The sequence below is a fragment of the Mesoplodon bidens genome, assembly GCF_964165515.1.
Source record: "Mesoplodon bidens genome assembly, chromosome: 8".
Lineage (NCBI taxonomy): Eukaryota > Metazoa > Chordata > Mammalia > Artiodactyla > Ziphiidae > Mesoplodon > Mesoplodon bidens.
In genome coordinates, this window is record NC_138165.1 from 92,621,774 (window position 1) to 92,692,809 (window position 71,036).

Genomic DNA, 71,036 nt, shown 5'->3' on the forward strand with positions numbered 1-71,036 from the left:
ACGCAATTTTTCCAATTCATATCTCTGTAAAGAAGCTGCCTAGTATACAGAAAAAAAACAGCAGTCTGTAGAAAATTCCATCTACTACCCCAGCTTTCTAAGCAACTTCACGTCCACTGCCACAGTGGGAGGTGAGCAAGGGGGCGCTCTTTTTTTTTTTTTTTTGCGGTACGCGGGCCTCTCACTGTTGTGGCCTCTCCCGTTGCGGAGCACAGGGTCCGGACGTGCAGGCTCTGCGGCCATGGCTCACGGGCCCAGCCGCTCTGCGGCATGTGGGATCTTCCCGTACCCGGGCACGAACCCGTGTCCCCTACATCGGCAGGCGGACTCTCAACCACTGCGCCACCAGGGAAGCCTGGGGGCTCTCTTTGAGTGCTGTGTGCTGCACTCAGACATTCAGGCTCCCTGAGAAGGAGATGTGGTGCCGGAGTCTCCCTCCAAGGAGCTTTCCAAAGCGACCGTCTCACTAGGCCACCGGGCTTCCTGGTCTGGACTCCTCCTTGGCTTCCTGGAAGGCCTTCCTGTTGGCACTCTCGCCTTCCTCCAGGGAAACCTCCAGTCAGCGGCAAGAGCAATCTTCCTAAGACACACGCCATATCACACTATTCCAGGGCGAATCCTTCCGGTGGTTCCCCACCGCTCCCAGAACAAAATCCAAACACCTTTCTGGGGCCTGCAGGACCCTGACAGTATCTGTCCTACTTGCCTCTCCAGCCTCACCGTGAGCCCCTCGCCTTCCCTCTCACTGTCCTGTGGCCACACTTGCCTTCTTTCAGCTCCCCTAACATGCCCAGATCTTTCTTGCCTGGGTGCCTCTGGCTCAGGACCCTCCTCCCTATGACTTTTACATGGCTGCCTCCCCCACTCCTTCTGGTCTCAGCTTCAAGGCCTTCCCTCAGAGAACCCTCTCCTGGGCTTCCCTGGTGGCGCAGTGGTTGAGAGTCCGCCTGCCAGCGCAGGGGACGCGGGTTCGTGCCCTGGTCCGGGAAGATCCCACATGCCGCGGAGCGGCTGGGCCCGTGAGCCATGGCCACTGAGCCTGCGCATCCGGAGCCTGTGCTCCGCAACGGGAGAGGCCACAACACTGAGAGGCCCGTGTACCACAAAAAAAAAAAAAAAAAGAGAGAGAGAGAGTTCTCTCCTAACCATCATGAAGTAGTTCCTTCTGTAATCTCTCCTTGGGCCCTCTGCTTATGTCCCTCAAGCACTTATCATCCCTCAAGCACTTATCATTTAGTTTATTTCCTTGTGTGTGTCTGTGTGTCTGTGTGTCTGCGTGTGTGCCTCCCCAACCAGACTGTAAGCTTTAAGAAGAAAGGGTGACATCTTTGGGTTTTTATTGACTGTTGCAACCCCAGGGCCTTTGCCCAGTGTATGGCCCATAGCAGGTCCTTGAATTGTTGCTAAACGAATATATGAATGGATGGGTGAATAAAGTGGAATTTGTGATTTTGGAGAAACAGGAAAAGTGAAACTTCACAGGTTTAAGAAAACTGGAGCAGGGTGTCAAGGGGGGGGGGTGCTTTTGGCAAAGCCATCCTGGCAGAAAAGGTGCCAGATTTGAGGGAGAGGCTTGTGAATGAATCACAGCCACCAAGACCAGAAAGTTTGAGAAGTTAAGATGCTTGGAGAACCCTCACACCAAACTGTGGGATGCATGGTGTGGAAATAATACTGAGTTTCTGTCTTTATAATACATTTAGAGGTTTTGGGGGGAGGAGCGATGGGGGTGCAGACGAGAGAAGGGAGAAAAACTGAACTGTCAGACTCAAAGCAATTAAGTCCATCAGAATGGAACAATCGCTAAGGAAGGTGAATTTCTTGGCTTATAAACCTTCACAGGGCTCCTCTGTGCTTTGGATATGCAAATGTCTTTACCAACTGGCATCACCCGAGGAAAGAACAGCCTCCTTATCCACCCAAAGTCTTGCACCTGCTCCGGGATCTTATCACAGTGCTCTAGGTGTAATTAACTTGAGTGATGGCATGCCCTTGAGGTGCTTGTCAAAAACTCCCTTCCCAAAGGGCTGTCAAGCCCTCTCTAGGGGATCAGAAATGGAGGGAAGAGGGAAGCCCAGGGCCTGCATCACTAGCATGTAAGCTCCAGGAAGAGGACTGCAGTAGGTACTCAGACACACTGTCAGGCAACTGCAAGCATGCAACAAGTATCTGTATGTTTAATTAGTGTCAGAAAGAGTCCTACAGTGGAAATGATGTTCTCCGTTCCAGCCCAGCCTCTACCTGGTCCTTGATGTCAGGCACAGCTAATTCCTCTGGGTGTGGTTTTACAACACACAAAGGTGCTGTCTGAACTAGCAGCTGATCTGGCCTCTGTTTCCTCACATATAAAACCACATAGTCCATTCTAGCTTTAAAATTCAACATATCAATATATCTGTGAATCTTCTATCTATCAATGCATATTTGTTTGTTGCCCACTGATACAATAGGAGTGGACTGGTTTTATGGTTGTCAGATAAAATATAGGACCCTCAGTTAAATTTAAATTTCAGGTAAGTAATACTTTTTAAATATAAGTACATGCATGCAATGTTGGGGACAGTTATTTGGGACATTTGCTAAACCTGACAGTTTTAGCTATTTGTCCTCTATCCTCCAAATACTGTAATCTTTTGGAGGAACAGGAACAGGATCTTATTCATCTTTGGAATCCCTTGCAATTGTGTCTGCCAGATTTTTGGATTTCACAGACTAAATATAATTGGATATTTTTGAAAGAAAACTACTTTTAATTTTGGTAAATAGAGGCATTTATGACATTCATCACTTTACTAAAGAAAAGTCAGTTAAACTTTAAAAAACTACTAGATGAACTCTCAAGCCATTTTAATGTAATTTTACATAATTATATAAATCTTTTTAAAAATTAACTTTACAAGATGCCTATCACATTGTCCTTTTGTTTGTGTGTGTCTAAGGCAACCAGGTGACACTTCAAACCAGTTGTCACTGCCCAACTGACCTGCATTTGGGAGCTTCAGCTGTGCAGAGTTTATTTGAAGGCCTTGCACGATGTTTTCACTTTTTTGCTTTAGCTGACAGGAAGCCCTGAGTTACTTTGGAGCTCAGCTGCTATAACTAGGCTCTTCTCTCCCTGCATTCCTTGGCTCCGGCGCTTTCCTCCAGGCCTTTAAACCTTTTCAATGAAAGAATTTTTACTATAAGTTGCCTGAAGAACTTTGGAAGTATAGAAATTTAAACAAAAAAGCCGTGCATGTAACAGTACTCAATAAACGGTGCTGTTGACAAAGCAGATATGAACAATGAGTGGTATTTGATTAGTTTACTTTCTGAAGACAAGGTTTTTTTTTAACTGAATTCTTTTTTTTTAACATCTTTATTGGAGTATAATTCTAATTTCCCATTCTTAGAATTTTTGAATGTTTGAGCTAGAAAGGTAAGCACATCTTTTAGTTCAAATCCAGACTTCCCGAATTGGGATTTTGATCCCATGAATCCATAGGAATACTAGAATGCAAGCTCCACTGGTCCACATGCCTTTTTAGCACACATCAAAGGGCAATATGTCATTCTACAGGCGAGCCAACTGAGCACAGCCAAGGGCAGTGACTGTTGTATGAATTGGTGGCAGACGTGGGTGAAGTGCCCAGCACCGAGCTTTCTTAGCAAATTAACTGAGTCTGCTGGGGAACAGAAAGGGCAGGGAAAGATGTTCATTCATTTCTGTTCACACTATATAGTAGGAAGTGGTTGCTGGGTGTAGAGAAATGAAGGACCTGAGAAGATTGACCTCAAATAATAGCAACATCCCTCTCCCATCTGTTCTGGGATTTCACAATTCACTAAGTGCTTCTCCCATATTTTCTCAATTTGATCCTCACCACAACAAGAAGATTTAGCAAGGTAGTACTGTTTTCTCGTCCTAACTTTATAGATGAGAACTTAGAGGCATGGTCATGTGTTGATGTGGCCAATAAAAGGGGTGGAGCTGAGATCTGAACACTATCTAGTGCTTAACTTCACTCAAGGCCTGTAGCCAGGCCAATGTTTCTGTCATTTAAAAAACCAACCCGATTTACTTTTTCAAAAGTCACACAACTTCTATATATTATAAGAAAATTCAAATAATTCAGAAAAATATAGATTAAAAAGGAGAGGAGTGTATCCCATCCTCCCCTGTTCCTGAACTATGAGTTTACATGCATTTATAGGTAGGGATTTTTTTTTAATGGATCAAACTATACACATTGATGTGCTTTGTTTTTCTTAACAATACATCTTGGCCATTTTTCCAAATCCTTAAGTAGAGATCTACCTCTTTGTTTTTAAATGAGCCATGTTTGAAAATAGAATAGCAACATTTATGTGAATACTGATGACAGGGAAATATTATATTTACCACCAATATTTAATAATGGAGTTGATTATGGAATGGAAAGGGTGTTGGTGCTCAGAAATGGGGTAAACTGACTCTGATAGCGTCAGCTTACTAATTTTATCTCAAAAGTGTGGGCTCCAGAGTCAGAACCACAAATAGGCTAATAAGGCTTTGAAAAAGTTATCCAATAGCTGCTCAGTTTTCCTATCTGTAAAAGGGGGATACAAATACTGTGTGTTCCTTAAGGTTGTAGTGAGGATTAAATGAGATAATTCACATTAAATGCTCAGCACAATGACTGATGAAGACAATGATGATGACAACAATGACAGTGACGACAATGCTAATTCTTTTTTGATCCAAGAAGGTCAGGTCGGGGTTGGAACAGCAGGTGGTGCTTAAATTGCAAGGTTATCAAATCAGGAATGGATACCCCTGGGGATACTTTTGTTAAGAGCTACCAAATCCGTCTACCCGTCTCTCTGTATTACTATGAGATTAGCCACAGTTGCACTATCTTTGGCTTGTCAAATCAAACTCGGTGTTACTACGATGTTGTACATTTTGCACAGCTCATATTGCTTCCTTCCTGGGTGCTAATAAAAATAAGGAAGAGCATGGAAAACAAAAAACAAAAACCTCCAACAACTCCTGACAGCGTGACTCCAGTTTTGGGAACAACAACCCAGGCTTTCACGATCCGGTGCTTGCTGAAACCTTTGAGGGACTCGAGGACTACAATTCCCAGGGTGCACCATTTCAGCCCCGCCCACGACGTTGCGTCTCCTAATTCTCACCAGGCTCCGCATTCAAACTACAAATCCCAGAAGGCCCTGCAGCACCGCTCGGGTCTCCCCTCTGAGGTCTTTCACTTTTTAAAGCGTAACTGGGGCCGCGTTGCCCTCTGGGAAGTGTAGTTCCTCGGGGAGCGACCCCCACCACCAGTACTACCTCTGAGGCCCGGCTGCTGAAATAAGGCGAGCGAACTGGCAGCGCTCGAGTAACTGGGCCTAACCGGCCACCCGGAAGAGTAACCTGGCTCGGGGGGGCCCTGGAGACGCGCCTGGGTTCGGGGTCGGGCGCGAATGTGGCTCACGTTCTAGGCCTCACCGGGTGAGAAGGTAAATTGGGAGGAAGGTGGCGGTGGCGGACGAGACCACATGCCACCCTGGAGCAGGGAGTGGGCCAACGGAAAGGGTGAATCCAAGTGGAGATGATAGGGGTGGGAGCGGCGCTCCCATACTGCCAGGTCGGGGAGAGGCGCGCCCCCAAAATGGGGTGGAACACAGGTCTCAGCACAAAGAAGAGGGGCCTCCATGTAGTGGGATGGCTTTATGGTTTGGGGCTGATCAATGGGACTTCATCCCATGGCGTCATCTCCCCTGGCTAGTGGAGGCAGCGCACCAGGCCTTGGACCTGGAGAGTTTGGGGGCGCAGCAGAGCGCTGGTTGGAAAGTTAGTCAGGAGTGTTTTACCCGGGGAGCCTGAGAACTGCAGCCGAGCCTGGGAACGATGCCTTTCCCTAACACCTTCTTAACTGCTGGTGGTTGGAGGAAGTGGAAGGTCTCTAGAGATCGATGTTTGGAGTTCTGGTCAAAGAGAGTCCCCGCAGGAAGGAAACCTTTTTACCCTCGGGCGTTTCTCAGAGGCCCCCCACCTTGTCATCGTTATAAACATTACGTGGCGTTACATTGGGTAGCGGCTCTTCAGTTCGAATCAAGCCAGAGAAATTGGTGTCCAGCGCCTGGGTCTAGAGTATTGTAAAAGTGGCTCAGCTCATAGAAGAATAACCTAAGTAAATTAATTGGAAAAAAGAAATCGGGATAGGGATACAAAACAGAACATATATAATGATCCTATTTTGTAATAAATCATATGTCTTCCAAATATTATACATGACCTGTATCTATGGATATGATAGAAAAAAATCAGAATTATACTGTACTCTAAACTATGAACAGTGGTTATTGATGGATACTGAGATTACAGATTAATTTTACTCTTTTCTTTACATCTTTATGTAGCGTCTGAATTTGTACAATGAGCGTATTACTTTTTTTTTTTCCCTTATTTTTCCAGAAGAGTCACTCGTTGGTCTACGGTGGTGGGTTTACCACCTGCAGATTGACTTGCCAGGAATGATGAAACGATGGTATTCGAGGGGTGAATTTAGTGTGCAGTGTATGTGATGCTAATGCTTTTTTTCCTTCTTCCAGGTTGGAAGGAGGCTGTTTTAGCAAGTGTCACGCCATGGTATGTGTTTGTTTTGGTCTATGTCAGTCTAATCCATTATCCTTTCTAGTTTGAAATGTCACCCTTCTCATTATCTGATGGATTTAGGTTGCACTATATAACTTTTTGGGATCTGATAACTCATGTTGGCTGGTGGATGAGAGGGAGAAAAACATTGAAAAACATTGAAATACCTTTTTGGCTTTGGATTTGATCGACCTTGCTTTTTACTTTTTGTCAGAGTCATGGTTTTTGGCATATGCTGCCTACTATCTGTGTGGGTATGTGTTTAATTATAAAAGAAACTTTCATATATCCTTTGGCTCCTTGTGCATTTCCTGGGACAAAAGTGTTAAAATCAAGGTAAGCAAATACATACATTTAATGTTTATTTCAATATTGTTTTTCCTTTCTCAGCTTTTGCCAAGTTTCCGATTAAAGATTGACATTCCTGCATGAACATTTCCCTGTTAAAATGTCCTTGCCTCTTACAGAGGAACAGAGGAAAAAAATCGAAGAGAATCGGCAAAAGGCTCTGGCACGTAGAGCTGAGAAATTATTAGCAGAACAGCATCAGAACACACTCTCGAGCTCCTCCATTGCTGCTAAACCTTCCCAGTCCAAGCAGGGCCCTTCCAGACACCTCCACCAGGATCCTTCTAAGTCAGGGAGCCATGGTGTCGTTTTCAAGCAACAGAATCCCAGGAGTTCATCTGACGGTGATCAGAGACCTCAAAATTCCCACAGTTTTCAACTCAGCACCTCAGAGCAGGCAAAGGGGACATGGCAGAGGCAAGAAGAGATGCCCACAGCCTGCCCGAGCCACCGCCCACCAAATCAAGTGACCCTCGCTGGGATCTCCCCTCCCTTGGCAAACAGTCCTCCAGCGGTCTCCAGCGAGCAGCTCTGGGTTTATGGGTCAGAGGAAGGTCAGATTCAGGCTTCACACAAGACCAAATTGACACCCTTTGTTAACACAACTCATGAGCCTTTGGCCAGAGCAAAGAATTTCCAGGAAATGGCAGCTTCTTCCTCTGGACAGCCTCCCAGGGATCCTGAATTAGAGGCCAGGATGGCAAGACCCTCCACCTCTGGGCAGAACGTTTCATGGAGTGTGATGCCCAGGACAGAAGAAAGACTACAACAGAAATCAGGGACCCCACTCCGCAAAGCAGCAGGCTCCCAGCAGGGAACATGCATAAAAATCGGTGATCGTTTCCAGGTGAAGATTGGATACAATGAGGAGCTCATTGCAGTGTTTAAGAGTCTGCCGAGCAGACGTTACGGTAGAGTCTCTCTCTTTTTTTTTCTTTTTTTTTTTTTTTTTTTCCGGTACTCGGGCCTCTCACTGTTGTGGCCTCTCCCGTTGCGGAGCACAGGCTCCGGACGCGCAGGCCCAGCGGCCATGGCTCACGGGCCCAGCCGCTCCGCGGCATGTGGGATCTTCCCGGACCGGGGCACGAACCCGTGTCCCCTGCTTCGGCAGGTGGACTCTCAACCACTGCGCCACCAGGGGAGCCCTAGAGTCTCTTTAAATCTAACAGTTTCTCATAAATATGAAGAGAGTGCATTGGCACATTATATCCATCCAGTTGTTAAAATTTTTCTGTTTTAGCTCATGTTTCCTTTTATAATAGACGTTCCTTCAAACAGCTGCCATGCTTGGGGGCTGCCACATGGCCACATGGAGAATGGCTGAATAGTTCCCCTGCCAGGTGCTTTGTATGTCGTGTAGCACTTAATCCTAAAACAGTTTTTTGTGAGAAGTAGGTGTTATTTCCATTTTAAAGGCGATGGAACTGGCTCAGCCAGGTGACCTGGCATGCTCAGGTTGGTCCTCCCAGAAGGGCAGAGCCAAAGCGTTATCCTCATTTATATTTGCTGTTTGTCCTCTACGGGGATTTTGTACATCAGTAGGGGCTTTTCAGTCAACTGTTTTGAACTTAGCATTCGTTCATTCATTTAACAAACCCTTATTGAATGTCCAAGTACAGCTCATACCAGCAGTCATCAGCCTTATTGTGGGCAAACCAGGTACTTCTGTTTCATTTCAGATCCTGCCACCAAGACGTGGAACTTCAGCATGACCGACTACGGTGCCCTGAGTAAGTAGGTGTGTGGTCCCCCGTCATGCAGGGGGACGCTGGTATTGAAAAGTTCCTCGAGTAGCAGATACAGTCTAGCCTGTGGTTCAGATGGCTTTTGGGACGCCATCCCAGTACTCTTCTTCCTTCTCCCCATGGCCAGCCTAATGAGGCAGGTCCTTGGGAGGAGGGCACCGGTCATACTAACAAAAGCTAGCACTTGCAGAACCTGCTCCATGCTAAGGCTGTTCCAAGCCCCTTATCTATGCTAACTCTTTCATTCCTTATAACAACCATTTTACAGATGGGAAAACTGAGGTCCAGAGAGGCTCTGTAACTAACATAGGGTCACACAGCCAATCAGTTGTACAACTGGGATTCAAACCCAAGCCACCTGACTTCAGAGTGTATGTGCCCACTGGACTGCAGGCTCCAGCCATGCCAGGCAGCTGTGCCGGCCCCGCTCCCAGGAACGGTAACAGTTCAGCAGACAACACAAACGCGAGAGTGCGGGGAGCGGGTGTTGCCCAAGCTGGCTCCAGCCTGTGTCATGTCTGGTGGTAGTCAGGACCCCTGGGTGCTCACCACTTTGTCTTCTGAGATTTTGTTGACTCTCCTACACCAAGGTTTTTGTCACCTTGTCCTAGTGCCTGAAGCCTGCACCTCTGTTAGAGTCAGCCCTGAGTGTCCTCACCTCCCGTTCTACGCTTCCCTCCCAGCAGCCATTTCTGTGCCCTCTCTGTCCCCACCCAGTTCAAAAAGGGAAAAGCGGAGGATGCATGGTGAGGTTACTCCTCCACAGATTTGGGGCACGAGGTGGAATTCTCTGACATCACCAGTACAGTTGCTGGGGGTAATGGGACAGCTCCCTGCAGAACTTCCTGTTTCTCTCCTTGTCCTCTGCCTTTTGAAATGTTTGACACTAGGTTTGGGGGAGCTCGCTTTTCCCATTATTTTAATCCATTTATTAGGTGTTGAGGGGAGGAGAGCCAGTGCTCTGGGTTAACATTGTAGGTCTTGATACCTGGTGTTGTGTTATTGCTCATGTTAAACCAGTGATTTCCAGTTATGAAGTTTTGTTTGTTTGTTTGTTTGCTTTTTGCGGTACACGGGCCTCTCACTGTTGTGGCCTCCCCCGTTGCGGAGCACAGGCTCCGGACGCTCAGGCTCAGCGGCCATGGCCCACGGGCCCAGCCGCTCCGCGGCATGTGGGATCTTCCCGGACCGGGGCAGGAACCCGTGTCCCCTGCATCGGCAGGCGGACTCTCAACCACTGCGCCACCAGGGAAGCCCTATGAAGTTTTTTTCATGTCATGTCAATGTTTTTTTTCTTTTGATTTTCTTATACTTTTATATATGTATACAAAAGTAACCTACAGAGACTGTTTAAAAGTCTCTGTTTTGTTGGTTTTGTCCTCTTTTTACTCCTGTCCTCTGACCACAATGGTTGTTTTTGGTAATGCTCCACGTATTTTTGTTTTTTAACAGCTCATTGGGCACAAGATTCTGTCTGTAGCTTTCAGGTGAATTTTGCTGATGAGGAATTGTTGAGCTCGTCTGTATCCTTCTCAGTGTTTTGCGTACTCAATCTGTTCTCTACCAAGATATACCTGGAACACTCTCCCAACAACTGTGGATTTGTGCCTTTACCCTTGTTTCTTAATTTTCGGATAGTTGATGATGGCTGTGTCATCTTAGTACATTATACTGTTTATTAATGCAACATATGAAGACTTTCAGTCTTCCTGTTATTTGTTTGGGTCCACCTCTGAATTTTGCCTTTTTTTTTTTTTTTTTTTTTTTTTGCGTTACATGGGCCTCTCACTGTTGTGGCCTCTCCCGTTGCGGAGCACAGGCTCCGGACGCACAGGCTCAACAGCCATGGCTCACGGGCCCAGCTGCTCCGCGGCATGTGGGATCTTCCCAGACCGGGGCACGAACCCGTGTCCCCTGCATCGGCAGGCGGACTCTCAACCACTGCGCCACCAGGGAAGCCCTGAATTTTGCCTTTTTAACCCTACCACACACTCACTGTAGGTCATGTGGAAAGTATGTCAATGTGCAAAGAGAAACCAGCCACCCTCCCCCACCCCCGTCTGTCCCCACTCACTTAACCACTGTCAGCATTTTAGTTTTATTCCTTCCAGCCTTTTTTTCCTATGCATTAAGATATACAGTGTTTTCTATATGTAATGTAATCTGTACCTTGCCTTTTTCACTTAATGTTCCTGCATAAAGCACTTTTATTTTAATGGTGCATGTTAAACAGTTAATTCTGGGTGATGAAAATGTGCGTGTCCATTATTGAACCACTTTGACCTCCAAAAAAATGATTTCATACTTAATAGCGTCTTTTGTCTTTTCCAAAATTTCTTCCAAAAAACAAACAAACTAATGGCTATAAAACATTCTCCATTTTAAGAATGTGTGATAGGGACTTCCCTGGTGGTCCAGTGGTTAAGACTCCGCCTTCCAATGCAGGGGGCATGGGTTCAATCCCTGGTCAGGGAACTAAGATCCCACATGCTGCACTGCGCAACCAAAAAAAAAAAAAAAAAAAAAAGAATGTGTCGTATACTGGGTAAATCATTTTCTTTTTGTTTAATGTTAATTTGCTCCTAGCTTCCCCAGTATCAAAGCTGTAAGGAACACCTTGGTCTATAAATTTTTGTTTTTTCAACTTGTGTTAGTTGAAATAGATTCCTAGAAGTTGAATCATTATGCTCACTTTTTAGGGCTCTTGCTGTATATTGCCAAATTGTTTTCCAAAAGGTTTTATTCCTATCTGATATCTATTTTTCTAATCCTGCAAGTTCGATAAGTTAAAAATGACTTTTTATTACTCTGATTGTTTACAGAGTTGCACGTTTCTCCAAATGTCTATTAGTCATTTTCCCCCTTTTGAATTGGTTGCCTAACTTCTTATCTTATGTGGTCTTAGTATTTTTTTTTAAGTATGAGCTCTGTTCATATTTCTTGCAAATATCTTTATTCACTAGTTTTGCCTTTCATTTCAGTTTGTGTTTTTTGACAGTTTAGTTCTATGTCGTCAAATCTATTAATCTATAAAATGCCTCAGTAATAGAGAAAATAAGGGTCAACACTGTATGTCTGTGGCCTGATGATCCTGTGTCTCCTTCCTTGTCCTCTCAGTGGTGGACAGAATAGTGACCTGGGAACAGGGTTAAGGGGGTGATTTCTGGTGTGTTGACTTCCTTCGGTGGCTTCTCTGACATGGCCACAGAAATTATCTGATAAGTTTACTCATCCTGGTGAGATCCCTGTCCCCTCTGTTCATTTCTGAATTCTAAGTTTTTAAAATTGGGAAACCTAAGGAATAGAAGAGTTACATTCAGGAAATCCTGAAATACCTGAAGCCCCAATTAAAGCACACCTGCACACCTTCTGCATCTGACTACGCTTTTTCTCTCCTGCCCGCCCAGCGAACTTCCTCCTCACCCTGCTCCTGCCCTCCTCCTGTGCCTGCCTTAGCATTCCAGGGCCACGTAGAAGTCGCTCAGGTTGTCACCTCTGTCCTTTTCTTCTTCGGCAGTGAAAGCAGCCCAGCACCTCCAGGCTGTCACTCTGCAGCCTTTGGAAGTGGCCGAGGGCCACGTGGAGTCACCCTCTACCAGCAGCAGCAACCCTGCAGCCCAGACCTGCCTTCCTGTAGCTCCCTCCCTTGCCTTCGTCAAAGGGCAGTGCATACTCATCTCCCGGGCCCGCTTTGAGGCTGACATCAGCTATTCAGAAGACCTGATTGTGCTGTTTAAACAGATGGATTCCAGAAAATACGGCAAGTAGTTGGCCTCCGCCTGATTTCCGGGATGCAGAGTGGCCTGTGATCTCAGACTAGGGTGTTTTCCTCTCTTTAAATGTTCAGAAATAACTTTCTTGGTAGAGGCTTTCTAACCTTCTCCTTTTCCTGTAGAAAGACGCTCCCTAAATTGTTCCAGATTGTTGAACACATAGTGGGGCCTGCTTGGTCTTTAAAGGCCTCACAAAGAGAAGACGCCATCCCCAGTCACCTGGGCACCGTCTTCTTGGTAGAAGCAGGTCAGTTCCTGCTTCAGCCACTTAAACCCATTTAGTTTTATTTTGCCCTTAGTAGAGCTTGAAAAATAGGCATTTGCCATAAAACTAAATGCCTTTGGGTAGACTAAGCCAGTGGTTCTCAAACTTGAGCATGCCTCCGAACCACCTGGAGGGGTGGGTAAATCATAGGTTGCCGACCCCCATGCCCAGAATAAAAGCCGGTGCCTGGTTCCCACCCAGAGCTACTGATTTAATTGGCTTGAGGTGGGGCCTGCGCATTGGCGTTTAAAAAAATCTTCAGGTGAGTCTAATAATCAGCCAGGATTGAAAACCACTAGCTAAAGCAAAGCAGTTTTGCTTTATTTTTTGTGAGGTTCTTCAAAAGCTGCCGCATCAGAATAAAGAGCAGAAGAATTCTGCTGGGTTTCATTCTTAGCTTGGGCCGTGTTGTTTTACAAAACAGTGTGGCTTTTATGGATTTGTATTCTCATTCTTGAAATGGTTTTAGCTTTCCCTAGGCAAGTAGAAAGCAAACCTTTAAAACCTCCTGCCTCTGACACATTCCGTGCAGGCAGCATCATGGAGGAAGCCTCTGTGGAATGACTTGCTCAGTGAGCTTTCATCAAGGTCGGGGTTCCTTCAGGAGCGGGTGATGCTGGCTGTTGCATTTTTATCCCTTAGATGGAGAGAGTTTTGACTGGTGAGAGCAGGCTGGTGAGTAGGGTTTAGGCACAGTGTGCAGGGCCCAGCCTCAGTCCAGAGAGCATTGCCTCCCCTGGCCTCTCAGGTGTTCGGCTTCCACTCGGGGTGGCCCTCAAAAGGCAAGTACCGATGACCTGTGTCTTCTGACCTGTGGCCTTTGAAATCACACTCCTGACATGCTCTGCTGTCTGGGGAGGAACGAGAACAGTGAAAAATATTCACACCCAACCCTGCCCAGGCCCCTAGACATTAAAACACCATCACTGGATTTTTTTTTTTTTGGGGGGGCCATAGCAGTTATTCACAGACTTTCCCATTTGCTGCCCTGCCACTGTCAGGATCAAGCTATTGTCAGAAAGGGTCTCCTGCACTATTCCCACATCAAGAGTAGTCGGTCTGCTTTTGGTCTTTCTGTCAGATTACACCTGGGCCACCTTGCTTCTTCCCTGAAGTGTACTCAAAGTATCCATGATGCCTTTTCCCTAACTGCCTTGCTTCTTCAATGACCAGACAGAGAAGAATTCATTTTTGCTGCCCAGAAAGCACTTAACTGAGTTGAAGCTTGCTTGATTTTCTCAGAAGGTCGATTGGTAGGAAAACCTAAGTAATTAGTCAGTGTTGGGTAGCCAGATGCTCACCCCTCTTAGTTAATATTATGTGTAGTTTATGCTACACCGTACTAATCAGAAGATGGAATAATAATAATAATTTATCATTGTTTACCTTTTCTTTGAGTGCATTGTTTGCCAGAAACTCTTTCCTAAGCATTTTACATTTAAATTGTATGTAATGCTCACAAGAGCCCTGTGAGGCAGGGGCTATACGATGCTCCTTTTTCAGATGTGGAACTGAGGCACAGGGAATTTGCATAACTTGCCCAAAGTCACACATCCAGGAAGCGGCAGACCTGGGATTTGAACATAGACTGTTTAACCACATTGACCACATGTAGCTTGTTTTCCATGTACAAAATAGAGCTAATAATGGTGCCCAGCTTATAGCGTATTGAGGAACTGATGAGATGGTGCATATGAGTCTCTTGGCACTGTGCCTGGCTTAAGGTAAGCAGTGAATAAGTGCAAGCTACAGTATTATCCCCACCTTGGAGATTCAGGGTGTTTCTGACTTGCTGGGCTGTCCCCAGTCCCGTGTCCCCGTAGCTCTCTTTATCACCACGCTTACAGCCCAGTGCTGTCTTCATGTCTGCTTGTCTTTCCTCCCCGAATTCTGTGAAAGCCTCGATTACTGGTACTCTCGATCTCTGTGTCCTCAGTGTGGGGCACAAGATCAGCCACATCACCCGAGGTTCCTGGGGGTTTGTGAAAGCAGGGAATGAATGAGTAAGTGTGGTGACATTGCAGGAGGGCAGGGTGTCATGTTTGCCTGTTTGTTTCTTGTCATTGCAGATGTCAAGACCAGGAAGTGGAACTTTCTCCTGGAAGAGTACAGTAAACTAAGTGAGCTGACCACCTTGCTGGTTTTATATCATGCTGTTGTTAAGCCTTAATTATGTGCCTTAAATTTAATGTATTTTGAAAGAATCACCTCCTTCCTCCCCTCCACCGTGGTAACTTCGCATGCTTGTGTACAGGACTAGTAAAGGTGAAGTTGGTCTCGGGCAGCCATGTCCCTGCGCTCTGGGCTGGCGGCTTTACAGCAGCCCAAGCAAATGCAGGGTCTCATCTTCTGTCAGGATGAGGTGCTACTAGTCAAATTCTTGAGGCCTGTGAAACCTCACACCCATCATAGAAGTATGAGAAGTGAGGGTCTGTGGATTTTGGGAATCAGAGGCAAGCTAGGATTGCTGAGCTTAGAGGGAAGCTACTTTAGATTCCCTCTAAGAACAGGCTCTCTCAGCTTGCTTCTAGAACCAGATGGTCTGTGAAAGTTGGAGAGCCTTAGTGGTTACAGGCTTCATCATGGGCTGAGCTCTGCCAGAGGCAGAAGCCAAGGCCGGGGCACATCAGCATATAATAAGCGCTTTGGAGTCTCACCAAGGGAAGGACCTTGTGTACAGATGTAACTACAAGAAGGGGAAGCCAGTTTGGCCTTATCATTTTTCTTCTCTGCTCTGCTTGGGTGGGGCAGTGAATGAATTCCATTATGCCAGAGAAAGGGGGTGGGGTGTGGTCATAGCTCAGCCTGTCCTGGAATACCAGTCTGTTACCCATCGTCCAGACCGTTGATATTCTGCAGTGGGTGTGCAGCTGGCACAATGGAGTTTCCTCCTGCCTGACCCCCCTGAGAACTTTCTGGTACCAGGGTTCGGCCAGGAGAGACATGCTCCAGCTCAGTGGGGCTGGGAGTGGGGATCCACATCATTGGCTGTCTTGCCCACCAGGCTAGGGCTTTAAGGAAAAGGGTCTCTTCCCTCTGTCTCCTTATGTGACTTACTATGTATGCAGCATCAGGTAGGTAATTCAATATTCTGGGTCCCATGTGTCCCTTCAGTAAAAAATGGGGTGTTTAATCCATATTTGCCCTACTGACAGAAATTAAATATAAGGGAAGAGCTTTTGATTCCTTGAGGAAAGACTTGCTGCAAACTCAAGGTTAAGTTTGAATATGATGAGTTACTTAGTATCAGCAACCACTAGCTGAAGCAGGAAGGATGGCTGACGTTGATCTGAGACCCCTTGGCTGCTGCTATTTGGAACTCGTGACTTAGAGCAGATTATTTGGCCAAAGCTGAATTTTTGATGAGCGGTAGGAGTGAGTTTTTCCCTCTCACCCCTTTGTCTTTCAACCACAGAAAGACATATAAATATGTGAGCTATAAAGGCTTTGACTTTTATGGAGCAACAAAAAGCAGGATATTTACAGCACTAGCAGATGAATGTAATGTTGAAAAACCATGACTTGCAACTTACGTAGCGTTATATGATGGTTCCAAGTCTTGAGGGCCATAGATTCCTTGAAACATCTGCTGAAAACAATGGATTCTTCACCCAGAAAAATGCACGTAACAGCCACACATAAGATTTTGCCATTGATATTAATAATTCCATGGGTGTAGAGTTAAGAATTCTAGAGTCAAGAGTTCATAGAATATAAGACTGATTCTCCCCATTTCATAGATTGGGAAACATTTGGACCCAGAGAAGGAAAACAGTTGTTTTCCTTGTCGGGAGCCTTGTTAGGGTCACAGTGAAGTCTGACTAAAATTGCAATTTTGAGCTTGTGATGTGACCCACTAGGAAACTTAGAAGCCCAGGTCTACGAACTAAGAAGCCGAGGTGAAGAGGGGCTGCAGAACACTGCAGTTCCCAGTTTAGTTCCAACTCCACTGTTAACAGATTGTAAACCTGGGGAATTTGCACCTCTCTCTTCACCCCTAGGTCTCGTATGTGAAATCAGATTATTGGCCTGAGCTAGTGACCATGTGCGTATGAAACTGATTAAGAAGTGACGGTGAGAACCGAGTATGTGAGCGCTCACTGCTAACGTGGTGACTAGTCTCCAGGTCAGGCCAGTTGCAGAGCGATCCTCCTCCCTCTTTTCTTTTTCTTTTTTTTTTATTATTATTATTAATTTATTTATTTAGTTTTGCTGTGTTGGGTCTTCATTTCTGTGCGAGGGCTTTCTCTAGTTGTGGCAAGCGGGGGCCACTCTTCATCGCGGTGCGCGGGCCTCTCACTATCGTGGCCTCTCTTGTTGCGGAGCACAGGCTCCAGACGCGCAGGCTCAGTACTTGGGGCTCACGGGCCTAGTTGCTCCGCGGCATGTGGGATCCTCCCAGACCAGGGCTCGAACCCGTGTCCCCTGCATTAGCAGGCAGATTCTCAACCACTGCGCCGCCAGGGAAGCCCCTCCTGCTTCTTTTCTAAGTGACTTGCTTCCTCGTGCCCACAGTGACGTTGGCATAAAGCCGTCTGTTTTCCCCCGACCTGTCACAGTCCAGAAGGGTTCTTCGTCCCCCTCAATGATCTTGTCAGCTGCTATTTGAAAACGTTAACATCTCTCTGCTGTGTGGCCCGGTAGCGTTCTGCCAGAGAGCTGTTTTACAGAAACACTTCTCTATGACTCATGAAGCCAGACTGCACATTCCTGTCGTCTTCCAGCACAGGCAAGGGATAGCAGTGAGTCGTTGACAGCAAATAGAGGCTGCCTCAGAAACACACTCAGCTGACTGAACCAGCAGCATAGGATTTGGGGAGATAGTAGTCGATAGGAAACAGAGTAGAAAGTGGTTTTTTTTCCTCTTGAGTGGCTGAAAGGACATAATGCTTACAAAGCACTGTGTTTCTCAGCAGCCGGATCCTCAGCCCTTTCTTAGCTTTCATCAGGTATTTGAGTGCTGAAGATCACTAGGATTAAAATGAAAATGGGTTCTGAAAGCACATGGGGTGCTCAGTCTCTTGAAGTGTGCAGAAATCAGCACGCTCAGATTTAATTTGGAAGCATGCAGTGTATTGCTGCATCAATATGGACACTCTCTTTTATATTAAGCCATCAACCGTACCTGATTTCTTATCTTGGTGATTCTATTCATGCAAACTGTTTCCAGAAATAACTGATACCTATATTTAGGGAAAGAGAGAGATGGATTTAAATATACTGAAAAGGCAAGGCAATTTAAGGTGGCAATAGATGGCTCAGCCCTCCATATTCACATCAGTATTTGCAATTGCCAGCTGATGGCTGTGGCAGAAGACTTTTGGAATACCTTGTGACCATTTGGAATAGAGAACTGACAACCTTAGAATTTCAAGTAATATCGGGTGGCAGTGAAACAGACACAAGTTCTCTATGTGATTCCTTCTCCTGGGTTCCTGGAGAACTCAGTTAGCCCCTTGGTGGGTTACTATGACTATCTCAGGGTGCCCCAAAAAGGTAAAAGATAAAGAGCAATCAAGGATCTGTAAACAATGGTCACTCTCGTAACTCTTCTAATTAGATTTTTCAAAGGAAATGTTGAAAGGGAAGAACATCTTGAAAGCTACAACTGTAGGACAGCAGGCTGTGATTAGAAGTTTAACGCTAATTCTACGACCAGGGATTTCTAGGTCTAACCTCTTTTCTCTAACTTTAATTTTTAACTTGTCTTCTCCTGCTGTCCCCCGCCCCCCAGAATTATGTTTTATTTATATATCTGTTTTTTTCCTTCTTTTTCTGTTTCTCTATTGAATAAAGGGCTTTTTTTCCCTCTTAATTTTAAAATCAGGTGAAGCTAAATTCCTTCAAAAAGAAAAATCAGTGAAATTGATTTTCTTTTATTTCCATGTAGATCCGATTTATTTCCATGTAGATTCTTTTATTTCCATGTAGATCCTGCTTCAGCTAGTGGTTGCTGATACTAAATAACTTATAATATTCAAACTTAACCTTGAGTTTGCAGCAAGTCTTTCCTCAAGGAATCAAAACATTTCCCACCTGGGTTAAAGACTCTGACTAGAAGAGATTTCCTCATCCATTATATTGGGGTCTGGAACCAGCACACATGGAAGGAAAGTAAAGACCCCTAAATATAAGCTTTAGTTGAAAGAGAGTCATGGTCACCCTTAGTAGTAGTTTAGACTCTAAGCTTAGCAGGGGTTGGTAAACTTTTTTTTAAAGGGCCAGATAGTAAACATTTTAGGTTCGTGGGCCATGCCGTCTCTGTCCCAGTGACTCAGGTCCACCATTATGGCATGAAAGCAGTAAACGACAGTCCATAAACAAATAGGCACCGCTGTGTTCCAGTGAAACTTTATTTACCACAACAAGTAATAGACTGATTTGCCAAAAGGCCTTAGCTTGCCAGTACCTGTAAAACTCACCTCTCTCAAGAGAAGCTGCTTATTCTCTTATGGAAAAGGTCAAAAGTGTGCAGGGCCACGTGCATTGTTGTCAGTTGGTGGCCTTTGCGTGGGCTCTGCCCTTTGTTGTTGTTTGTAAATAGCACTACTGTCCTACTGATCTTTCTTGGAAATACCTAACAGCTTCTCTGCATAGACCACAGTGCTTCCTTGCCTGGTGATAGCATATAGCTGAAAGTTCTCCATCTTCTCAAACATTGAAACCAAAATAAAACATAAGGAGAATGGAAACAAGGCAAGATTTATTCATTTTCGGCCTTGCTTTTCCTGGGCTGATTTTTGAAGAATGTGGGTCCTTATTTATTGAATGGGAATACTAAGATAATTTTTTAAATGACTTGAGGTTAAAAATAGATTGGTCGCAAGAACACTTTAGTTCCTTCCGGTGTTTGTGTGGTGCAGTGAAGATCAATTTTGCATTACTGAGTGCCCTCTTGTTTGCAGACACTAGGAATGGAGAGGGAAAACTGGTTCCCTGCCATGCATCTGTCTGCACCCAGTTTTTCTCTCCAGTTACTTTTCGGAGGAGATGGCATGCAGCAGAATTCTAGCCATTGAACTTTGTATCTCAAAGCCCCTTCTTTTTCCCCCAGAAATCTTGGACATGAACACTCCAATTCACACACCTCTGTTCTGCTTTCTAGTGGAAAGGGTGCGCTGCCTTCCACAAGTTCAGCTGGACCCTCTGCCCAAGACCCTCACCCTGGCTTTCGCCGCTCAGCTCCAGAAGACCTCTCTGTGTCCCGTGGTAGACATCCCCGAGGCAGACCTGTCCAAAGTGGATTCCAAGCTGGTGTCGAGCCTGCTGCCCTTTCAGAGAGTTGGAGTCAAGTAGGTTCTTCATCCGTCCTCCTCTTGCTCTCTCCTGCTCAGATTGATCGCTCACCACAGAGTGGCTTCAGAGGCTCCCTCTTTCATGAATGCCCCTCTTTCACAGACGTCTAGAAGCGTCTGGGTGTTAGCATGAAACAGCCCACATGTCCTGTCACCAAAGCCTGATCGTAACCACTGATTTCAAATTCCATCAGTTAATGAGGACTCTGTATTGCAAGTGTGCAGAGACCCAACTCAAAGTAGTATAAGAAAAGAGATTTCTCATTGCAGGTAATAGGAAGCCCGGGGTCTCTAAAGAGCTCATCAGGACTCTGTACCCCTCTCAGCTCTGCTTTCTTCTTACTTTGCTTTGTTCTCAGCCAGGTGCTCCTCAAGTGTGGCAGCGGGGGCAGCCAGGGGCTCCCGTGTTGCACCCATCGGTTCTGTAGCCCAGCGGAAGCGCCTCTTTTCTAGTGGGTCCCACACTGAAATATCTGAAATTTGGCGCTGACGCTTGAACTGGTCAGTCACTGTGTCCTGGGGGGCTCGGAGGTCTTACTGGTGAGACCAGGTGACAAGCCCATTCCTGGAGCGAAAGGGTAGGGGCTGCCTCACCCCAATTACTTGGACTGAGAGTGTAAGGTGGTCGTTTTCCAAAAGAAAGTGCTCTTATTATATTGATAGAAAGAAAAAGCTAAGCCCGTGTCCTGACCTGTCCCTTTTTCCGGAGTTTCTTAGGAGAAACAAAATGACAGGTTTGCCCCAGAATTTGCCTTCTAGTAGAAAGATGGGAGGTGGAGGAGAGGGCAGAGCTCGATCTGATGTCAGGTGGTGTGGTTGGAGATAGAGCCCCATGCAAAGGCAGGACCTACATTGTCAATGGACATGGCCCACGAAGGCAGCCTGCCCACGTGCAGCCCACTTGGGGTGTTTTGGTTAAAGCTTGGCTGCTGTCTGTGTAGGATTTTGTTCTCCGGGTGCAGTTCGGGCACAGTGGGACCTCACTGCATCCCCACGGTCCCAGCCCTGCCCACACCCTTTTCTTCCTTTGCCTTCCAGCTGCCATCTCTCTTAGATAACACTTTGCTGTTTCTTTCATCTGTTGAGATGTCCTTTGGGCCTTGTTTTACCCAGGCTCAAGGTGGGTTTTCCCTTTCATCTTTCTTCCTCCGTCTCCTTCACTAATGCTGAGAGAGGTTGCCCACCCCCAGCTCCTGGGCAGCCCCCGTCTTCAGAATCCAGGTTCTTCATGGCTCCCCTGGAGATCCCTGGGCATATGCGGTGCACGCTGAGAGGTGGTGGGTGCGAGGCACCCCAGGGTATGTACATCAGAGCCAGAGCACAGCCAGCTGGTTCTGTCTTTTTCTCTTATGGCTCTGAAACTGCTAATGGTACTTGCAGCCTTTCTTCAAAACTTTGCATTAATTCCAGATTTTAACTTTCATTCCCTGAAGTGGAGGAGTTTGGTATTAAGCAAAGGGCTGGCAATTCCATGTTTTTGTTTTGCTTTTTTATGTAAGTACTACAACTGGAAACTCATTTAAATATACGGAGCAAAATCTATTAGATAGATGTCAGCCTGCTCTAATATCTAAATGGTTCCTTTTAATAGAGGAGTGAGTTGAGACCAAGGAAGACAGTCCTCTGTCTAAAGCTGCTCAGTGTCCAAAAGTGGAATTGGGGCTGAAATCCTATCTTCTGATGACGCGTGCAGCGCTTTTTGTGTAATACCAAACTACGGCATTCAGCCGTGTGATTGTCTCTCTGTTATCCAGGCGACATCTTTGTTCTCAGTTGTGATCACTTTGTTCCTTAGTTGGACTACCTCGAGGCAGAGTAAAAGGAAAGGCTGTGAAATTCAAGGGCCTGTTCTGCTTTGGGAATGACCAGGTGGATGAAGCCGTGCAGACATTGTAAATGGTTGCGACGCCTCGGAGGCTGAAACAAAAGGCCCTCCCTGGTTTGTTGCATAGGTGCCCCTGGCCATCCTGACCACCAGTTTTGTAAATCAGAAAGTAATATAAAAAAAATAAGTCTTTTATACTTGTCACTCTGCATGCGTCTGTCTGAGTTGATCCCGGAAATGGTCCGGAAGATTCCACCAAGGTCGGCATGACAAGGGGAGGGGAGGGGACACCACCTCTCACCGGGTGGGCCGTGTGGCAGCTGGGAGGACAGAGAAGTGCTGGGACCACGACAGGACGCTCGTTGTCTGCTGAGCCTGGGTGTCCTGGGCTCACGCCCCCCGCAGACCCGCTGCTCACTTTCCCACCTTCGTTGGGCACTGGCTTCCGAAGGGTGGAAACGCCGTTTCCAGGCAATTCAGAAAGGCCGTGTGCAGCCCGGAGTTCTTGTGGGCCATGGCGGCTGCTGGTCAGAAGGGGGGCTGTTCTCTGGATGAGAAGGAAAGGGGAAGAGCTAGTCGACTGGCTTATTATCAGGTTCCTGAGCCAGTGATCCGTTCTTCGGGAATTCCGACGAAAGAGGAGTGGTGTTTGCAGCAGGTGACCAGGCATCTGGCACTGGGGACCCTTTTAGCTTTTCTCTGATTCATATGCCAGTCAAGCAAGTCACCATCACTGTTTGTGTCTTGGTGATTTTTCTCCTTTGGGGGAATAGTTGTTATAAGGGAAGCACTTTCCCAGCACTTACGACGATACCAAGCACTGTTTTAAGTGCTTTAAACATCCCGAGCCCCCGTAACACTCTCTGGGGTGGGCCTCATCGTTATTCCACGTGACAGCAGAGGTGCAAGGAGGTCAGATAACTTGGGTAAAGGCACATGGCTCCCAGGTGGTGGAATTGGGATTCCAGCCCAGGCCAGGCGGGCTCCGAAGGAGTAGAATAATAATTCCATGCTTTATTCACAAACTGTAAGCAAGGGCTGCTGCCCTGGAGGGCTTGGGGGCCCTGGAGGCTGCTAGGTAATGAGACCCGTGTCTGAGGTCGGTGCTCCTCTTAGACAGACACTCTTGCTCCATCCTTCTCTCTGGCCGTCCTCCTGTTCTCCAGCATTTTCTGTCTTTGCCAGCTTTATGCGTACAGAGTCCTCTCTGATCTTGAGAAAGCCATTTTTCCACCCCACCGTCTCTTCTTTCTTCCCTTCCCGGCAGATCCCTCATGTGACAAGCGTGCCCCTCCCAGCCCCCCGTTAGGGACTGTTTCCCACGCTCTTCCTTTATATCCCCTGGGCCTCGCCTGCACCGGGCAGAGGGTGACTCCTTTTACTGGAAACTCCCTCCCTCAGCTTCCACGACCTAATTGTCTTCTAGAGCTGCTCCCTCCCCTTTGACTACATTTGTCCCTGTTTGTAGTCTTTCCTTGGTTATTATTACGCTGCCCCCTGTTTGGCCCCTGGCTTCCCTCTCGGTGGAGCAGGTCTCTTGCGAGCCGGTAGCCCACACCGAGCAGCCGTGTGGCTTCACGCGGCGGCTCGATGGAGGGTTAACCGACGCCCCGGGAAGCGCGCCGTGTGCTCTGTCCTGACCGTGTCTGCTTTCAGTTTTGCCATAGCGAAAAGAGGCCGCCTGCTGCTCGCTGATGACATGGGCCTGGGGAAGACCATCCAAGCCATCTGCATAGCCGCCTATTACCGGAAGGAGTGGCCGCTCCTGGTGGTGGTACCGTCCTCCGTGCGCTTCACCTGGGAGCAGGTCAGCTCTCCTGGTGCCGTGATTTTAACGAGGAAGGCTTTCCTCAGAGTCAGAGTCATCAAACGACAGTTTGGGGACAGGACCTGGGGAGCTCGAAAGATCTGTCTCAGCTCGAGGAAGAAGGGAGCCTGCTGAGGCCAGGCTCCTGGTTTTCTGGGGTAGAATCAGGCTAGGCCTTTAGGGAGGAAGGGCAAGGCCTTACCAAGCTCAGACTTGCTTCCGTCTGTCAGTAGATGCTTCCTGAGCACCTCCGGTGCCCCTGTGAAGAACACGTTTCACCTCTACCCCACTTAAGTTTCAAAATAGTTTTACTTCCTTTATTTCCCTTAATCCTTAAACAGCCGTGTGCAGCAGACACAAGATATTAACCCCATTGACAGATGAGAAAACTGCCTCTCCAAGGGGTTAAGCGCCATGCTTGCTGCTAGCGAGAAACGGTTCCGGGGCCTTGAGGTCACACCTCCTGACTGGGCTCAGGGCCCACACCGGTAGCAGGTGGTGTGGGCACGATGTTCACAGTCTACCGGGCACCTTTATGGCAGAAAAACCTGACATGACCATTGTATTATCACTCAGCTGTGAGCTTTGTCTCCCATAAATCCAGGGATCAGAGTGGTCCCATGAAATGAATGAAACTCTACCTAAGCAAAATTGGTGAGGATGGAAGACGTGGTTCATCGTCCATAGCTTTTCCCAGCTTCGTGCTGCTCGAGGTGGCTGTTGGCTTTCTCGTGCCGAGGCTGTTACTAAGCCCCCGTGAGCTGCTCCTGGAGAAGAGGCAGCTCTGCCTGCAGCCAGGGGGCCTGACGCCCAGACATGCCCTTCCAACCCAGAAGAAAGCAAGACTTTAAAAAAGTGCATATCGAAACAGTACCTCACTCTCTTCTTGTCCTTGTGATCTGAATTGTGCCAGAGCCTCTAGGAACTAACAGTTCAACACACGTTAGATTCCCACAGCGCCCTCAGAAATTCTAGGGAAGAGCAGATGGTCAGAGGCTTATAAGCAGGACAGAGCCTGGCCTAGCGCTCCCGGAATCAGAATGGTGTCAGCTCAGGCTCACTGGGAGCACCCAGACCCCCGGCCAATGACAGAGGCTCCTGGTGGCCGTCCACTGGCTCCAGGTACTGGCTTTGGCTAGAGATGGCGAGACTTCTGAGGAAAGCAGGTGCCTTTGTAGGAAGCACTGAACATTTTCATCATCATCAGCGCCTCTGGTGAACCAGGCTCTGCTAAAAATTCCTTTATAAAATTTCTCTTAAAAAGAGTTGCTGGGCTTCCCTGGTGGCGCAGTGGTTGAGAGTCCACCTGCCGATGCAGGGGACACGGGTTCGTGCCCCGGTCCGGGAAGATCCCACATGCCACGGAGCAGCTGGGCCCGTGAGCCGTGTCCGCTGAGCCTGCGCGTCTAGAGCCTGTTCTCCACAACGGGAGAGGCCACAACAGTGAGAGGCCCGCGTACCGCAAAAAAAAAAAAAAAAAAAAGAGTTGCATTTTTTTCCTCACAGAAACTTGTCATCTAGTTAGAGGTCACAGAAGTAGAATCCACAGACACCCCAAAGCGACTGCGAACAAGGGCTTGCTTACTGAGGAGGGAAGTGTCCCATTAGTGGAAAACGAAGGGGAGTGGGTGGGTGGGAGGAACAGGGAGGCAATGGTCGTTCGTGGGGACAAGGTTATGCGTTAACGTTGGTCCGCGTGGAGAGAGGCGGTGGGTGGGTTAGCGGGGCCACAGCTGGCAGCTGCCAGGCTGGATCACCACTTGGGTTTTGTTCTCTCCTGTCACCCCCAGGCCTTCCGTCAGTGGCTGCCGTCTCTGAGCCCAGACCACATCAACGTCGTAGTGACTGGGAAGGACCGCCTGACAGCTGGCTTGGTCAACATTGTCAGTTTTGATCTCCTGAGCAAGTTAGAAAAGCAGCTAAAACCCCCTTTTAGAGTTGTCATCATTGTAAGTGACTTGGCAGAGTCTTTAAGTACTTTATCTCTGGGGAAACTTTCTGCTCGGAAGCTCCAAGAATGTCCATATCTGTAATCTCATGGAGCCTCGCTAAGTTTCTAGGAGAGTAGAAATCACTGGCTTTATTTTGTAGGGAAGTGATCTTTCATTTCTCTCAAATAGCGGTTCTCGACCCTGGCTACGTATTAGGATCTTCTGGGGCAGGGGCGGCCGCTTTTTGAAAAACTGTGGTTTACTAGGTCTGTGCTGGGGGTTTCTAGCCCACCTCTCCCCATGGGGGGCCATGATGGAGGCGAGCATGTGAACCCCCGACAGCCCAGGGCTCCGGGAGCTACAGCCTGGACAGCATGGGTCTGTGCCTCCATCTGGTGCCCTCCTGTCGGCGTGACTCAGACGTGCAGTTCAGACAGTTAATAGATTTTCTTCCAGATGATATAAGGACGCTCCCTTCCTACCAAAAAAAACCCCCACTTTTTACCCTAGCTGTTTTTTTTTAAAGGAGGCTTTAGAGTTTAGAGTCCTGCTCCCAGATGTGATGGAACATCTTCTAGCTGCCGCTTTCCTTCTTCTAACTCCTTTCATACTCCAGAAGGAAAGTCTTGAGAGACTGGCTTCCAGCCTCCTCTGTCAGTACTCAGTGTGTCTACATGGCTCACAAATACAGCCCTGAAAACGTGTGAGTCTCTCCCGTCCCCACTCCCGTCCAGCCAGCTACCACCCCCAGTCCAGGTGACAGACGTCCCGGGGCGAAGCCTGCGGTGGATGGTTTCCAGGGGAAGCTTATCCTCGCTTTTCCCCTTGGCAGAACAGGGAAACCCAGTGCCTCCGGGTAACACGAAAGGTTTTTTATTCAAACGTGTGACTTGGAAAAGCCAGTAGTGTTTTCCTCCTCTAAAAATAGGATCCTCTACCTACAGTGGCCTCCCAGATCTTGCTGCTCTTCTTGTCTAGTGCACATCTCATCTAGAAGGAGCGAAAGAAAGGGCTTTTAGAAAACTCTTTGAGGACCTCTGAGTCACTCACGTCAACAAGACCGCAGTGGGGACTCTGCCTCGGGTTTCCCGGCAGCGGGCTGACTGCGAGGGAGGCGCCTTCGTCCACTGGCTCAGCTAGCCAGAGGCCACAGGCAGCTCTGTGCCCTGCCCAGGGCTGTGTGCCGCGGGTGTGGAGGGAGCGGTCAGCCCCTGGTCTCCAGGGAGCCGCAGTCCAGTAAGACAGACCGACACACGCAGATCATTACAGTCTGTTCCAGGGCCTTTGGAGATGGGGGAGCCAGAGCCTGTGGGAGCTCAGGGAAGCGGGGGGAGAAGGCGCGGGCTGGGCCGCGGAGCCTTGAGCCAGCTCGGGGCACACACGGGTCCTCAGCACACGGCATTAGTGCTGTGCAGGGGGGGCGGTGCAATCTTACAAGCCAGCAGAGCACCTTTCAGGGGTTTTTCCCATGCCACGTGCGAGGTGGGCAGGACAGGGGAGTCGCCAGCCCCACTTTTCAAGTGGAAAACTGTCCCTGAGAGACGAAGTGACTCGCTCACAATGTCATAGAGAAGAGGCCCCAGAGTCTGGTCCTTGCCCAGGCCCCCAGCCGTCTCCTTGAAGGAGAAAGCACTAAGAGAGGCAGCCTCAGTGCGACGCCATGCCAGGGTCAAGCTTGACGTGGGCTCGCTCTCCGTCTGCTCAGGATTTGACCTCGTTCACTTACGTGACTGTTTCTTTTCAGGATGAATCTCACTTCCTCAAAAACATTAAGACTGCCCGCTGTCGTACAGCTGTGCCCCTCCTCAAGGTGAGTGCTGCTGAGGACCGACTTGGTGCCTGAGCCCACTCGGCCCTGAGATCTACTGTATTTTGCTCGGGCTGGACTGGTGTCCAAGGGGAGCAGGGGCTGCAAGTCCAGGGCTGCAGGCCGTGGATGTGACTTAGCATTGACTCAGGGCACCTCTACTTAGGACTTGGGTACCAGATTTGTTTTTCTTCCTAACATCCTGCTGAGGAACTAGTGGTCAGTGCAGTCATCTGTCTCTCAAAGATGAAGACCTGTTGAAGAACACAGGTCAGGTTGGAACTCACTCTGGACTGTCCTCGGGCTCCTCCTGGACAAGGCAGAGGGACAGCCTCCAGCAGCGGGTCCTCTAAACAGCCCAGGAGGAACTGCCTGTCTTCTACGTGGCTTGCGGGGCAAAGCTCTCATGGTGCAGACTCAGAACCAGGCCGTGGGCATCAGCAAGACGCGCCACAAAGCTGAGACCTGCTTTATAAATAAGATGGTACCCTCTTCTGGGGCTGCCCTAAGGCTGTTTTGTTAGCAGGAAGGTCAGCCGTCCACATCCTTTTCTGGGGTGGTCTAACATATGCTGAGCCTTTGGCTGCTTGAGTCCTGGTTTCAGAGCAGAAGGGGTGTGGGTGTGTGTGTGTCTGTGTGTGTCTGTGTGTGTACAGTGCAGCTTTGAATCTTTATCCAAAGGCATTGTATTCTGACCTGCAGTATAAGCTCCATGCTTTGTGTGGTACACACTTCGGTGTCTATATTTTGTGTCCCAGCCCCTCCATCCCCAACAGAGGGAAGGCCCCCAAATTTCCTTCCATCTATTTGGGGTGAGCTTTCTCCTACTTCAGGGAAAAAAGTTGTACAATTAGAAAAGTAGTCTTTTCTCTCATAACAAGGTAGAAATATCTCACAGGTGACTTTGAGGGAATCTCCTTTGGTTTGTATGAACTGAGCAAACGAAAGCGCATGTTTATCTTGGGCTCTAGTAAAGTGGCCTTTGGGTTGCACCTGATTTTAAAACTGCAGCTTTTATTGCTTAAAAGGAGCTTTAAGTGGTACCTAAGCTAGGGAAAACAAATATGCTGAATGTTGGTGAAACTTAATAGCACTTGAAAATTAATTTTTTCCAACTCCCCACAAAACACACTTGAGTGTCTGCTCATTTCAGGTTTGTTTTGTGTTCAGAGTAACAGGTAATATGATAACATCTTCCAAAGCAGGACTATGTCATTCTCTCCAAACCTAAAGGTGCTTTACTTAAAAACCTTGATTCTCTGCCCAAATTACCTATAAATGTTTATAGGCTGAGAGCCATTTATGGACACACTTAAATGTTTTTCCCAAAGTGGTGACCCTTCTTTTGGGGAATTTTAATATGTTTTCTTCTGAAAAATGTTAATAGACCCTGGTACTGTGGTTCCAGTTTTACAGCCATAACTAAAATTAAATCTGTATACCCCTGATTGTTTAGACAAAAGAAACTGCACAGTAGATAGATGATATCATTAAAGATATAATAGGAAAGCTTCTTAGCACCTGTCTTGTTGATGCACTCATTGCCTGGTCAGGCAAGCTGGACTTAAATATTGGTTTCTGAAATATGTGCTTCTGGGCCAGACCTTTTAAAGCAGTGTCTACATTTTTCAGATCTTGGGTATATTTCAGAGTGACCCATTTAAAACAGAATTTTAACTGCTAACTAGTATGTATTACTCTGCATTGGCCGTAGAACTCGGATGAATTAATGTTTCAAAACAGGACCCGTGAATATAGCCTGTTCATGGGTGTCTCGAAGCCACTGTCATCCATAACATTGACTTCACGTGTGCTGGACTGTTGGCACGGTTGAGGAGGATGAGGCACCCTGTGTTATTCTGTTCATCAAACCTCCCACCTCTCTGCTGTATTTCCATCAAGATCAGAGTTCCTCAACCTTGGCACTATTGACATTTTGGGCTGGAAAATTCGTTGTTATCCACAGGGCTGTCCTGGGCATCGTAGGACATTTAGCTGCATCCCTGGCCTCTACTCACTAAGTGCCACTGGCTCCTTCAGTTGTGACAACCAAAATTGTCTTGGCAGGTCTTGCCAGGCGTCCCTGGGGAGGAGGGGGGAATTATCCCTCCCTATTTCTGTTGGGAACCACTGATCAGATACTCTAAGGAAATGAGTGAATCTAGGTATTTTGGGAATAAGAGGAGAGTTGGGAAGAAGGGAAATAATGCCTTTGAAGAGCCAAAGAAGGGCCGAATTTAATACCACTTGACCGTTCCTCTAACCTGTGCATCTCTTAGAACTATATTCTGATAATTAATATGTCAAAATGTTTTCAGCAGATCTTCACAATGAGGTAATTAGGTTATATCCTACTGTCTGTGAAATAGGCCACATCATGTGGGTTTCCCGAATGGAAACAGCAGCTGCATGCAGAGGATGTTTTGCTTAGGGTGTAAGAAATTACTGGTGTTGTCCCCTGGGAAATGTGACATCTTTCTTCCTCTACAGCACCGTTTTCCTGGGCTGCGAAGCGAGGTAGTTCTGTTTTCATGTGCAGTTGACCCTTGAGCAGCGGGGGTTTAACGTGCCTTTAACTTATAGTTAGCTGGCCCTCCATATCTGACGTTCCTCCACATACTGAGATGCATCCAACCTCGGGCAGTATGGGACTGCAGTATTTACTATTGAAAACATCTGCCTAGGTGGACCTGTACAGTTCAAACCCGTGTTGTTCAAGGGTCAACTGTGTGAAAGTAGGCAAGACAGAAAGCTACAAAGAACAAAACTGAAATCACCTTTAATCCCTCCAACACAGAAAACCACTGTTAACAGTTTGGTTATTCTTCTAACATGTCAGCTGTAGGGCAAGATCATTTTTAATGGCTTGGGAGCATTCTGTGGTATGGACACGTGCCATGATTTAACCCTTAGTGTTGGACACTGTTTAGCTATTATAAATAATTCTGCAAGTGAACATCATCCGTATGTTCATAGCTTGTATACTTTGTCCTCTTAGGACGAATTCTTCCACTCAGAATTTCTGGGTCTTAGTTTTACCTTTTGATAGTTGCCTCTGAAATCCAGTCTGGCCATGCATCACCACCTTCACTCCTGCTCAGGCCAAATCACATGGTCTTTTTCTCCACATGACTCCAGCCCTGAAGGGTATCTGACTTTTCCATTGTGAGCAGTGAGGTGTGTTTGAGTTTCCTTTAGTGGGTTTTTTTTTAAATTTATTTATAGTGCTTTTTATTGTTAAACCAGTTAGATTATTTCTTTAGAAGAAGAAAGGCCCTCAGAATCCCACCATCCTTCCCTAATAAACAGCTGTTTCTCTTTTTGTGGGAGTAAAGTCCTTTTATGTCTGTCGATTGGCTAGATCAGATGAGCATAGTGGTCTAAGGTGTCTGAGCTTTTTCTTTTCTTTGTTCATTGAAGTAGTTTAACTAGGTGATATATTCAAAGAGGACAGAAGGGTGTACAGTGAAAAATAACTCTTTCTCCCCGCTCTGGATCCCCCAGTCCCTTGATCTCTCTCCTCGAAGACAGCCACAGTTACTGGATTTTGGGGTTTAGTTGTAAAAGTGAGTCTGTGCCCATGTCAGTACATTCAACGTGTGTTTCCTTTCTCCCTCCCTGGAGTGTTCTACAACCAGTTTTGCACCTTCCTTTTTTCCCTTAATGGCGTATCTTGGTAATCATGCCACCTCATTCCCGATAACTGGACCTCATTCTTACAAATAGTATTCTATTGTATAAATCTGTCAGAATGTGTATCATCTGATCCCTTTTGTTGGATTTGTCACCAGGTTTTGGATGTTTTGTACAGTACTACAATGGCAGTGCTTGTGATATGCAAGCAGGGAGTCGAAAACCCAGTTCCTCTGCACCTAGAACAGAAAACCCAGTCCCTCTGCGTTTGGAGAGATGGCTCTTTGCCTCTTCAGGCCGGAGCGGGGGTGGTGTCCGCTGGAGGGTCTGTTCTCACCCCCAGTGTGATCAGGCAGGCTGCAGGAAGAGTCCCCTGCTCGTGTGAATCAACTAACTTCTCTCTGACACTAAATAGAAATCGTTTTTTTGCATTGTTCCATTGTGGGTTTCTTGGGTGCTAGAAGAGTTACCTGTAAGGCGCTCAATTTAGGGTTGATTTATGTTGTTTTATGCATTTATATTTTCCTAAACTGGAAGTTCTCAAGGGTAGAGGGTGGCATATAAACCATGTGTAACCGGGCACTTAAAGGCCTTATGGATGACAGTGATGACAATAAACGTGTCGGGGCTGAGCAGGCTAAGTCATTCCATAATAGATGAGACGCTGTATTGGTTTCTTTTCAAAGCTGGCCTTTTTTCTCTTTCCATACTGCTGCCTGTGCTTTTTTAACACCCACCAGCATCCATTTTCAACGGTCCCATCACCGCCCTAGTCTGGACAGTATATGGGAAGTCTGACTCCATGTTAACTCTGTCCTATAAATATTGGGCAGAGAACCTTGGAGTTAATCTCCAGCACCTGATCTGTGAGCTGCTGCCCAGGCTCCATCCCCAGGCTACAGCAGTGATGACGTGGGGAATAGGTTTGGATGATGAGCTGATTTTCTCTTACTGATAAGACTTTTCATTTTCCCCGTTTCATTGAAATGGTCTTGAGCCAAGGCAAGTGGTGCTACAGGCGTCATTCAAGAAGCTCATTGTTATTTTAATGAGTCTGCATTAAACCATGTAGGAAATTAGAAGGCCCAGGTAATTGAACTGTGGAAAATTATAGCTGGAGAAATTCATAGCTCGCCTGTCATAATGGAATTAGGTATTGGCAGTTTCTGAGAGGGCAAAAGTGCATCTCAAGAATAGTATATATAGGGCTTCCCTGGTGGCGCAGTGGTTGAGAGTCCGCCTGCTGATGCAGGGGACACGGGTTCGTGCCCCGGTCTGGGAAGGTCCCACGTGCTGCGGAGCGGCTGGGCCCGTGAGCCATGGCCGCTGAGCCTGCGCGTCCGGGAGCCTATGCTCCTCAACGGGAGAGGCCACAACAGTGAGAGGCCCGCGTACCGCAAAAAAAAAAAAAAAAAAAAAAAAAAAGAATGGTATATATTGTATATTTATAAAGAATCATTTTTCTTCCCTCTGCTTCACCTTTATTTATTTTTATGAGGCAGTGTATCTATCTGAAAACCTAATTTCCTCCCCTAGGTGATTGACTGCATGCGATTGCCTTATGCTGCCATCATTAACTCAAGGTTACAGTGGTTAACAAGCTGTTTCTAGACAACTGAGCCCCCCAGTAGGGTCCCTTCCCAGAGCTGAAATGGATTTTACCTCCAGTGATCTTTGGCCACTTCATGTTCTAGTACAGTAGGGAAGTGTCTCCTTTTTTTTTTTTTTTTTTTTTTTGTGATATGCGGGCCTCTCACTGTTGTGGCCTCTCCCGCTGCGGAGCACAGGCTCCGGACGCGCAGGCTCAGCGGCCATGGCTCACGGGCCCAGCCACCCTGCGGCATGTGGGATCTTCCCCGACCGGGGCACGAACCCGCGTCCCCTGCACCGGCAGGCGGACTCACTCAACCACTGCGCCACCAGGGAAGCCCCGTGTCTCCTTTTTTATCTCACCCTCTTTCTCATCTGAGTAAGAGGTAGGATGAACCCAAAGTCTGTCATTGGAATTGACCAGCTGTTTATGCCCATCCTGCCCTCAGCTGAGCAGGCTGCTGCAGGCCTGGGCTGAGTGTAGGGTCGATGGATCCGGGGCCCACCTTTTAAAGTCCTTATTAACTGCCAAATGAGCTTGAATCAGGGATCTTTAGGCTCAAAGCATTGTGCAACTGAGTTAGTGACAGCCTTTTTTTTTTTTTCCTCTAAAGAAAACAAATAGAGGCATATACACAGGCCATTGCTGATGCTTTCTCCTGGGATTGAGAAAGAGCTGGTCCTACGGGTCATTATCTAATCATAGGTTCAGCTTGGGTGTCAGAAATCCATCCTGGAAAAAGTTCGGACCTGCTGCTCTCTCCCCTACTTCCCCTTCCTCTAACCGTGCTGGATTCTTTGAGTTTACTCCACGTTCCGTAGGACACCAGTTAGCTTCCTTGTGAATATTTTTAGGCATACAGTGAATATTCATTGATTGCTTACTTTGTGCCAGCCACTGTTCTCCGAAAACAAAGGTGGACACAGCCCAGTCCTTGATCTCAAGAAGCTTGCAGTCTAGTGAGGGAGACAGACAAGATAGAATTCAGTGTAAGGGACTAAGTGCTGATGTAGATGCGGGCAGAGGGTGTGGCCGAGGCAGCTTAGGAGATGACGCCCAGCCTCCAACACGGGTCACACCGTGAGGTTCTTGGAGCACACATGCTCTTTTTCTCTGGTCATGGTACCTTCGCTTAGAGTTCCCAGGTTGTGGCCACCCAGAGCTCTGGAGTGAGGCCAGCCGTAGTGTCTTTGGAATCTAGATCTACCTTGGATCTAAGATGCATGAACTTGAGAAGTACCTGCAGTCAGAGTGCGAGGAAGTGAAGGTGTTCATGCAAGATTCCAGGGGTGTACTGTTCCGGGGGCCTCGGCTCTGACTCCGGGGGTGCTGGGGACATCCCTTGCGTGTCCTCTGTGCATCTCAGCATCTTGGGCTTTTATGTTCTAGGTTGCCAAGAGGGTGATCTTACTGTCGGGCACCCCAGCCATGTCCCGGCCGGCAGAGCTCTACACGCAGATCCTCGCCGTCAGGCCGACTTTCTTCCCTCAGTTCCACACCTTTGGACTTCGCTACTGTGGCGCCAAGCGGGTATTTGTTCTTTATTCGCCCTCTTCCCCGCCCACCCCCACCCTGATTTTCACACTTCCCTTTCCATTCCTTCTTTTCGGCTGTGGTGTGATCAGAAGAGCACTGGCCATAGAGCTGGATTCAGATTTTAGCTCTGCTTTGCCCCTAACTCTGACCTTGGAGTGTCCTCTAGGGTAAGATAAGAGCAGCCCCTCTGAGTTCTAACGCTTGTGGTGATTCCACGTTAGTGTTTTCCAGTAGAGCGACCAGTGGCCAATGCGTAGGTGCCTGGAGCTCTGAAAGCCAACAGCTCTTGCCTCAGAGAAGGGCACCGAGGTGAGCTCCAGGTGAGACCGAGGCCCTACATACTCTGCGCAAACAGGACAGAGGAAGCCTTTGAACAGGTGGAGTGGGAAGCATGGTCTCAGGCTCCCCTGGTGGGCTCTCATCAGTGGGCCTTTGCTCATAAATGTTGACTCATTATAGTGAATCGTGCCCGGTCAGCAGGCCAGAAGCCTCTGACCTGCAAATTATCTCTATGAATATGGTGCCAATGGAGCAGCTGCCCCTGAAGCTACAGTCTGCACAGCTTCCGTTCTCCAAAAATGGCAGAGGAAGCCTTGTAAACAAATGCCATTGCAATCAAAATCGTGATTTCTGGACTTCCCTGGTGACGCAGTGGTTAAGAATCTGCCTGCCAATGCAGGGGACACAGGTTCAGTCCTTGGTCTGGGAAGATCCCACATGCCACGGAGCAACTAAGCCCGTGAGCCACAACTACTGAGCCTGCGCTCTAGAGCTCGCGAGCCACAACTACTGAAGCCCACACGCCTAGAGCCCTTGCTCCACAACAAGAGAAGCCACACAATGTGAAGTCCGTGCACTGCAATGAAGAGTAGCCCCTGCTCGCCGCAACTAGAGAGAGCCCGTGTGCAGCAACAAGACCCAACACAGCCAAAAAAATAAAAAATAAATTTTTTTAATCATGATTTCTAAAACCTGTTTTTTTAATAGATTTATTTAATTAATTAATTATTTATTTTTTTTTGGCTGCGTTGGGTCTTCCGTGGCTTTGTGCGGGCTTTCTCTGGTTGCCGAGGGTTTCTCATTGTGGTGGCTTCTCTTGTGGAGCACGGGCTCCAGGCGTGTGGGCTTCAGTAGTTGCGGCACACAGGCTCAGTAGTAGTGGCTCGCGGGCTCCAGAGCGCAGGCTCAGTAGTTGTGGCGCACGGGCTTAGTTGCTCCACGGCATGTGGGATCTTCCTGGACCAGGGCTCGAACCCATGTCCCCCACATTGGCAGGTGGATTCTTAACCACTGCACCACTAGGAAAGCCCCCTCAATTTTTTTTAGCTGAAGAAAAAAAGTTTATTTAATGACATGGGGAAATAAAAGAGTGGAAAACGGTAGGATGTGAAACTTTCCCTATAGTTAATTATTCATTCCTTGTCTCCCTCTCTTCCCCCCCTCCTCCTTCACCCCACTCTGTGTCTCTCTCATGTATGATTGGAAGATAAGGTATGCCAAAATGGATTACTTTCGTAAATGAGAAAGTCAACATTTTAAAAAATATTTAAATTACATTAGCCACAAATGCGAATTCCTCCTGACGGGCCGTTGACTCCATTAGTGGTCATCTGTCTGGCCATCTTGCTGAGCATGGGACTCCATCTTCCTCAGCAGTGCCTTTCTGCCAAAGCCCCGCTTTCAGAAGGATGACCTTGCCAGACAAAGGGCCACTGCTGAAATATAAATTCATCACTGGGCTTTCCTCTGGATGCCCCAGCACCTCACTTTTGAATACAGATCAAGAAAATTCTAGCTGCTACCACCATCTCTCTTGTAAACGAGAGGAAAAGGGTCAGGAGGTGGAGAGCAGAGGAAGGGGTGGGGGGCATCGTTTTTGTCTTTTCTCACCAATCCCCTTGTCAGCTGATGCATTACAGGGCACGTGCGTAGCATGTGTGATCCCCACACTTGGCAGGTGAACTTGGCTGAGATTCCCTGTGCTGGGTCCCTCCAGACATGGCATAGGCCTCAGCTGGTAACATGCTCACCTCTGCAGCTTGGGGGCTGAATCAGTGAACAAAGAAACACGGGTCGAATGAGCCTGCTGCCAGTGCTGGCGGGCCTGGGCGTGGTTCTTCTGTAGACTGATCACTTCTGACATCCTGTCACCCTCAGCGGTAATAATGTTGCCAAGTGCCCTTTCAAAGTGTGCCCGAGCTGTGTTCAACCTGCAGATGGCCAAGGAGGCCCCGCCCCAAGCAACACTTGGTCCTCCTCCGAGACTCGTAATCCACAGACGCCTCCCTTATGTCGTTCTTTCGCTCCTTCGCGTTCCCTCTGCCTCTGCAGGTTGAAGCAGGCCTCTGTGTCTTGGTTCGGCCAGAGGCAGGCCACCCCCAGAGCGTGGTGGAGCCCGACCAGAGCTTCCAGGATTTCCTCGCCCTCCTTTTCTGCGGCCGTGTCTCCGTTGTAGCTCAGCAGCATGTTCTTGGTGGACACAGCATGTTTCCTGGCCTGAGCTGGGGGGTCTCTCGGTGTCAGGTAGCCGTAGCCAGGTTGGCCAAAGCCTGTGCACACTTCCAGTGTTCTTCCGCAGAATAACCCGAGACAGGATGACACACAGAATTAGCTCCTTGTTTGCTCAGGAGTTCGTTTTTTTTTTTTTTTCCTTAATCAGTTGAGCTGTCTTCTTCTGGCACTGGGCTGTTCTCTTTTCAGGAAGAGACACAGTCTGTGGCCTTCTCCTCCTCCTTGGCTTCTGTGCCCTCTTCACTCTCTCCAGACCCACCAGTGGGATACAGTCTCATCTGTTTGCTGGTGTGCTGGGGCCTTGGTGTGCTGTGATGGGTGGAGCAGAAGTCCCAGTCGGTGTCATTGCTGACAGGTGGGAGGTGATGGGGCTCGTTCGAACCTTCTTCCTGAGCCCCGAGTAGCTCTCTCTGATCCAGCTTCCAGAACATCCACGATCTGAAAACCAGAAAGGGAGAGTCACTCACTTCTCTTTCTAATCTCTACTTTCAAAACTGTGGCCAGGGTGATGGATTTATCCTTCAGCAGTCGTCCTTTGTCCGGCAAGGTCGACTTCTCAGATGCCTAAACCCTGTTCCTGTGAGGTTCCAATAGCACTGAATTAGAATGGCAGGCGCTGGCCCCTCTCAAGGGCAAGTCACTTCTCATTTTCCCGACTAGTTCTGCTGTAACCTTGAAGCCGCAACTCCAGCTCACCCTGGCTTCTTTCCTGCGGGCAGTGTCCCTGTGCAGAGGCGCTAACTGGATTCTAAAGCCTCATTACTTCAGACCTTAAGGATTCCTGTCTTGTGATCAAGTCACAAATATGCCGAGCTGCTGTTTGCATCGAAGACACTGACACTTGGAGAAACGGCGCCCCCTCACTCATCACCCATGCCACCGGGGGGAGAAAAGCCTTGCCATGCAAGTTAGTGGTGTTAATAAGATCACCTGCCTTATTTTAGAATACATTTGGAAAAGAAAAAACAGCTTTTCAAGTACTTTAAAAATATCCACTTACCTTCAGAGTACTTATGATGTAACTTGTGGTGCTTGGCAAAGTTAATGGCAAACCGTTTTTAGCTGGTTATTGAGGCAGGAGATTTCTATTATTAAATGTATTTAAAGCCATGCACGCCTTTAACAGAGTTTCCCCATGGATCAGTCCAGGTTAGGTTGTGTGTAGCTGTGTTGATCCCTCAAGACAACTTGATTTCTGAAAAGGATCTTATCTTCCTCGACTGTCTGGGCGCATGGTGTCCTGCTTAGCCAGGGGTCGGGGGTGCTGAGGGCAGAGCCATTCCCTGCCTTTCTGCTGCACTGTCCCTCCCTGGGTTCCCAGTCTCCGGCCACCGTCTCCGCAGTCATTCAAGCCATCCTCAGATTCGCCCTTGTCCTCCTCCTGCTGCCACTGCCCCAGCATCCAAGAAAACATAGTCAGACGCTGCCTTCCCCATCTTTTTATCCTTCCTTTCACCTAGCCCATGCCTGCTCCATGGTAAGTTTTTTTTCAATAAAAGCTTGTTGGATTGTAATTACGGTATTACGCATTTAAAACCTTTGGTATTATTGGGTTTTAACCTGCAAGGTTAAGAGTTGATAATATCAGAAGGTAGGAACATTATACCTAAATTAATTATGATATCCATTTGTTCCTAGCATGATTTTTATATAATGCAACCAGTAGGCCAGGGCTACTTTTTTTTTTTAATTAATTAATTAATCATTTTTGGCTGCGTTGGGTCTTTGTTGCTGCGCACAGGCTTCCTCTAGTTGTGGCGAGGGGGGCTACTCTTCATCGTGGTGCTCAGGCTTCTTATTGTGGTGCCTTCTCCTGTTGCGGAGCATGGTCTCTAGGCGCACGGGCTTCAGTAGCTGTGGCACGTGGGCTCAGTAGTTGTGGCTCGTGGGCTCCAGAGCGCAGGCTCAGTAGTTGTGGGGCATGGGCTTAGCTGCTCCGCGGCATGTGGGATCTTCCCGCGCCAGGGATCGAACCTGTGTCCCCTGCACTGGCAGGCGGATTCTCAACCACTGCGCCACCAGGGAGGTCCCTACTTCTTTTTTTCTTTTAACTGTGGCCAGATTCTTGCATTAAGAGAAGCCACTGAAAAGAATGGCCCATGCCGAGCTCATTTTTGACCCTATACCGTGAAGGCATTTGCTGAGAACTCCCGGTTGGTTTCAGAGTGTGTATTTTTAGAAGAAGAAGCAGTTTTTGCTCATTTTATCTCTGCACCTTTGGCTGTCTCTCCCTGCTCTCAACACCTATCACATCTCCAGCATTATACTAGGTCCACTGGCCCTGGAAAATGATCAAGCCGAGCCCCTGCCCTCAGTGGTTCACAGTCCAGGGTGGGGTGAGGCATGAGGGAAAATGAGCCGCTGAAACGCTAAGGCAGCAGACACCCTGGCTCCCTGATTTTCTACAAGACCGTAGAAGTCAGTCCTGTTTCCAGTAAGATCGTTAGTGAAGGACAGGGTTTTTATTTTCATTGGTAGCATCTTGTCTCCCTGTGTGGTAGGAAGTGGACATTCTTGCTCACTGCCTCCTTGAGCTGCTAAATGAAGGAACCATTTTAATGAAGGACTGCCTGGGCGCTCTAAAACCCACCTCTGGTTTCAGAAAGTCTGCAGCACCTGTGTTGTGGGTTCTTCCCTTCAGCCGCCTCCACCATGGCCACTGCGATGGCATTCACCAAGTCACGCATGGTGAGGCCCATGCTGGAGAAGAAGAGCTTTGTGATCCCTGTAACCCTCATCAAATAAAGATATTACAGGGCTTCCCTGGTGGCGCAGTGGTTGAGAGTCCGCCTGCCGATGCGGGGGACACGGGTTCATGCCCCGGTCCGGGAAGATCCCACATGCCGCGGAGCGGCTGGGCCCGTGAGCCATGGCCGCTGAGCCTCCGCGTCCGGAGCCTGTGCTCCGCAACGGAAGAGGCCACAGCAGTGAGAGGTCCGCGTACCGCAAAAAAAAAAAAAAAAAAAAAAGATATTACAGCATCGTCTGTTACCTTGTGCAACAGGCTCTGTAGGGTAAGCCCTAGGGAAACTTTCTGCATTCAGTGTATGGGAAGAGTCTGACAAGCTGAGTGTCTCGTTTGCTCTTGAATGTGACAGGCACCAAACCCCTTGACATCTTGCCTTTGCTGCTAGGAAGGTTAGCGCCAAATTGTGGGACGCCACGATACACGTTTTTGGTTCTCTCATTCCTGACTGTCTTTCTTCCTTTTCCTTCCTGTTTCTCATTTGTATTCTGTGAGATTTTATTCATCCCTTAAAGCCCCTTGAAGTTCTCTGAACAAAGCCAAGGGAAGAGAGGGTTGTGAGAAGGCCATTCCCAGAGGTGAGAGCTCTGGTCCTGGGCCCTAGGGACTCTCACGAGCTGTGTCTCGGTTCTGCCTCCACAGCTGCCCTGGGGGTGGGATTATTCAGGCTCCTCCAACCTGGGGGAGCTGAAGCTCCTGCTGGAGGAGACGGTCATGCTGCGACGCCTCAAGGGCGACGTCCTCTGCCAGCTCCCAGCCAAACAGCGCAAGATGGTGGTGGTCGCCCCAGGCCAGATCAGCGCCAGGACCAGAGCTGCCCTGGATGCCGCGGCCAAGGAGATGACCACCAAGGACAACACTGTGAGTCCGGGGCTGGAGATGGGGATTGGGAAGTCCCCTTGTGCACAGCTGTGCCTTCCCTGGAGGGGCCCTGCAGAGCTGACCCAGAGTGCCCCGACCTTGTCTTCCCGTAACCTCTCCCCCTCACCCCGGGCAGGATGGTGAGCCCGCTTCGTTTCTCAGCCTATCTAGTCTGCTTCCAAAATCTCGTCTTAATTTGCAGTTTTCTACTTGTGTACATCACTGTTGACGGACAGTCATAGAGATAAACCCCAGGGCAACCACAGGATGGTGATATGTATTCTGAATCCCTCAAAGAAAGTTGGAGTTTATGTTTAGTGTATTTTGAGAATACTTCCTTTAGTAACGGTCGTTAGAAATTAGTCCTAAGTGTATTTGTTATATATGTTAATGCTCTAACCATCTCATGTCATTTGCTTTAGTCAAAAAAGCAAATTGACGTTTATATAACAAAGAGTTTTCAAACCCTCTTAACTTTTAATCCTTATTACGGTCATTTATGGTTGTCAACAAGTTGGCACCCCCATTTTATAGAGGGGGAAACTGAAGCTCACAGAGAGTGGGATTTGCCCAAGGTCTTATGGCTACTCCGTGGCAGAGCTGAGGCTATAACCAAGCCTGTTAGCCCTATATAATGGGGCTCTTTCCACTATGGTGACTTTGTCTTTTCAAGACACTTTCATTTCATATCTGTCTTTAGCGTCATACTGTGCTAAGTGCTATAAAGTAATCTATACCAGCCCCGTTTCTGTCCTCTTGGGATAAAAACCTTGCAATTTTCATTCCCAAGAAAATGACAGACATTGACATTTTCTGACATTATCATAAAGCATTATCTGGGCTTGATATTGCCCTGTATATGGAAACTTAGATCTACATGAGATACCCGCCTTCTGGGAGAGTACAAAATAAATAAGATGACAGGAGACAGAATGTGTGATTTTTTTTTTTTTATGTTATTTTACCATGTGATGAACAAGACTGGCTAGTAATTTTTAAGAAACAGTGTAGGGTAGAGGATGCACTGGTAACTTGTCCAGCAGTATTTAATTTATGCTGTATTATACATAATAGTCGGGATGGCCTGGAGGAAGTGAGCAGGCGTAATCTCTTTGCCGTGGAGTTTTCAAGTGAAGTTCCTTAACATTGACGTGGACATACAGACCAGTGGTTATCAAGTTATATTTCAGTGGAACCACGAACAGAACCAGGGTGTTCTGTTGCTAAAATCAGCATTGGTGTCTTTTTCTGATTTCTAGAGAAAAAAAGGCAGTGAATAAAAATTTTTTCTCAATTTTAGTTTTTTCTTAGAACTTTCTTAAACCTTTAATGTCTACTAACTTTTGCCCACCAGTGAACTCCACCAGACAAGGAAACCAATGAACGTGTATAGCATATGTAATATTAATAGGAAAAATTCAGATGTATGATCTTTTTAGATGCAGAGGTCTGAATGTTTATAAAATGCTATGTTTTAGTTCCTTGTGTGTGTGATGGAAGAAAGTCTATTAGTATTTCGTGGGAGTCCCCAGAGGACACCCTCACCTGTACCCAGTCCATCTCCTGAACCAGGTGGTGGAGAGCAGCCAGTGTAGACTACTGACAAAGCGGTCTGTGGGCATTAGAATTGAGGAGGAAAGTCACATTAAGTGGTCAAGAGGCAACTGGCAATTGTGCAGTATGGCCAAAAAGAAGTATGGGAATTTTGAACTTAGTGCAGCAAGGTTTGAAAGCATTTTTTAAACTTTCCACCAATATACACAGTTAGGTGAGTGGCTCTTTCCAAAGATGATTTCATATGTAACCTGCAAGTTTGATTTCTGAGTTTATCGACAGTGATGTGAAATTGACTAGGCTGAGCCATGGAAATCAGGAATATTGGGTGTTTATAACTCCCCGTAGCTATGCAAGGCCCTTAAATTCTTTGGGATTTGTAGATATTTTCTTCCCTAAAAGGGGGAGCCACAACCTGCCTCATAGGCTTGGTGCTGGAAAAGTATGAAGGACTTGTGACAGTTGCTCTGAGTCCTACCTGTCGTGTGTGATTGTTGTCTCTGCTTCTTCAGCCCAGAGTCTTAACACTATTTTGCAGATTGTGAAAACAAACCCTAAATTGCAGGTAATTCTTCAAGAATCCAGCGGAGAAGGGGCCTTGAGCTCTTCCCAGTCCAGTGCTTGAGAATTGCTATGTGCTTCCTTGGTGTCTTGGGAAATTTAAGTTTGTCCCTAAGAGAGAGAAATTGAATAGATACAGGTTGCCTTCAGCATTATGCTCAAGCCAGATACTAAATTCTTTTAGATAATAAGACAAATTCTTGAAAATTTGGTTTTCTTTTGTGTTCTTTAATGTAAATTAATTTTTATAATGGAAAGTCCAAGTAGCAAATGAATTTATGAGCATGACCCTTTAGAACATCAGAACCTTTCTTACTGTAAAGCCCCAGATTTGGTGCATCTATAAACCATGGATCTGACTGGGAGCACCCTCCTGCCAACTTAACCCAGGGAGGGGAGCCAGTGTCAGCCGGGGCTTGGGCCAGATGGCCATCAACATGCCTTCCGAGCCCTGACTGGCTGTGAAATCCTGAATTGAAAGTGTTAAAATGGAGATTCATGGTTTTGTGGGTTTAGTCTGTGAATCTACAGAAAGGACCCCACCACCACCATTTTTATAGTGACTCTGTAGCTCCAAGTTTCCCTGCAATTTTACACATTATGGTGGTTCCAGCAAAGCACTGCTAGCCTGTCAAAAAGTGATTTCTTTCTTTGTTCCCTCACACCTTCCCATCTGGAGGAAGACATTTTTTAAAAAGCTTTAAATCACAGAAGCCAAGGTGAAGCAGCCAATTTATAAAACATAATGTACAGTGAAATCTTTTTCTCATTTTCAGCCAAAATAATAGATAGCTCTTCACAGGCTAAGAAAAGCTGACTCTAATCATCTTTTGTCTAAAGCTGTTTTTTGATCAGCAAGACCAGGAACAGAAAAATGGAACTGGCCCATGCAGACTTCCTGGTGACAGTATCAGCTCACCTTTCTGCCGTTTGACAATCCACTTAGATTCCAACATAGAAAAATAAATGCAGAACCCAGTGGATCTAATTTAATAAAAATCTAAGAGGCAGGGACAAAGAATGCAGGTTGTTTAAAATTTCCCAGTCCATGGCTGACAAAAGAAGTAAGATAGTTAATGGGCTAGTATCATGTCTACTCAGTTTGGGGAGCTTTTTTTTTTTTTTAAGATAAAACTATTGATTTCTCCCACATTAAAGATACAGTAGAGGGCTTCCCTGGTGGCACAGTGGTTGAGAGTCCGCCTGCCGATGCAGGGGACACGGGTTCGTGCCCCGGTCCGGGAGGATCCCACCTGCCGCGGAGCGGCTGGGTCCGTGAGCCATGGCCGCTGAGCCTGCACGTCCGGAGCCTGTGCTCCGCAACAGGAGAGGCCACAACAGTGAGAGGCCCACGTACCACAAAAAAACAAAACAAAACCAAAAAAAAAAACAATAGATATCTATTGTATAAAATCTGCCAAATAAAGAAAAGTATAATATGTAACACTTATTGTTTTTTATCACTATACTATAAAAGAGATTAACCCGGGCTTCCCTGGTGGCGCAGTGGCTGAGAGTCCGCCTGCCGATGCAGGGGACACGGGTTCGTGCCCTGGTCCGGGAAGATCCCACATGCCGTGGAGCGGCTGGGCCTGTGAGCCATGGCCACTGAGCCTGCACGTCCGGAGCCTGCGCTCTGCAACGGGAGAGGCCACAACAGTGAGAGGCCCGCGTACCGCAAAAAAAAAAAAAAAAAAAAGATTAACCCATCTATTTATATTACATAATTTTGGCATATATCATTTTGGTATTTTTTCTATAAAATTTATGTATATTTTGTTTTAAAATATATATTATTTATCTCTATATATATTATAACTTATGTACATGATAAGCAACATATGTATTTTTAAAGCAGAATTGGGATCTTATAAAGATACATCAAGTGGGGAAGAAAGCAAGTTACAAAACTATATCTGTACCCTTTTCCATGTTGTTGTATGTTCTTCTAAAACATAATATTTGAAGACTGCATAATGTTTTCTCACCTGGCTATATTGTAACTTTGCCAGTCATTTGTAGTTGAACATTTAAGTTATTTCAGTTGTTCACTATGCTAAGTAACACTACACTGAAAAAGCAGTTTACATCTGAATTTGTGTACCTCCAATTCTATCCGGAGGATAAATTTTAGGAGTGAGTTGCTGCATCACAGGGCATGGGCATATTTTGAAGACTTTTGGTACCTATTGATAAATCAGCCCCAAAAGGGTTATTATTAGCCCAGGGTACCATCCCCCAAGCTGTGTGTAATAACGATGTTTGTTTTCTCACACCCACATTGGCTCTGCGTGTTAAATCTTGGGGCAGGCTTTCTGAAAGTGCTTTTTACCATCTCTCCATCTGTTTTGCCCTCTCCCTTTCTAAGAGCGAGTGTGGAGTGAGTGTGGGTGGGAGGGAAGGACCTGACAAGAGTCTCTGAAGGAACAAGAGTTTAATTGTGGATTGAGAATGGGTGGGGTGCAGTCTGCTTGAGGCATACACACTGCGGGTGAGGTCGTCAGATGGGAGCCTGACACTGTCCCTTCAGCGTATCCTACTAGGGACACGTTCGGTTGGAGGGCCTAACCTGCTGCAGGGGACCCTTTGAGAGACACGAATGGACTCCATGTGAGTTCATGGGCCACACGCGAAAAGTGTGTGTGTCCAGAGCCTCATCAGAATCCTGACTGGGCCTGGGGCTGAGAAACAAGTTAAGACACACACACAGAATCACACCTTCAGTGTGAGTTCCCGGGAGGTTAGAGTTGTTTAATTGAACTGCCACAAAATAGGAGGGACGGTGCCCACCACTGCCACGACTCATGTAGAAAATGAAATGGATCCACTACCCCATCAGTGCCCCTACGGATTCCTATGGTTCCTGGGTTTCTTTCTTCTTTCTTGTCAAGGCCTAGAGGAGAGATGCTGTTTAAAGCCAAAAAAATGATTTTGACCAGGTAGCTTTTCTCACCATCTGTGGTGTCTGTAATTTAAGGTACAGTCCAGCTGTGGCTGCTTTCCTGAGTTATTAATGAGTTCAGGGCTGTAGGTGTTTTTACTGTTGGGTCACCTCTTTGTTCCATGAGGAAGCCGCCATGTCAATCACTGGCCTCACAGGGCCCAGGCCCAAAATGTAGGGGCATCTGTAAACCCATGCTGGCTAGTGGAAGGGGATGGCTGCCCTGCCAAGGATAGTAAGAGTATCTGTCCTCTCTGGGAACCCAAGAGTAATGGTAAATGTTATCTCATATTGTTACGAAACTGGTTAAGCACCTCCTGGGTTAGCATTCTTTATTGGGATTTATTTAGATGCAAACTATAAAGAACATACTGTTTCCTCTTGAGGGAAGTCAATTACCTTCTGTGGACACAGGCCAGAAACATGTGAATAACATCTTGAGATGATACTAGAATAGACTAGTTGGGGTCAGTTGGAAATGATTCAGTAAGTCTTAGAGGTGAGCTTAGTCGGTTGGGTATGGACACAAGTTGGCAGAAGGAAAGGGGTGGGGGAACATCGTGGGCCACTGTCATGTGTAAGTTGTCACCAGGCTGTAATACCTATAGTAAATAGGTGTGCTTAGCAGGGCTGCCTTCCCGCTGAGCACGTGAGCTTGGTATGGATGATGAAGTGCTACCTGCGATGCCCTTCCAAAGAGCTTGCATGTTCCTTGCCTCATTGGATTCTCACAACAGTTCTCGAAGGGTGACAGAATAGCTGTAACGCTACTTTGTCTCCCAGTACAAAACCAGAGTCCAGACAGTTCCTGTGGCGTGGCTAAAGCGAGTGGATAAGTCGGGGCCTCTTGGCTGTGGCGATTGATGTTGGGATTTGTGAAGCTCTTGGTGGTGATGATTATGTCAACGGGTCATGGAGTCCTCACAGTGGGAGGCTTTAAACCCTCGATTTCTCCTTCCACAGAAACAGCAGCAGAAAGAAGCCCTCATTCTCTTCTTCAACAGAACAGCTGAAGCTAAAATCCCATCTGTTATGTAAGTGGACACTAAGTGTCGACTTCTCTCTCTTTTTTAAAAAAGAGAAGGGTGGTGGAAGGGGAAGGGTGCTTTCTGGGGTCTCTTTTATAAGAACACTAACTCCATCTCCTCCCATAGGCCCCACACATTGGGGGTTCGGATTTCAGCATATGAACTGGGGGGGCAGGGACACAAACATTCAAATGATAACATACCTTATACATACTTTTTCAAAATTCCAAGATAAATTATATAGTGATGTATAGTTTCCAACAGTTTGGACATCTGTTAACTCATGTCACATTTATAGACTCCTCGTGAGATCAGTAGAATAAGTTAAAATGCAGAAACTGAGTAAATCTAACGTAAATCTCTAAACTTCAGAATCATACTGCTAGTAAGTGGAAATTAGATTATAAATCTTAAAACCCCAGTTTCCTCTGATTGTTGCTTTTCTTCCCATTTTTGCTGTTGTTCGTTTTCATTTTAATGGACATCTTTCAATATAAAGCCAAGGTTATTGTGGTCGGCAGATATTTCCAGCTCGGGAGCTCAGGGACGTGAGGAAGGGCCGAGCAGCAGTGCCACGTCTGAGATGTACAGGGCTGAGAGGCATCAGGAAAACTGGGGGCCGTGGTGTTTATGGGCTGGCCAAGTTGATTTTATGGCCTTGTGACTTTCTGATGCTGTAGCAGTTAACTTTTTTGCTTATATCATGGCAAATTTTATGTCTCTCAAACTAATTAAAGTAGATGCTATTAGTACCAACAATTCACAAATTGAACTCAAATCCATACTGTAGTTGGTCATAGTGTTGTTTGAAAAAATTCTTAGACGGTTTAGAAGAGAGTCCGCTTACCTTTTCCCCACCTGCCTGCACTGTAATAGGAAACCTTGGAGATTTGTCCTTCTCCAAGGAGAGCAATGTCTGCTCTTTGCCCAGATACACACCCACGTGTGGGGATGGCCTCAGGCAGAGCGAGGGCTCCTTGTGTCCTGTCTGAGGAAGCTGACCTTCCCGCCGCCCGTGCAGGAGCCACCGGTGACATGTACTGGGACTGGGAACCCTCTGCAGGGCGCGAGTGCCAGGGCAAGCTTGGGATCTGCCAACTGGGTGACTCTCCTCCCTACAGCTCCTAGGGGTCGCTGCCTTCCTTTAAGGCCACAGCTAAAGATAAGGAGCAGAAAGTCAAGAAAAAACACAGTGGATGGAGGAGAGAAGTAAATTAAAAGCAGAATGGAGACCATGTAAACAAGACCTTTTCACCCCATATTCCTTGGCCTTGGAAAAAAGAATTCACTTATACCACTGCCTTAACTGCTGGCCCTGTGGTTTGCAGTCTGATGTGGGAGGGAGCTGGAGGGCTATCCCTGACGTCTCTTCTGTATTATTACTTACGTCTCAACACTACATTGCCAGATATTTATTACTGTCAAGAATCCCTCAGTCCCTGCCCAGGCATTTTCAGATCTGTAAACAACACTTCAATTTTTATTGAAAACACATTATAATGATAGTAGCAGCCAAAGTGCAAACTGTTCATTATCTTGTATGATCCCAGGTAATAATAAGAATGTTTCAGTAACCCATCAGAGACACGTAAAACATAAGGATACTTGGATTTATTTGTGTTTGCGAGATGACTAAAAAAGTATGGAAGAACTCTTTCTGCATGTGGCGGAAGATGACTTCCCCACAGTTCCCGAGGGCAAGGGGGAGAGGTCAGCTCTCAGAGGAGGGAGAGAATGAGCTGGGGAGGCAGGTACCCAGAAGGTATCTGCTACAGATGCAGTCACTTTTCAGTAATTAACCTCAGCTGGATTGCGTATGTGTTTAATTTATTGTGTTGTCATTGTCAAATGCAGTGAATATATCCTGGACCTACTGGAAAGTGGAAGAGAGAAGTTTCTAGTGTTCGCACACCATAAGGTGGTTTTGGATGCAGTTACTAATGAGCTTGAGAGGAAGGTAAGCTCCCTTTGAAATTCAGCACAGGGTGCTTTTCTTGTTTGTGTGTCAACTGCTAAGCAGGCCAAGGTCAGATCTGAGCAAAGAAATGAGGTGAAGGTTTCCAGAAACATTTCTGATGACTTTCCGAATAATTTTCCCTGCTTGTAGAACCATGAACAGGTTTGTTTTAACCCATCTTTTAAAATGTTTTATTTTAATAGCTTCATTGAGGTATAATTACCATTCAGTGAACTACACATATTTGAAGTATACAGTTGAGCAAGAGTGGAGGTAGTTGTTGCACAGAAAGAACAAAAAGTGCTCACTGAACTGAGAAGGTATCTTGAGACCTAAAAACAAGGCAGGCAGCTCCATACAATCAGTGGATCCATTTATTAAAGGGTAACTTACATGGAGGGTAGGACTGTGTAGATGGTGATCCAGAGCATTTGCAGCTGCACTCTGCAATGCTGAGGAGCCACTGGAACAATTTTATAGTTAACCTAGAGTATAGGGGTGTGTGCTTGGAGACAGCAACGACATCCCTAGGTCAAGATTTATGATGGGTTACTAGTCTCCTGAGCATCAGGAATGCGTCAGTGAAGGTTGTCATCGTTGGAGACTAACCGAGCATACAGGCCACCTGGACCTAATGATCATTAAACAGTATCTATTAACTACGAAGCCCTAGATGACAAAGAAGAGATTCACTACAGGACAGTACAGTGTTCTACAGTACAGCCCTAGGTAAGGTCAGTGGAAGGACAGGAGGAACTGCACGGGCCCAAGATGGTGCCAGTTTTGCTAACAGCCATACAGTAGTGAATATATCCGTCAGCCCCAGAAGTTTCCTCCTGTCCTTTGTAATCCCCATTTCTCCCCATCCTCCCATCTCCAGGCCACCACTGGTCTGCTCTCTGTCACTGTAGATTAGTTTGCATTTTTGGAGCCTTATATAAATGTGGAATCATACAGGATCATACAGTGTGTACTCCTTTTTTTTTTAATCTGATTTCTCTTACTCAACATATTTTGAGATTCATACATGTTACTGCATGTGTCAACAGTTCATTCCTTTCTATTGCTGAGTAATATTCCATTGTATGCATGTACCACACTCTATCCACTCACCTGTTGGTGGACATTTGCCAACCCATCCTTTTTTTTAATTTTTATTTATTTATTTTGGCTGCATTGGGTCTTAGTTGCAGCATGCGAGATCTTTGTTGCGGCATGTGAGATCTTTAGGAGGAGCATGCGGGATCTTTTAGTTGCAGCATGCAGACCTCTTAGTTGAGACATGCAGACAGCCCATCCTTTTTTAGTGACAAGTAGAAACCCACCCAAATGTGAGGAAATAGATAAATGGTTAAAGTATACTATTGTTGCATAATGAACTATTACACAGCCATTAAAAATCATGTTTTAGAAAACATTTTAATAATTTGGTTTATTTACAATATAATGTTTATCAGAGAAAAGCAAGATATAGAACTTTGTATTTAAAAGATGTAGCATACACATTGAGAAAAGAGTGACGGGAAAAAATAGATCGGCAATTTATTTTCCTCATAACGTCTGTCTTTATCATTAGAAAACAATAAATGCCACTTAAAATAAGCTGATCTCAGGAACCTAATCCTGTGTTTCCCCTAGGGGAAATTATTCAGTATTTGCTAATTCAGATTTTATAATAATGACTATATACAACATAACTACTGTGAATAACAAGAAATAACTACATAAGGTTATAAGGCATTTAATATATATATTAAAATTAAATTTTAAATTGCAAATAAAAAAAATTTTTTTTAAAAGAAAATAAGCTGAACTAAACATGCAACTATCAGATACAACTCAGCAGTTGATTCCTGGGCAGTTATCCCAGAGGAGTGAAAAGTTACATTCACATAGAAACTCATACACCAATGTTCACGGCAGCTTTATTTGTAGTAGTGCAAAGCTGGAACCAACCCAGATGTCCTACCAAAGGTGAACAGGTAACCATGGTACATCCCTGCCATAGAACACAGCTCAGCAATGAGAAGGAATGAGCTACGGGTGTGTGTGAACCGACTGTACGTGCAACGACAGGGATGACTCTCCGGGCAATGATGCTGAGTGAAGAGAGCGCAGCCCCAAAGGTTGCACAGTGTTTGACTCCATTTATAAATGTTCCTGAAATGGAACATTTTAGAAATGCAGGACAGATTAGTAGGGACTGGGTGGGTGAGGGGGAAGCAGGAGGGAGGCGGGCAGGGCTATAAAAGGGCTACAGAGCATCCCTGTGCGGTTAGAACCGTTCACTGTCTCGACTGTGAAGGCAGATACGTGAAAACCCACATTCGAGATAAAGTTGTATAGAACACACACACACACACACACACACACACACACACACACACAGGAGTTTAAGTAAAACTGGGGAAATCTGGATAAGGTCAGTGGATTGTATCAAAGTCAGTATCCTGGGTGTGATATTATGCTATCGTTTTACCAGTATTACCAGTGGAGGAAACTGGGCAAGTCATACAAGGAATCCTTCTCTGTATTATTGCTTAAACTACATGCGAGCCTACAGTTATCTCAACACAAGTTTCAATTTGAAAGGAAAGACCAGGAAAGCATCTCGGAAAGCAGTACAGAGTGGCGAGCTTGATGCTCCACCCGGCTTGGAGCCAGAGCAGCGCGGGGCTCTATCCCTGGAGCCGTGCCGCCGAGGCCCCGCACCTGCGCCCACCTTGCTTCCCTCTGCTGTTCCCGCAGCGAGTGAAGCACATCCGCATCGATGGCTCCACCTCCTCGGCCGACCGCGAGGGCCTGTGCCAGCAGTTCCAGCTGTCGGAGGGGCCCGCCGTGGCCGTGCTGTCCATCACCGCCGCCAACATGGGCCTCACCTTCTCCTCGGCTGACCTGGTGGTGTTCGCGGAGCTGTTTTGGAACCCAGGGGTGAGGGGCATGCTCCTGGCTGCTGGCAGAGAGAGCCAGTGGCGGGAGCGATGTGGGGCTTCTGTGCACTGTCCCTGGTGCCTGCGTCATCTTCCCTCTGTTTCTGTTAGGCCTGGTAAACACGCTTATACTTTGCACATCCATTGGTCAGGTATTAGGTCTTCACAACAACCTGCTAAGTAGTAGGCTTATCGACCATCTTATTACCAATGGGAAGACTGAAGTTTTAGAAGGAGTCTCAGGATCCATGTCTCCATGAAGAAATTGGAGCACAGAGAGCTCAAGAGCATAGCTGTCACTTAAGGGGAGCACGTGGCAGCCCTGGCCCCAGGCCTCTGGCTTCCCAGCCTGAGCCCCTTTTTATCAACCGCCCCCGGGAGCCACTTTACCAGTGGGGCCACAACAGGGCGACTGCGGTGGGTATTCCCTGAACATGCCCAGGGTGCCCACTGGCCTTATCTGATTAGCCGTGGCAGCAGATGGAAGACATTTGTTTCTACTCGAAGTTTTCTCCTCAACTCCAGAGAGAAGTTCTTTCCCTTCTGTTGTTCTGACCAGTGTGGTTCTCATCGACCACATGTCGGCAATGGCTATAACGATGGGTGGGCTTAGAGCGTGAAGGCATTTTATACTGGAAACCATGTTCTTGGTTTTCATTATTCGTCGTAGGGTTTACCACCGTATAAAAAAGCCACCCTACCCCTGATCATATATGGCCTCTCCCTGGGCGCGGTATCTCTATCTGTTTAGAAGATAACTTTTCATTCCGTGGAGGAAGAGTGGCAGTGTGCCGGGTCTCCTTTGTCACAGCTGGTGGCAGAGCTGAAGCTGGCTCTCCCTCTGCAGCGCCCAGCACCTGGCCCGGCCCTGAAGGGTCATCCACAGCTACCCAGCTGCAGATCGAGGTCCCCCCTGCTGACCAGTATTGTGTTTGCTTCTCCCTTTTGTCACATGACAGACCGTTTGTGGACAGAGGCTTGCAGGCCCCCTGCCACGTGACACGCAGTGAGGAGGAAGGGTTGTGGTGAGGCTCTGGGCAAGAGGCCACCTGCTGTGGTGGGCTGAGCAGCTTCCAGCCTTGACCGACATGCATCCCGATCCCCGCCCCGCAGGTGCTGATGCAGGCTGAGGACCGGGTGCACCGCATCGGACAGTCGAGCTCCGTGGGCATCCACTACCTGGTGGCGAGAGGCACGGCTGATGACTACCTTTGGTGAGGCCCCTGGCTGGCCAGGCAGTTGGGTTGACACCGATGACATATTTCCTTTGCTCCCTAATAGCCTCTGCTTTGGGGCAGGTCTCCAGGGATCCACACAGAAGACCTTCTAGTGGTGCGCTCCCCCTGTCCTCATGACCCTGTTTGACCTCCTGCACAGCGTTAACTGGTGGGTGCAGGGGCCATGAGGAAATCCTGTAGGAATAAGGGGATGTGGCTCCTCCCACTGACCTGAGACAAGGGAGGAGAACTTATTGGGATGAAATGTTGGTGGAATTTTGTTGGTAAAACACTCTGTTCCCAGACGTGAAGGCATTTGCTGAGGCAGGGAGACTGCCCCCGTGACCCCCTTGTGAGGTGTGCTGGTACCGTAAGGCCACATCTTACAGTGCTGCTGCTGGGCCATCGGGGGAAGGTGGCTCACCCTGGGCCATGTAGTGCTTCCTTAGCAGAGATGGGGTCAGATTTTTAACTCTGGGGTTTCATGTCCATTACTTAGGCAAAAACTCCCCAGATGCTCCCTCCCCAGTTCCATTTCCCCCTTCCTCATATTGTTTCTTGATTATCTCATTAGTTTCCACTACCTGTCTCTGTTTCCAGCATTATGACTAAGGCATCTTACCTTTATTTTGCGTGTGGGTTGCCCCTACTTCCCTCTCTGTTAATGCATTTGTTAATTGGGCAGCTCATAACAGCACCAGGTTCAAATTTTTGTTGCAGTAGCATTTATTTCCTACACATCTTCCAGTAGAAAGAATTTTGAGCCTGACGATGTGAGCCCTGACTTGGTCCGTTTACAATAGAGAGGAGGTCAGTATTTCAGGATGGGCGTTTGTGCCTGAAGAGATGGAGAGATGTGAAACAGTGAGCGTGTCTCACAAGAACAGGGGCTGGTCTCGCTGTAATCAGTCTGCTGGTTCTGTGCAGGTTGTTTCCACTGCAGCTCATTTCTCCCCAACAGGCCCCTGATTCAAGAGAAGATTAAAGTTCTGGGTGAAGCCGGGCTTTCTGAGACCAATTTTTCAGAAATGACAGAAGCCGCAGATTGTTTCTACAAGGTAACGCCAGCATGTGGCTCCCTGCCACCGGGGTGTCCAGAGGTCCTGAGCGGGAAGGTGTGAATCACTCCTGGGGACCTCCCCGAGCTGGGGAGCTAAAATGATGGCTGCATTCGTTCTCCGGTCAATCTGTGTGTGTGCATCCGTTTATGGAGAAGTGCTGGCATTAACTCCTGCTGCTTCTGACATGCTGTCCTAGATCCTCGAAAACCAGGGCCTCCAAATGCTGCCTCTTCCATCAGGCCATAAGAAACTGACAGAAAACGCCCCATGGCAACAGCTGAATTGTTGCAAAAAGTACATAGCAACACCACGCGAACACGTCCCCAGCGCAGAATGGGGAGTGTTTCACATAGGGTGCTGCTTCTATGTAGCATATTTTCCCCTCTGTTGCTGCAGCTTATCCTCAGTGTCTCCCCATTTTATAAAGGGGTGAACAGAGACCTGCAGAGCAGCAAGCCTCTCCCACAGTCATGGGTCCCTTGAAGCCAGCCCAGGCGGAAGGCTTCCAGACTCAGCCAGCATTCCCTGTGTGACAGCCCCTGTCACTGTCAAGGAGAGTAAGAGACTGGTGAGCATCCTTCCATGACCAGGTGGGGCCTTGTCAGAGGTGCTAAGAGGAGGCCTGTTTGCCTCTGGAGAGGGCAGCCCCGGGCCCAGCAGGCCTGCCCTGGCTTAGCTCTCCAGCCCCATGGCTGCCACAGCCCTTCCCCCTCCATTTCAATGAAACAAGGTAGAGGAGCCAGAGGTGCAAAGACTCCCAAAGGCTGGTCTTCTTTCACCTGCTCGGGTGGTTGACAAGGAAGGTGAGAACTCGGGAGGTCCTGCCTGATGGAGGGCGACCCCTGGGGGGTTATTTCTAATGAGAGCACGGACAGAGGTCTGAGTCTCGTGTAGAAAGGCGGCCGTGCGCTTCAGGAAGCTGACTGCCACCTCCTTCCCGTGGAATTGCCGGGCATCAGAAGCTGAGTCAGGTCGACACGATCTTGTAGGTGATGCTAAGACTTGTCTGAGGATATAATCTTGAATTTACATTTGCTTGCAACTAAATTCTTTCTTCGTAATGTAATTATTGGGATAAATAAGACTCGGGAGATCGTATTTTTAAACACAGGGTATAAGTTATCCCTATAATTAATAAGCCAATTTTAAAACAACCTTCCTTTTAAACTTTTTGAAGAACTGTCTAATTCAGTTGAATGGTGACTGTTTTGACAGAGCCTTGGTTGTTAGGCGCCCTTTGAAAAGAAAGAGCCTTATTTTTAGAGGATTCTCAACTAATGAGAATAGGTTTATTTATAATTCATTTATTTATACTGGCCTGACCCTCAGTTGCTTTGAATTAGTTAAGAATTTCTGCCTAGGGACTTCCCTGGTGGTGCAGAATCTGCCTGCCAGTGCAGGGGACACGGGTTCGAGCCCTGGTCCGGGAGGATCCCACATGCCGCGGAGCAACTAAGCCTGTGCGCCACAACTACTGAGCCTGTGCTCTACAGCCCGCGAGCCCCAACTACTGAGCCCGTGCGCCACAACTAACTGAGCCTGTGCTCTAGAGCCCGCGAGCCACAACTAACTGAGCCTGTGCTCTAGAGCCCGCAAGCCACAACTCCTGAAGCCTGTGCGCCTAGAGCCCGTGCTCCACCACAAGGGAAGCCACCGCGACGAGAAGCCCACGCACCACAACAAAGAGTAGTCCCCGCTCTCCGCGACTAGAGAAAGCCCGCGCACAGCAACAAAGACCCGATGCAGCCAAAAATAAATTACTTTAAAAAAAAAGAATTTCTGCCTAAAGTACAAATGGAGTTTATCAATATTTATTTTGATTCATAATTATATCACTTAAAAAAATGAAAATAGGGCTGAAAACTATCAACTATCAGGAAAAGAAAGTGTTGCCTCCTGTATAGGAGCCAAAAGCAGAAGAGGTCATGTCTGCCCGTGTGCTGGGAAGGGAAGTGAAATATTGTCTGATCTTGGAACTTGCTTCCCTTTAGTTATGCGTGCTCCAAGTTAGTACATAGCATTGCCATCACGTCCTCAAATGCACGTGGACAGCTATTTCTACCTGGAGTAGGCTGCCTTGTGGGCGGCATTTCCTCGACCTTGCAGTTGCTCAGACAAAAGCTGATATCACAGAGGAGGACATGCGGCTGACCTTAATGACCTTTAATGTCACTTCCCATCTGAACAGCTAGGATCCTGAAAGGCGAGAGAATGTAGGGTATAAATTATTGAATAATCTAGAGTCCTTGCAGGATCAGTTTTCAAGAACTTCGCCTCACCAGTGTGGAGGGCTTCTGTGAAAGCAAAGAGATAGTGGCCAGTTAGGTTGAGACCTGACTACAAAGGGCCTGGAAAGCCAGGGAAGCAGCATTAGACTTGATGAGGTAGGCACAGGGGTGCCCAATGGTGTGATAGGCACATCTTGTCAGAGGATAGTCTGCAGGGAAAAATTAGCCTGGAAAAGACCGGTGAGCAGTTGACGTGGGAAGAGGCCTGAGGTGGGAAGTGCAGTGAAGCCACTGCAGATCCAGGCTGGTACAAAGCGATGTGGCCCAAGTAAAGAGCCTGCCTATGAAGTATCTGGGAGGGAACAGACAGAGAAACCAACCTGATGCGGTTTGATGTGTGAGATACGGAGTCAGGATGCCCTGGTGATTGCAAGTAAGGGGGACTGTGAGAACAGTGCGAGGCCATCAAAACTAGGGAACAGGACCTGCTTTGGGGATGTAGGAGTGAGATGACAGATGGTTGTGGTTTTTAGACAGGTTTAGTTTTATGGACCTGTGGGAGGTCAGTGGAGATACTGAATACGTGCCTCTGGGTTGAATGATGGCCAGGGTTAGGAATTTAGACAGAGGAGAGATCAGCAAAGGGGTGAGAGCAAGCCCGTCGTCTGCTGTGCTCATAACAGCTGGGCATGATTTTAGCACTACACCATCGTTGTCAATGCACAGATGCAGTTGGAGGGCATTTTGATCATTTGTAACTTTAGGGTAGTCAGAAACAGGTACATGTATCTACTTATCAATATGTTAAGTGTGTGTTTTATAACCACTCTGAAAATGAGGTATAAACCGTGGCTGAACACACCAATTCGGGAGTTGAATTACAGCCTAACTAACCTCTTAGTGGAGAAAGGCTTGGGAGCTGTTTCATTATTGAAATACTGATTTGTAAAGTTAGAAGGGAGAAAACATTCCCAACATAAATTAGTGTGAGAGCAGGTCCTGTGTTGCTTTCACAACCGTTCGTTTTTTGTTTTTCCTTCTTTACCCAGCAAGCAGCAGAGAAGCTAAGAAGCCAGACACAAAGGCAGTGAGGCTGCTTGAGTGATAAATAGTTTACTGAGCTGGTCCCACAGTCGTGGAGAGAGGGTCAGTGTTGGTGCCTGGGTGCTGATGTCTTTGTCTTTTCTTCCTCTGGTGAAGGACCCAAAGCAGCAGAAGATCTATGACCTTTTCCAGAAGTCCTTTGAGGAAGACGGAAGCGATATGGAGCTCCTGGAGGCAGCGGAGTCATTTGACCCAGGAAGTGGTTCCCAGGACATGGGAGACACACTGGATGAAAGTACACTGACAGGCAGTCCGCTGAAGAAGAGCAGATTTGAATTTTTTGATAACTGGGACAGCTTCACCTCTCCTCTGTAAGAGGGGCCAAAAATTCATTAAAATTCATGGAATTTATTAAAATAAGGCATTTTTTTTGAAAGCCTATGCTCCTCTGGTCATTACCACAGTGTTGGTCTCTGTCTCCAGGCCCAGCAGGTTACCAGGTATGTGTCAGCATTTCCTTTCATTATGTGTGGGTTTGCTTGGGTCTTAATTAACCTTAGCTTAACCTACTGAGAAACAGACAGTAGGCTATAGTAGTGGTGATTCATGTTCTCTAATTAATGAGGTGCTTCCTGCACAGGACCCGAAATCTAGATTTGTAAAATTTATTGATTCAACAAATATTTATAGAGCACCTAATATGTGCCAGGAACTGTTCTAGGTGCTGGCAGCAATTCACTAAAGAAAAGAAGAAAGTACACGCCTTTGCCGAAGTTATCATGTAACAGGAGAGGCAATAGTTATATGTTCTATGAAAAAAAATACAGTAAGCTAAGGGTTTAGAGCAGGGGTTGACAAGCTTTTTCTGTAAATAGCCAGATAGTAATTACTTTTGGCTTTATGAGCCAGGATGTCTGTGTTGGAACTACTCAGCTCTGCTTCTGTGGTGCAAAATCAACCATTAGATAATCCGGAACAAGTGACTGTGGCTCTTTTCCAATAAAATTCTGTTATGGACACTGAATTTTGAGCTTCTCATAATTTTCACGTGTCACAAATGACTATTCTTTTATTTTCAACCATTTAAAAACATAAAAACTGTACTTGGCTCACAGGCCATACAAAAACAGGCGGTGAGCAGGATTTGGCCCACAGATCATAGTTTGCTAACCCCTGGCTTAGAGCAGCACCGTCCAATAGAAATATAACACAGGGCACATGTGTGTTGTATTAGTATTACTAATTTGATCCTTCTTTATTTCCAAAGAGTATTTTTTAAAATGAAGGATCAAATTAGTAATACTTTTTTTAACCCAATATATTCAAAATACTGTCATTTCAACATAATCACTATTTAAAAAATTCTTGAGAAACTTTTAATTCTCTTTTTCATCCCAAGTCTTAAAAATCCAGTGTGTATTTGACACTAACCGCACATCTCAGTCTGAACTAGCCATGTGTCAAGTGCCCGGGGGCCCCTATGTTGGCAGCGCAGGTTTGGAGAGGGGTGAGGGGGGTGGTGTATCATGTGGGAAGAGTAAGGTGATGACACTGAAGAGAGAGATGGGCCAGATGATGTAGCGCTCCTGGGTCATGGTAAGGATTCGGATTTCATTCTGAACATGAATGGAAGCCATTGACTGGTTTTGAGCAGGGGTATGAGGCAATCTGATTATGTTTTTAAAAGATCACCCAGTTTGTGTATAGGAAAGAGATCAGGAAGGATGAGCAGAGGGACTGGTTGGGTAGGAGGGGCTACTGAGCTCTTGCAGCTGACCACAGGGGCGATGCTGGGGTGGGCTGGGCCAGGGAGCAGTGTGAAGGAGGTGGGAAGTGGTTGGAATCTGGATATATCTTGGATGTGAAGCTGAAAGAATTTGCAGATGGATTGCCCATGGGCATTTGAGGAAGAGTCAATACTGAGACATGGGGTTTTGCCTCAGCAAATTGATAGTGCTCTTGGCCACTTTGAGGTAAAAAAAAAAAAAAAAAAAAACGGGAGAAGAAGTTGGGGGGTGCGAAATCAAGGGTTGGTTGTAGACTTCCTGAGTTTGAGATAGCCACTGGACAATGTGTGGCAGCCCTGCAGATGCCCACCCAGCTCCCCCTTGGAGGAGGGACTTGCTGCCCAGCTGCAGAAGTGCAATCAGCAAATAGCCTCCACCTGGCCACAACTTCCGGTGAGTCTCAGGCCACAGAAAGCCACTTTGTCTGAGGTTACACCCTTCCCAGGGCAGCCTGCATCGGTGACTGAGCAAGGTGGGTCTGATGCGGGACACCGCTGATGGGCAGTCTTCACTGCATGGCTCCCACTCCTCGCTGGGCAGTCAGCGGCTCTTCCAGGCCTGCCTCACAGCTCACCTCCCTCTGCACCACCCTGCTTCCTCCACTTTCCTTTCACAGGTGATCCCTAATAAACATCTTGCACCCCAAACTCCGTCTCAGTTTGTTTCTGGAAAACCCAGCCTGTAGCAAGGTCCAAGTGGAGATGTTCTGTAGGCAGTAGGGTATCTGTCTTCTGATTCTGCGTCCACCGGATGTACATGGTATTTATAATCATGCGGCCCAATGAGATCATCTAGGGGTCCGGTGGCTTCAGGAGAAAAGCAGATCTGACCGAAAGCCAAGCACTCAACTTTTAGGGTTGGAAAGAGGAGAAGGAGATCCAAATGGGTGTCCAGGATGGGGATTTTTTATTTAAGTGTTTCAAAAACAAAGAAGTTGCTGCTCTAACTGGTGTTATAGGAAGCCGGGGGCCAGGTGTAAGTGGGGGCTTGGAGTGAGACCAGTGTTCTTGGCGGCAGTGAAAGCTGCCTAGTTGTGCTGGTGTGATGGTGTGTGGATTGTTTGTTAAGCCTGAATGGTTTTGCACTATGTAGTAGATGCGGGGCACTGACCAGGATGAGCACTTTTTGCATACTGACATAATGAACCCCACCTCGGAGGAAGGTAGTTAAATTTTCATTGTGCAGATGCAGAAACTGAGCTGAGGGCATCTCAGCTGGGAAGAAGCAGAGTAGCCTCTGCAGCCTGGCTGTCCCCCGAGAGCCCACTCTAGGCGTCAGTGTGCTGTTCTACCAGGGCCAGAGGCCCACGGTGCTTTGGGGGGGACTGTGAGCAGTTTGTTACATGGCCCTCTCCCGAGGGACTTGGCCCTGGCTGTGAACCTGTGCTGGCTCCCCTGCAGGCCCCTGGCCGCCTTGCCACTCTGATCAACAAACCAGAACAAGACCCTGGAATGCACCCCTTTCTCATCCCTTTGAGTGCCATTTCCTGGGCTCCCAGACAGCTCCAGTTGAGAGAGGGGATCTTTGGGAGCCACCCAACCCCCCTCACTGCTGTTCAGGCTTACTGACCTCTCAGCACAGTCTGGACTGAGGGTCATGTCCTATGTAAACTCCAGCCTCAGGAAATAACTAGGAAGATGCTGATCTTTCTGCTTTCCTCTGTCAACCTTGGTTTTTGGTGATTGTGCTTCCTATTAATCACAGTGTTGATCCGCTGCTCCTGGCTTCCCTGCAGGGTCAGAGCTCTTTGGAAAGTTCAGCCTGAACACCTAAGTCTAAAGAGCGTGAGTTGCTTCTTCTGTCTTTCCGAGAAGGATTGTGGAGATTAGCAGCTGAGCCTACATCTGCCAGCTTTTCCTGCCATGAGAAGCCCTGCTGGGGCCCCAGATCTCCATAAATGATCGGGACTTTGGTATCCTCATCACAGGCTGACATGAGAACTACCCACGGTTGTCTGGAGAAAATTCAGGGCCAAAGGCTTGGGAGAGAACTCTTGTCTGGACTCTCCTTTGGGCCACCTGAAGTCTCACTCCCAACTCTGTATTTATTTTTTAATTTTGTGAGCTGTCAACATGTTTGTCTATAACACAACCAGTCTTGCTGGAAGTTTCCAGAGGACAAATGATCGTCTATCTAAATTTTACTATAGAGAGGAAAGACAACAGAAGCAAGAAGAACTACAGTTCTGCAGCCTGTGGAAGGAAAACCACATTCACAGAAAGATAGACAAAATGAAAAGGCAGAGGACTTTGTACCAGATGAAGGAACAAAATAAAACCCCAGAAAAAACAACTAAATGAAGTGGAGATAGGCAAACTTCCAGAAATTCAGAATAATGATAGTGAAGATGATCCAGGACCTTGGAAAAAGAGTGGAGGCAAAGATCAAGAAGATGCAAGAAATGTTTAACAAAGACCTAGAAGAATTAAAAAACAAACAAACAGATGAACAATACAATAACTGAAATGAAAAATACACTAGAAGGAATCAATAGCAGAATAACTGAGGCAGAAGAACAGATAAGTTACCTGGAAGACAGAATGGTGGAATTCACTGCCATGGAACAAAATAAAGAAAAGAGGATGAAAAGAAATGAAGACAGCCTAAGAGACCTCTGGGACAACATTAAACGCAACAACATTTGCATTATAGGGGTCCCAGAAGGAGAAGAGAGAGAGAGAAAGGACCCGAGAAAATATTTCAAGAGATTATAGTCGAAAACTTCCCAAACATGGGAAAGGAAATAGCCACCCAAGTCCAGGAAGCGCAGACAGTCCCAGGCAGGATAAACCCAAGGAGAAGCACGCCAAGACATATAGTAATCAAACTGACAAAAATTAAAGACAAAGAAACATTATTGAAAGCAAGAAGGGAAAGACGACAAATAAAATACAAGGGAGCTCCCATAAGGTTAACAGCTGATTTCTCAGCAGAAGCTCTACAAGCCAGAAGGGAGTGGCATGATATATGTAAAGTGATGAAAGGGAAGAATCTACAAACAAGATTACTCTGCCCAGCAAGGATCTCATTCAGATTTGACAGAGAAATCAAAAGCTTTATAGACAAGCAAAAGCTAAGAGAATTCAGCACCACCAAACCAGCTCTACAACAAATGCTAAAGGAACTTCTCTAAGTGGGAAACACAAAAGAAGAAAATGACTTACAAAAACAAACCCATAACAATTAATAAATGGTAATAGGAAGATACATATTGATAATTACCTTAAATGTGAATGGATTAAATGCTCCAACTAAAAGACACAGGCTCACTGAATGGATACAAAAACAAGACCCATATATACGCTGTCTACAGGAGACCCACTTCAGAACTAGGGACACATACAGACTGAAAGTGAGGGGATGGAAAAAGATATTCCATGTAAATGGAAATCAAAAGAAAGCTGGAGTAGCAACACTCATATCAGATAAAATAGACTTTAAAATAAAGAATGTTACAAGAGACAGGGAAGGACACTACATAATGATCAAGGGATCAATCCAAGAAGAAGATATATCAATTATAAATATATATGCACTCAACATAGGAGCACCTCAATACATAAGGCAACTGCTAACAGCTATGAAAGAGGAAATCGACAGTAACACAATAATAGTGGGGGACTTTTAACACCTCACTTACACCAATGGACAGATCACCCAGACAGAAAATTAATAAAACACAAGCTTTAAATGACACAATAGGCCAGATAGATTTAATTGATATTTATAGGACATTCCATCCAAAAACAGCAGATTACACTTTCTTCTCAAGTGCACATGGAACATTCTCCAGGATAGATCACATAGTGGGTCACAAATCAAGTCTTGGTAAATTTAAGAAAACTGAAATCATTTCAAGCATCTTTTCTGACCACAATGCTATGAGACTAGCAATCAATTATAGGGAAAAAAACATAAAAAACACAAACACATGGAGGCTAAACAATACGTTACTAAATAACCAAGACATCACTGAAGAAATCAAAGAGGAAATAAAAAAATACTTAGAGACAAGTTACAATGAAAACACACTGATCCAAAACCTATGGGATGCAGCAAAGGCAGTTCTAAGAGGGAAGTTTATAGCAATACAAGCCTACCTCAAGAAACAAGAAAAATCTCAAATAATCTAACCTTACACCTAAAGGAACTAGAGAAAGAAGAACAAACAAAACCCAAAGTTAGTAGAAGAAAAGAAATTATAAAGGTCAGAGCAGAAATAAATGAAATAGAAACAAAGAAAACAATAGCAAAGATCAATAAAACTAAAAGCTGGTTCTTTGAGAAGATAAACAAAATTGATAAACCATTAGCCAGACTCATAAGAAAAAGAGGGAGAGGACTCAAATCAATAAATTTAGAAATGAAAAAGGAGAAGTTACAACAGACACTGCAGAAATACAAAGCATCCTAAGAGACTACTACAAGCAACTCTATGCCAGTAAAATGGACAACCTGGAAGAAATGGACAAGTTCTTAGAAAGGTATAACCTTCCAAGACTGAACCAAGAAGAAACAGAAAATATAAACAGACCAGTCACGAGTAATGAAATTGAAACTGTGATTAAAAATCTTCCAACAAACAAAAGTCCAGGATCAGATGGCTTCAGAGGTGAATTCTATCAAACAATTAGTGAAGGGGCTAACACCCATCCCTCTCAAACTGTTCCAAAAAACTGCAGAGGAAGGAACACTCCCAAGCTCATTCTATGAGGCCACCATCACCCTGATACCAAAACCAGACAAAGATACTACAAAAAAAGAAAATTACAGACCAATATTACTGATAAATATAGATGCAAAAAATCCTCAACAAAATACTAGCAAACAGAATCCAACAACACATTAAAAAGGTCATACACCATGATCAAGTGGGATTTATCTCAGGGATGCAAGGATTCTTCAATATACGCAAATCAATCAATGTGATACACCATATTAACAAACTGAAGAATACAAACCATATGATCATCTCAGTAGATGAAGAAAAAGCTTTTGACAAAATTCAACACCCATTTATGATAAAAACTCTCCAGAAAGTGGGCATAGAGGGAACCTACCTCAATATAATAAAGGCCATATATGACAAACCCACAGCAAACATCATTCTCAATGGTGAAAAACTGAAAGCATTTCCTCTAAGATGAGGAACAAGACAAGGATGACCACTCTTGCCACTATTTTTTTGTTTTTGGCTGTGTTGTGTCTTCGTTGCAGTGCGCAGGCTTCTCATTGTGGTGGCTTCTCTTGTTGTGGAGCATGGGCTCTAGGCATGCAGGCTTCAGTAGCTGTGGCACATGGGCTCAGCAGTTGTGACTCACAGGCTCTAGAGCGCAGGCTCAGTAGTTGTGGCGCACGGGCTTAGTTGCTACATGGCATGTGGGATGTTCCCGGACCAGGGCTCGAACCCATGTCCCTGCATTGGCAGGTGGATTCTTAACCACTGTGCCACCAGGGAAGTACCCTTGCCACTATTATTCAACATAGTTTTGGAAGTCCTAGCCATGGCAATCAGAGAAGAAAAAGAAATGAATTCAAACTGGAAAAGAAGGAATAAAACTGTCACTGTCTGCAGATGACATGATACTACACATAGAGAATCCTAAAGATGTCACCAGAAAACTACTAGAGCTAATCAATGAATTTGGTAAAGTTGCAGGATACAAAATTTTTAATGCACAGAAATCTCTTGCATTCCTATACACTAACAACAAAAGACCAGAAAGAGAAATTAAGGAAACAATCCCATTCACCACTGCAACAAAAGGAATAAAATACCTAGGAATAAACCTACCTAAGGAGACAAAAGACCTGTACTCAGAAAACTATAAGACAGCGATGAAAGAAATCAAAGATGACACAAACAGATGGAGAGATATACCATGTTCTTGGATTGGAATAATCAACATTGTGAAAATGACTGTACTACCCAAAGCAATCTACACATTCAATGCAATCCCTATCAAATTACCAGTGGCATTTTTTACAGAACTAGAACAAAAAATCTGGGCTTCCCTGGTGTCTCAGTGGTTGAGAGTCCGCCTGCCAATGCAGGGGACACGGGTTTGTGCCCCGGTCCGGGAAGATCCCACATGCCACGGAGCGGCTGGGCCCGTGAGCCATGGCCGCTGAGCCTGCACATCCGGAGCCTGTGCTCCGCAACGGGAGAGGCCACAACGGTGAGAGGCCCACGTACTGCAAAAAAAAAAAAAAAAAAAAAAAAAAAAAAAAAAATCTTAAAATTTGTATGGAAACACAAAAGACCCTGAATAGCCAAAGAAGTCTTGAGGGGAAAAAAATGGAGCTGGAGGAATCAGACTCCCTGACTTCAGACTATACTACAAAGTTACAGTAATCAAGACAATATGGTACTGGCACAAAAACAGAAATATAGATCAATGGAACAGGATAGAAAGGCCAGAGATAAACCCACACACCTATGGTCAACTAATCTATGACAAAGGAGTCAAGGGTATACAATGGAGAAAAGACAGTCTCTTCAACAAGTGGTGCTAGGAAAACTGGACAGCTACATGTAAAAGTATGAAATTAGAACACTCCCTAACACCATACACAAAAATAAACTCAAAATGGATTAGAGACCTAAATGTAAGACCAGACACTATAAAACTCTTAGAGGAAAACATAGGAAGAACACTCTTTGACATAAATCACAGCAATATCTTTTTTGATCCACCTCCTAGAGTCATGGAAATAAAAGCAAAAATAAACAAATGAGACCTAATGAAACTTAGGAGCTTTTGCAAAGCAAAGGAAACTACAAACAAGATGAAAAAACAACCCTCAGAATGGGAGGAAATATTTGCAAATAAATCAACAGACAAAGGACTAATCTCCAAAATATATAAACAGCTCATGCAGCTCAATATTAAAAAAACAAACAACCCAATCCAAAAATGGGCAGAAGACCTAAATAGACATTTCTCCAAAGAAGACATACAGGTAGCCAAGAAGCACGTGAAAAGCTGCTCAACATCACTAATTATTAGAGAAATGCAAATCAAAACTACAATGAGGGGCTTCCCTGGTGGCGCAGTGGTTGAGAGTCCGCCTGCCAATGCAGGGGACACGGGTTCGTGCCCCGGTCCGGGAAGATCCCACATGCTGCAGAGCGGCTGGGCCCATGAGCCATGGCCGCTGAGCCTGCGCGTCCAGAGCCTGTGCTCCGCGATGGGAGAGGCCACAACAGTGAGAGGCCCACGTACCACAAAAAAAAAAAAAAGCCCTCTCCTGTGAGTCTGTGGACATCTGCAGAGATGCTGCCTCCTGCCTGCTGCTCCCTCCACCCTCATCAGAGTCTCTGGGGAGTGTGGGTACAGCTTCTCCATGGGCTCCACTGGCGGCGTTTGGTCAAGTTCTTTAATTGCTTAGGATCTCATTTCCTACTTCTATTAATAGTCTCTCCTTACTCCAGGGATATGGCTAGGATACAAGGGGTACACTTCAAAGGAAAAATGAATGTGTAGGTGATTTTGAGACATACAGTGCCACTTAGAAGAATCACTTCTAAGTTAAATTAACAGATAACCTGCTGCATTCACCCCAGGCCTGCCACACAGAGTGGCCTCCCATGTTTTCTGGAAATGTCAGTTGGATTGAAGAAAATCTGGAGGCATCTCATACCACTCCTCTCCCCGCCATCAATGTTCCCCTTAAAGGCCCACTGCAGCTGCTCTGCCTCTGCTCACCAGGTCAGCAAGTGAAGTCTTGCTCCCTGAATGACCCTGGTTAATTTCTGCCTCTAGGGCTGGCGTCAGGAAGACTCCAAAAGACAGCCTGTTAGCCTTGATCCGCTTGTGCTTGAATTAATCATGTCTTTTCCGTCTTGGCTTCCCACGAGCCTTTTTCTAGGTCAGAGGGAGTGCTGAGAAACAGACCTGGAGGTGACCTCCCCTCCCTCCCAGCTCTTGGGTTTTGCCTTATCTGTGCATTCTTGTCAATGGGAAACGATGTTTTCTGAAGCTCTTTTTAAGTGAAATTTAAACTGCAAAGGGGATGAAAAGAAGTCTATACTTATTTTTTTACTCTATCCTCTGACTTCTTACCAAGTTCAGGACTACAATGTAAAAAAAGGCTTAGAAGCTTAAAGAGGATTCACTGGCTCAGTCTCTCATACCTATGTTTTATTTTGGTGCTGCGTCTTCCGGGGGTCGGGTCTCAGTGAAAGAAATGGATTCCTCATCATAGCAGAAAGCATTCAGAAGCCTGTGAGTCACGGTCTTTGGGGTATTATGACAGCTAACAGTTATCTGATTTTGTAACACCCTCTGCCCACATCCCCCACCCCAACCCATTCAACAGATACATTGAGTACCAAGCACTCTTCCTCTTCCTTTTAACCCCTCTTTTGGGGGATGAAACAGAACATACAAAAGAGTTCATGAAACAAATTTACAGCTTAACAAAGTATTATAAAATAATTATAATATTATTAAATATTATTAAAATATTATTTAAAATATTTATAAAATAAAAACCTGTACAACCATGACCCCAATGTTATGAATATAATATCTTCTAGAAGCTTTATTGTTTTGCTTTTAATGTTTAGATGTACAATCCAACTGGAGTTTATTTTTGCACATGGAGTGAGATAAGGTCAAGGTTAATATTTTTCCATATGAATATGCAGTTATCTCAGCACCATTTATTGAAAAGTCTGTCCCTTCAGCCACTACTCTTTTCACTACTATAAATTTTATAGAAAAATTAACTAATCTAGAAATGCCTAAATAAAAAAATGAAAGTCCTACATCCTCATCCCTCCTACTCCTAGCCCTATTTCCTAGAGGTAATAACTAATATAAACAATTTGGGATGAAGCCATTGGTAACTTATTCCCTATGTATACAAATCTGTGTAAATATACATAGAATTTGCTTTTATAAAAATTGTATCAAATGCTCCATACTGACAACGGCTCAATTTACATAATACATTTGGCCACTGTTTCATATTGCTCTCCCTTATCCCTTTTAAGAGTTGCCAAGTAACTCCCATCCTGATGGATTTAACTGCCTGTGTCAATTCTCTATGAAATGTCCATTCAAAAAACAACCAACCATTAGAATGAATTTAAAGTAAATTTGTAGAGAGAAGAGAGGGAGGGAACTTCCAGGGAAGATGGCGGAAGAGTAAGATGCGGAGATCACCTTCCTCCCCACAGATACACCAGAAATACAGCTACACGTGGAACAACTCCTACAGAACACCTACTGAACGATGGCAGAAGACCTCAGACCTCCCAAAAGGCAAGAAACTCCCCACGTACCTGGGTAGGGCAAAGCGGAGAGATCCCCGCACACAGGATCTGTGCCAACCGGCGCTCACCAGCCCAAGAGGCTTGTCTGCTCGCCCGCCGGGGCGGGCGGGGCTGGGAGCTGAGGCTCGGGCTTCGGTCAGAGCGCAGGGAGAGGACTGGGGCTGGCGGCGAGAACTCAGCCTGAAGAGGTTAGTGCGCCACGGCTAGCCGGGAGGGAGTCCGGGAAAAAGTCTGGACCTGCTGAAGAGGCAAGAGACTTTTTCTTCCCTGTTTGTTTCCTGGTGCATGAGGAGAGGGGAATAAGAGCGCTGCTTAAAGGAGCTCCAGAGACGGGCGCGAGCAGCGGCTGAAAGCGCAGACCCCAGAGACGGGCGTAGGACGCTGGGGCTGCTGCTGCCGCTGCCAAGAGGCCTGTGTGTGAGTGCAGGTCACTATCCACACCTCCCTTTTGGGGAGCCTATGCAGCCTGCCACTGCCAGGGTCCCGGGATCCAGGGACAACTTCCCTGGGAGAGTGCACGGCGCGCCTCAGGCTGGTGCAACATCCCGCTGGCCTCTGCCGCCGCAGGCTCGCCCCACACTCCGTGCCCCTCCCTCCCCCCCGGCCTGAGTGAGCCAGAGTCCCCGAAGCAGCTGCTCCTTTAACCCTGTCCTGTCTGAGCGAAGAACAGACGCCCTCCGGCGACCTACACGCAGAGGCGGGGCCAAATCCAAAGCTGAGACCCAGGAGCTGTGAGAATAAAGAAGAGAAAGGGAAATCTCTCCCAGCAGCCTCAGAAGCAGCGGATTAAAGCTCCACATCAACTTGATGTACCCTGCATCTGTGGAATACATGAATAGACAATGAATCATCCCAAATTGAGAAGACAGGAGTCAGTGCTGTGCCCATGAGGTGGGAGAGCCAACTTCAGGACACTGGTCCACAAGAGACCTCCCAGCTCCACATAATATCAAATGGCGAAAATCTTCCAGAGATCTCCATCTCAACACCAGCACCCAGCTTCACTCAACGACCAGCAAGCTACAGTGCTGGACACCCTATGCCAAACAAATAGCAAGACAGGAACACAACGCCACACATTACCAGAGAGGCTGCCTAAAATCATAAAAAGTCCACAGACACCCCAAAACACACCACCAGACGTGGACCTGCCCACCAGAAAGAGAAGATCTAGCCTCATCCACCAGAACACAGGCACTAGTCCCCTCCACCAGGAAGCCTACACAACCCACTGAAGCAACCTTAGCCACTGGGGACAGACACCAAAAACAATGGGAACTACGAACCTGCAGGCTGCAAAAAGGAGACCCCAAACACAGTAACATAAGCAAAATGAGAAGACAGAAAAACACACAGCAGGAGAAGGAGCAAGACAAAAACCCACCAGACCTAACAAATGAAGAGGAAATAGGCAGTCTACCTGAAAAAACAATTCAGAATAATGATATTAAAGATGATCCAAAATCTTGGAAATAGAATAGACAAAATGCAAGAAACAGTTAACAAGGACCTAGAAGAACTAAAGATGAATCAAGCAACGATTAGAAACACAATAAATGAAATTAAAAATACTCTAGATGGGCTCAATAGCAGAATAACTGAGGCAGAAGAATGGATAAGTGACATGGAAGATAAAATAGTGGAAATAACTACTGCAGAGCAGAAGAAAGAAAAAAGAACGAAAAGAACTGAGGACAGTCTCAGAGACCTCTGGGACAACATTAAACGCACCAACATTCGAATTATTATAGGGGTTCCAGAAGAAGAAGAGAAAAAGAAAGGGACTGAGAAAATATTTGAAGAGATTATAGTTGAAAACTTCCCTAATATGGGAAAGGAAATAGTTAATCAAGTCCAGGAGGCACAGAGAGTCCCATACAGGATAAATCCAAGGAGAAATATGCCAAGACACATATTAATCAAACTGTCAAAAATTAAATACAAAGAAAACATATTAAAAGCAGCAAGGGAAAAACAACAAATAACACACAAGGGAATCCCCATAAGGTTAACAGCTGATCTTTCAGCAGAAACTCTGCAAGCCAGAAGGGACTGGCAGGACATATTTAAAGTGATGAAGGAGAAAAACCTGCAACCAAGGTTACTCTACCCAGCAAGGATCTCATTCAGAATTTTTTTTTTTTTTCGGTACGCGGGCCTCTCACTGCTGTGGCCTCTCCCGTTGCGGAGCACAGGCTCCAGATGCGCAGGCTCAGCAGCCATGGCTCACGGGCCCAGCCGCTCTGCGGCATGTGGTATCTTCCCGGACCGGGGCACGAACCCGTGTCCCCTGCATCGGCAGGCGGACTCTCAACCACTGCGCCACCAGGGAAGCCCTCTCATTCAGATTTGATGGAGAAATTAAAACGTTTACAGACAAGCAAAAGCTGAGAGAGTTCAGCACCACCAAACCAGCTTTACAACAAATGCTAAAGGAACTTCTCTAGGCAAGAAACACAACAGAAGGAAAAGACCTACAATAACGAACCCAAAACAATTAAGAAAACGGGAATAGGAACATACATATCGATAATTACCTTAAATGTAAATGGACTAAATGCTCCCACCAAAAGACACAGATTGGCTGAATGGATACAAAAACAAGACCCATATATATGCTGTCTACAAGAGACCCACTTCAGACCTAGGGACACATACAGACTGAAAGTAAGGGGATGGAAAAAGATATTCCATGCAAATGGAAACGAAAAGAAAGCTGGAGTAGCAATTCTCATATCAGACAAAATAGACTTTAAAATAAAGACTACTAGAAGAGACAAAGAAGGACACTACATAATGATCAAGGGATCGATCCAAGAAGAAGATATAACAATTGTAAATATTTATGCACCCAACATAGGAGCACCTCAATACATAAGGCAACTACTAACAGCCATAAAAGAAGAAATCGACAGTAACACATTAATAGTAGGGGACTTTAACACCCCACTTTCACCAATGGACAGATCATCCAAAATGAAAATAAAGAAGGAAACACAAGCTTTAAATGATACATTAAACAAGATGGACTTAATTGATATTTATAGGACATTCCATCCAAAAACAACAGAATACACATTTTTCTTAAGTGCTCATGGAACATTCTCCAGGATAGATCATATCTTGGGTCACAAATCAAGCCTTGGTAAATT

The 71,036-nt window shown here is 46.4% G+C and overlaps 1 protein-coding gene and 1 pseudogene across 4 annotated transcripts; one reads left to right on the forward strand and one right to left on the reverse strand.

Moving 5' to 3' along the window:
• The first annotated feature begins 5,276 nt into the window (after window positions 1-5,276).
• On the forward strand, window positions 5,277-57,234 carry SMARCAL1 (SNF2 related chromatin remodeling annealing helicase 1). 3 transcript variants are annotated; one of them, XR_014016474.1, is made up of 19 exons: window positions 5,277-5,481; window positions 6,577-6,613; window positions 7,010-7,878; window positions 8,647-8,697; window positions 12,230-12,472; window positions 14,820-14,870; window positions 19,856-20,042; window positions 23,527-23,677; window positions 25,468-25,626; window positions 27,353-27,418; window positions 34,029-34,169; window positions 40,075-40,293; window positions 46,313-46,383; window positions 48,232-48,334; window positions 51,083-51,265; window positions 52,378-52,478; window positions 53,443-53,539; window positions 53,970-54,110; window positions 56,971-57,084. XR_014016474.1 is itself a non-coding variant. In XM_081242117.1 (18 exons), exons 3-18 carry the CDS (start codon window positions 7,068-7,070, stop codon window positions 57,187-57,189), a joined length of 2,853 nt encoding a protein of 950 aa, XP_081098243.1. In that variant the 5' UTR covers window positions 5,278-5,481; window positions 6,577-6,613; window positions 7,010-7,067; the 3' UTR covers window positions 57,190-57,234. The 3 variants fall into 3 exon arrangements, 2 of the variants coding, with proteins under 2 accessions (XP_081098244.1, XP_081098243.1); XM_081242117.1 differs by lacking the exon at window positions 53,970-54,110 and having other exon boundaries at window positions 5,278-5,481; window positions 56,971-57,234; XM_081242118.1 differs by lacking the exons at window positions 53,443-53,539; window positions 53,970-54,110; window positions 56,971-57,084 and adding an exon at window positions 52,563-53,432.
• Window positions 36,381-37,613, reverse strand: LOC308621778 (tetratricopeptide repeat protein 23-like; annotated as a pseudogene). The gene has a single exon. The product of its transcript is annotated as a tetratricopeptide repeat protein 23-like (transcript).
• Window positions 57,235-71,036: the final 13,802 nt, after the last annotated feature.

What these genes read in the sequence shown, in the direction of transcription:
- SMARCAL1 (XM_081242117.1), top strand. Translation starts at nt 7,068, where the DNA reads ATGTCCTTGCCTCTTACAGAGGAACAGAGGAAAAAAATCGAAGAGAAT. An exon ending in GGAAGAGTACAGTAAACTAA is followed by an intron (nt 14,871 to 19,855) that starts GTGAGCTGACCA and finishes TCTGCTTTCTAG; the next exon opens with TGGAAAGGGTGCGCTGCCTT. An exon ending in CCGCAGATTGTTTCTACAAG is followed by an intron (nt 53,540 to 56,970) that starts GTAACGCCAGCA and finishes CCTCTGGTGAAG; the next exon opens with GACCCAAAGCAGCAGAAGAT.